This window comes from Lepus europaeus, chromosome X (genome assembly GCF_033115175.1).
Source record: "Lepus europaeus isolate LE1 chromosome X, mLepTim1.pri, whole genome shotgun sequence".
Classification (NCBI taxonomy): Eukaryota; Metazoa; Chordata; class Mammalia; order Lagomorpha; family Leporidae; genus Lepus; species Lepus europaeus.
In genome coordinates, this window is record NC_084850.1 from 25,865,011 (window position 1) to 25,937,099 (window position 72,089).

Consider the following 72,089-nt stretch of genomic DNA (forward strand, 5'->3'; position numbering starts at 1 on the left):
GAGTTACAGAGAGGCATAAGGAGAGAGAGAGAGAGAGAGAGAGAGAGAGAGAGAGAGAGAGGTCTTCCATCCACTGGTTCACTCCCCAGATGGCCACAACAGTCAGAGATGTGGTGATCTGAAGGCAGGAGCCAGGAGCTTCCTCCAGGTCTCCCATGCAGGCATAGAGGCCCAAGGGCTTGGGCCATCCTTTACTGATTTCTCAGGCTACAGAAGAGAGCTGGATTGGAAGTGGAGCAGCCAGGGTTCAAACTGGTGCCCACAGGCACCGCAGGAAGTGGCTTCACCTGCTACACCACTGCACTAGCCCCTACTTTTAATTGTTTCTTTTCTCTACTAGTTTGGGTTTGATTTTCTGTTGTTTTTCTAGATCCTTGAGATGCATTGATTGCTCATTTATATGGAGCCTTTCCAATTGCTTGATGTAGGCACTAATTGCTATAAACTTTCCTCTTAACATTGCTTTTGCTGTATGCCATAAGTTTTGATATGTTTTGTTGTCATCTTCATTTGTTCCAGAAATTTTTTTATTTCTTCTATGACCCACTCTTCATTCAGGAGTATGTTATTCAGTCTTGATGTATTTGCATATGTTCTAGAGATCCCTGAGTTGCTGATTTCCAGCCTCACTCCATTGTGGTCCAAGAAAATGCATGGTATGATTTTGATTTTTTTTTAATTTGATAAGACTTGCTTTATGCCCTAGTATGTGGTCAATCCTAAAGAAGGTTCCATGCACTGGTGAGAAGAATGTGTACTCTGCAACTGTAGGATAAAAAGTTCTGTAGATGTCTGTTAGGTCAATTTGTTCTATAGTGCCAATTAAATCTGCTGTTTCCTTTCAGATTTTCTATCTGGTTGATCTGTCCGGTGCTGAAAGTGGGGTTTTGAAGTCCCCCATTTCTATTGTATTGGAGTCTATGTCTCCCTTTAGATCCCTTAACAATTCTAAATAGCCAGGTGCCATTTTTATAATAGTTACATTTTCCTGTTGAATTGATCCCTTAATCATTACATAATGCCTTTCTTTGTCTCTTTTAACATTTTTTGTGTTAAAATCTATTTTGTCTGATAGTAGGATGGCTGCACCAGCTCTTTTTTGGTTTCTGTTGGCCTAAAATATCTTTTTCCATCCTTTCACTTTCAGTCTGCCTGCATCTTTGTTGGTGAGATGTGTTTCTTGTAGGCAGCAAGTAGATGAGTTTTGTTTTTTAATCCAGTCAACCAGCCTGTGTCTTTTTTTAAGATTTATCTATTTATTTGAAATTCAGAATTACACAGAGAGAGAAGGAGAGGCAGAGAGAGAGAGGGAGGGAGGGAGGGAGGGAGGTCTTCCATCCACTGGTTCACTCTCCAAATGGCTGCAATGATCAGAGCTCCACTGATCTGAAGCCAGGGGTCAGGAGCTTCTTCAGGGTCTCCTATGTGGGTGCAGGGGCCCAAGGACTTGGGCCATCTTCACTGCTTTCTCAGGCCACAACAAAGAGCTGGATCGGAAGTGGAGCAGCTGGGACTCAAACCAGTGCCCATATGGGATGCTGGTAATCTATGTAATCTTATGATGAATTTTTTAATTCCATTTCTTGCATTTCTTCCATATCGTCATCTTCACAATCTAGTATTGAAGTGTTGTATTCTTTTGGATGTGTCATGTTGTCTTCGGTATTCTTGTTTCTTGAATTGGTGCATTTGTTATTCTGCATTTGTGGAGATACTCATTGGTTTCTTCTTTGTTTTTTCACGTGATGGCTTTTATCTTTGTACTATTCCTCTGTAGATAAGTGGAGTGTCTGCTTTCAGTGAATACCTAGAGGCTTGTAGTGGGTGTGGCCAGGGAGCTCGTTCAGTTCTCCAGGGTGAAGGGCATGTCTAAGTTGACACATCTAGATTTGCTATGGTAAATCTTTTTTTTTTAATCAGAAGGGAAGTTTATTCTGCTCAGCTGAGTCCCTCTCCTCGAAGGTGACCAGTGCCTGAGTGCTAGCCCCAGCAGGTATAGCATTCATCCGCTCTGCCCCAAGGACCACACAAAGGACTCAGTGTTAGCTCAGATTCCCCAGCAATGTCCCCGACCAGGTAACCAGGAAGCCCTGAGCATGTGGAGTTTCCTACAGTGACTGCCCAAAGTCCCAGCCACGTGGTGAGTCCTCCCACACAGCCTCAGTTTTTTTCACAGTCCTGGCACCTAAGCCTCCCACAGTCATGAGCTCCCAGTCCCCTGTTAGTTCTCCCCACCAGATTCAGGACTCTCCACTCAGCTGGTTGCTGGGTGCAGACACGAGCTGGCGCAGCTGTTATGTATGTCCAAAATGACACCCACTCTATCAGCTTGTTAGAAGATGCCATTGTAAAGTGATTGGGCAGAGAGAAACATGTCCCTCCTTTTTTTTTCTCCTCTAGTTTGGCAGGTACACTATCCCTCACAGGGCTCTAAGCCAGGTTACCTCTAGCCTCTTCCTGCAGCTTTATTGCCAGTGGCTTGGGCTGCTCGGGTCTGGTCTCACCTCACTTTCAAACAATGATGTGTAGGCTCTCAGCTGCTGGATTCCTGAGCTGTGAGCGCCCATACCCTCCATGTAGGTCCACCATGTCCCTCTAATTTGCGTAGGGCTTCCTTTACTGTTTTCTCCCTAACACTTCCCTGAGACTGCACTCTCTCCACTTTTTTAAACCATCTTTTCCTAGACTAGAACACTAAGCTCCCTCTCTACTCCACCATGTTGGAACTGCCCCTTGAATTCATTTTTGAGGTATATAGTTAAAGACATTGCCATTTAATAATTGATAGGCAAGCATTTATAGGAACAGTGGCTAGTTCTACTCACATTCCATTGTCTGAACTAAATTCTTGGGTAGAGAATTCTAAACTTATGTTTTCAAAGATGTTGTTTCTATTACTTGTCTGCGAATGCTCACTATATGAAATAGCCAGTTATGTGTGTCAAAAACTGTCAAACAGCAGCAGGTTTATTCAGTCATTTAGTTAAGTTTAATAGTTATACATACTAAATTGGATAATTTCCTGAACATCCTAAAATTTTTCATATTGTTTTTAGCCCTTGTTTATACAAACTTTGGCCTTTCTACTTTTTACTTGTTGAATATTATGGTTAGTAGGGCATTAAGCCTGTGATAATAATAGAGTGGATTGAAATTACATTTTTTCAAATATTAAATAAAAAAAGGAAGGAAGGAGGGGGTTTGAGGGGGGGACAAAGGGTCGGAGGGAAGTATGAATATCATTAGAATTGTACCTATGAAATACATGAAATCTGTATAGTAATAAACATTTTTTAAGATACTAATATGAGGTCTCTAGCGATCACAGGAATCCTACAAAGGCATTGCAACACTAAAGCTAGAAATATGTTCTCTGCCTCAGGATTCCCAGCTTCTTAAAGCAACATAGCTATTAAAGGAGGAAACCAACACTTTAGACCTTACAATTCTGCTGTCTTAAAATTACTAGCTGAAGTAAGGATTCCACAGATAGGAAATAGAGATTTGAAGAAAACTCAGTACCTTTCTTGTCTAGCTTTCTTGATTTCTTGAGTCATGTGCAACCAAGCTGAAATTAACATAAAAATATAGCCAGTATTTTGAATGGTCAACATTTTTCTTTATTGCATGTTAAAAATAGCAATGTTTTCTGTTTTAAGGTCCTCATGATCAAAAAGCCTATATGATTTCCACACCATTAAGGGAAACGTATGAATTTAAAAAGACTCTAAGAAGCATAAACACTGATTCTTCACTTAAGAAATTTTGTGAACGTCTTACTGAATTAGTTATTTCCCATATAATGTTAAGAATTTCTGATTGCACTGAAGACAGTGGAACGGTTCAGAAAGTACTGGAAAGAAAAGATGCAACTTTTACAAAGTTTATTATAGTTCATTCCCAAGTGTTTAAGAGTCAGACCATTTCTATCAGAGAACTTGCTTTAAGCATTTCTGAAATCATTATTCTAATCCTTTTTAATAACAATATTTTAAAGGAAGACACTACACAACAAATTGTTTCTGTAAAAACTAAATATATTTACTGCCTAAGAGTAGCTGCAACAGACTTCAATGAACTCTTTCAGGATCTTTTAATGGGAGTAATCCATATTCTGTCCAAAGAAATAGGGATGAGCCTTCATCCTGAAAGTAAACAAAGAAATAAGTCAGTTTTCATGCATGGAGGCCATAGTTTGACCATTTGCAACAAAACTAAATCTATGAAAAGACAGACATGCTCTAGAGATTGGAAATCAACTAGTCCTCCCCAAATTGATCAACTTCTACAGGAAGATAAACTAAATACACTAGCAAGTAAGTTAGGCACTCTGGTTGGGAGCCTAAGAACTCATGAATCCAAACTAGTGGTCAACAAAATTTTTAATATTGTTGTAGACTTGTTATTTCCAGAAAAGCACCCAAATTGGAATACTGATTTGGGCAGACTAGGAATGAAAGTGTCCCCATCTCCAAATAATGAGCACAGTCATAGCATACCTAAAAAAAATGTAGACCTCTCACCCAAATCAGTTTTTCTTTTGAATACTGTGAGTGAGAAACTTATTCAGATACTTTTGGAAGAACATAGGGCCCACAACAATGCCCTTGCAAGTGACCAACTTTCTAATGAAATATCAGCAGAATGTCAACTATTCAACATGCTTCAAAATGTATGCTCACCATCTGAAGGATATGACATATCAGACCTTTTAGAAAATCTGGAAGAAATAGATGAAGAATATATTCTCAGTATTGTTTCCCATAGTTTGGTAAAATCCTTAATGGAAGAACTGTCACAAAATGTACAACAGCCCCCCAGAAGTCCACTCTTAGCAAACAAACAATTAACGTATAGCACAAGAGAGAAATTTTCTGGGTTTCCAAAAGCAAAAAGGCCAGAATTAAAAGAATTAAGACAGGGTAAAGGCTCTGTAAATTTCACAAGTTATGAAGGCAAGCCTTTGACAGGGGCATTGAATGATCCCAAATCCATTTGTTCTGAAACACACACCCTTTTTGATAAGCACTTTCCTAGAAAATTATCCCATCTACCTCCCCTGCAAAGGCCAAGAAATAAAAGAATGAACACAGCAGCCATATTTCATAGCATACAAAATGCAGGAGGCATGAGCACAATAGTTTACTCAGCCACATTTTTGGAAGAGATCATTGTAGGCATTTTTCTTAATCTCTATACCTCATTGTGGGCCAAAACTGTAAACATCACCGAGGCCGAGCTCAGTGAAATGAATATATTAGGTGTGAATTCTGTGGTTAATGAGTTTAATAATGCCCAAGTCTCTGTTTTGGACAATATTGAAGAAAGTATATATTTCCCACCATTCTCCAAAGAAAGTGTTAATAAGACTGTTGACTCAGTTTATAATGATGTTTTATGGGAATATGAATTGCGGGTAAACTGCAGAAATTATCTGGCACATACTATTACTTCCATATCAGAACAGATAGCTAATAGCATATTGATGGAGATTTTAGACTACCAGCTCCCACTGTGCCTTGTAGGAAGGCTCATGCCCAATTCATATTCTCCTCTCAGGGCTGAAAATATACTACAAAAACTCCAAAATAACCTGAAAGAACGTCATTACCATGCTCAACATTCATATACCACCATGTTGTCACACTCATTTTTAGAAGATGTCATCAGAAAGCTGTTACCTCGGCTTATGCCTATCTCTGGTAAGACCTCATGCTTGGGAAATAACTATTTAACAATTTCAGATTTTAATGAGCTATCCACTTGTATAGTAAATAAAGTTATGTTAGCCATTTCAAAACATAAGATTTGGCTCACTAACTATGATAATCAACATCTGTGTACAGAAAAAAACCTCCACAATTTGGCAGAGTCTGTTTATGATAATATTCTGCAGATGTCTGACTCTGTTGTTTCAATGCAGAAAAGTATGGTAAGCCAAAGTCCAATTATGATTGACCGAATAGCCAGTCTTATTATTCAAGAGGTTATTGACAACCATCTTCAGCCCTTTTTGTGTGGAACAAATTTACCTTGTTCAAGGACTCCATTGGATGAAGTATCAAATATGGCTAAAGAGATTCTCAGTGAAGTCACAGAATCATACAAACCCCAAAAGACCCCAGCATCATCACTAGGTATGGGTTTTTATCCTAATGCATTTGTAGAAGAAATTGTAGCCAGGATTTTATCAAAGGTCTTCAATCCAATCTATAACACTGAGCATGAATTGGATAAAACAGTCTCCAAAATAGTTGACTCAATAAATGACCATTTTAACAAAGCTAAAATCTGCATTCTTTGTGATGATGAAGAGCACTCTTTTCTCACTGTAGATACAGATATTGTGGATGAACTTGTCAATTCAGTGTATGAGAGTATTCTGGAACAGCATGATCTGGCCCCTGAGGCTTTTAATAAGGAACTCAAAGGCAGTGATATTTCTGTGGAAAATATTACCAATTTAATTGTGACAGCTATTTCTGACTATCTATTTCATCCACTCTTTTCTGGAGATTTGTCAGCTTCTTACTATGCAACGTTAACAACAGAGAATATAACTCAGAACATCTTTAGTGGCATCAGTAAATTTACCAAGCTAAGTCAGCATTTATCTCCATATAACACCTTACTGCCATATACATTTTTAGAAGACATAATCAAGATAATATTATCTAGAATCTTTCCACCTGCAGTAGGCATGCTTCCATGTGGTGAAACTCCAGATGGTAGATCAGGAATTAATGTCAGTACAATCTCTTCAAAACTAATCAATGATATTAGGATGAAAATTTCCCAACATGAAATTCGATTTTCAAAAGATAAAGATGAAACCAAATCTTTGTATTCAGAAGATGATGCTCAGCATCTTGTTGATTCAGTATTCCAAAGTATTTTTCAAAACTCAGAGTCTCCAGAAGTAGTGGAGCATAATATCACAAGCAGTAATGATGTTCTTATTGATAGAATAGCGGGTTGTATCATTAAAAATATCTGCCAACAACATCTCCATCCATTTGAGTATAGAAATTTGCTGCTTCCATCGAATACACACCTTGATGATAGGAGAAGGCAACCATTTTTTGCTGGTGTTTACTCTCCAGCCTTTTTAGAAGATGTGATCTCTGGGGTTGTAAGCAAAATATTCCATAAGACATTCAGCAGTGTGAAAACAAAAACAATAAGAGACTTAGAAAAAGAACAACTTTCAAGAGCTAAAGAACTCATATATTTGATAATAGAAGAATTGTCAAAAGCCAAGGTTAGCATCCTTGAAAATACTAAAGAGCAACTGTGTTTGCCAACAGTAGATAGAGATATAACTAGAAAAATTATTGATGTGGTGTATAACAAAATTTCACAAGAATATAATCTAGAACTATTACCTAATAAGGATTTTCTCAGTGACACAAGGACATTGGCTGAAAGAGTAACTAAAATTATCTTGGCTGAAGTTTTTGATTTCCAGATTCTTCCAGATATCATAGCAAAGCTGCCTGTTACATCATATTCAAAACTCAATGCTGATGCTTTGATAAAAAGAGTACAGTGTGAAATTAGTAAGTCACAACTCCAAAATCAGAATTGTACAACATATACCACCATATTATCACATACCCATTTGGAAAAAATTGTCACTCAGGTTTTGTCTCAAATAAGTCCATTAAACTTCAGTGAAGAAAGCCTAGTATGTTCCCAACCAGACTTCAGTAACTCAGTTGTGAGACTGGTGGATGAAATCATGTCAATAATTTCTAAACATGCTATATGCATTATCAAACATGGAAGTGAAAAACAAAATATGCTTTCAGAAGAAGATGCTCAGGCTATGGTTGATACCATTTATAAAGATATTTCTCAGTCTCTTACAAAAGATAAAAAAGGCATAAGTGCTATACCTGTTACAAAACTAGCAAGTTATATAATAAAAGAAATATTTAACCATCATCTTCAGTCATTTTTACCTAGAGATAAAACTCCTTATTCAGGTACAGTTGACCATACTTATAAACAAAGAACAAAAGATCCTCAACAAAGAGAATTGTCTTTCATTGTGAATTCAGCTGTCTTTTTAGAGGAAGTTATTTCTGAACTTTTATGCAAACTCCTTTACATGTTTTCATGTAATGTCTTGGCTTCTGAAGACCAACAGGAAGCAAAAGTTGATATTACTTACATTGTTACAATATTAGTAAAATCTATAGTGTTGGAGCTCACCACATCACAGATTTTAGTTACAGACAACTTGGATGAAAATCTTCATGTTTCAGAAGGATATAAAGAACTGATCCAAAAAACGATAAGCCTAATTTATGAAAAGCTATTAGATGAATATAAATCTCTGGTTCATATTCATATGGCTATACAAAGTGATACCATCAATTTTGGAAGAAAAATCTATTATTTGTTATTAGAAGAAATTTATGATCATCAAATAGAGTCATTAGTTTCAGGAGAATTAGCAATGACTTCTTACTCCTCTTTACAGGAAGATAACATCATTAGAAATGTGCTCAAGGTCATTGATGATAACTGTGTCTCGCCATCATGTATCACTGTTTTGCCTCGTTCCCTCTTAGAAGATATGATTTCCAAGCTTTTAGCATATGTAGTCTCTTCATCTGAGACAGAAACTGAAATAAAAGAGGAAGAGGTGATACCAGATTGTGAATTTGTGGATGCAGCTTCAAAACTAACAGATGAAATTATAACAGAAATTTCTGAACATGAGATTAGACTTGCCTCTACAGAAGAGCATGCAGAAAGTATGCAATTAGAGGTAACTGAGAACTTTATTGACTCCATATGTAACAATATTATGCAAAACCTTAAATTCCAACTTGAACCACAGAGAAGTACATGCAAAAAGGGAAGTTCATTCATCAAGAGAATAGCTGCCTTCATTATCAAGGAAATTGTAGATCACCATCTACAGCCATTTTTATGTGATGAAGACTTACCTCCCAGTGAGTTACCTGAAAATGACTCTGCCACTGAACTCTCAAATCCTGCTAATGAAGAAACACCATGCTGCCCACAGGCTTCTGTGTATTCTGCTTCATTTTTAGAAGAGGTTATCATTGACCTTGTTTGCAAGTTTTGTACACTCCTAAGTAGTAATAGGAATCCTAATGACAAAGAAATGCCAGAACAAGAGCTTGTGGGCATGGCTATAAATTTTGCAAATGACCTGATAGGAGAATTTAGGAAAAGTGAAATGAAAGCTGTAACAAATGCTGAAGAAATATTTTCTTTTCCACCAGTAGATAAAAAGACAATTAATAAGATATCTGATTCTGTGTATGATCAGGTCACAGAAATATATGGATCTGGTGACATTCAAAAAGATGATAGAAGTCACATTGTTATAGAGTTGATTACTTCTTTAGCTAAGAAGGCAATGACTGCTTTCGAGATTGAACCACTTTTTTCAGGAAATTGGTATTCCACCTTCTTTTCCTTTCTAGATGTAGATAACATCATCCAAAGGGTTCAACATCTGCCATATAAAACCTTTACAAAGGCAAACAGAAGCTTAAAAGGGAATCTGATTTCTTCACCAGAACAATCATCTGCCTCAGACCTGAAAAACAAAATGCACACTTGGGAGATAGATACAGGAACATTTAATGACATAGAGGATTTCAAAAAGGAGGAGACTTCAATGAAAAGATGCAGCATCCATGATCCAATATGTACTGGTGTAACAAGTATTATAAAGAGCAAAGTAACTACACTAGTATCAGAGTTGGCTGGAGGTGTCGCCAACAGAAAGAACAGGGATAAAAACAAAAAGGAAAGTTCCATCAGAGAGGATAACGAGAAGACAGCAGAAGTTTCTTCCCCCAAAACCAGGATGAAAAGTGAAGATACGCAGAGGCCATATTCAAGTACACCACTTCCAGAGAATAACACGAAGAATGATAGTTTAGCTAGAAAAGCTGAGAAAAGGCAAGGTGATGAGTTATGCCAACAGTTTTCACCAGCTACCACTGACACATGGAACATGAACAGTGTACTGGGATCTGGTGTTAAAATAGATGATGCAAAGAAGAGTGATGCAAAAAGAAAATTAGAAGAAGAGGATGTACCTTTTGAATTAACGTCTTTGAAATCCATTATGAAAGATGTGAGGTCCCAAGTGAAGAGGAGCTGTTCCCCACCTTACAGAGTTAGGGATGACACACAGATATTACATCCTCAGCATGTCCACAATATCACTGAAAGCATTTACAACGTTTTAGAAATATCTTCTTTCCAAGGACCAATAGATGATTCAAAATCCCAATATCCTCTAAATGATAAAGCAACATATGGAATCAAGCAGGATGACAAGGACTTTCCACAGCCTACTTCAGTGAATTCAGCTAGCCAATATGTTCTGGCCATCAAGAAAGAGAAGGAGAAAAGTAACGATGAAGAGATTCTAACTCAACCTAGCAAACCAGATAGTGCTCAGTACCCACCAGAAAACAACCCTGGAATTTTTCCTGAAAACTTTTTAGAAGAAGTTATCTCAGAAATAGTTAATAAATTTATTTTTTGTTTCTCACCAAATACAGATGATGCATGTCAAAATGTAGCCAGTGATGTAAATTCAGATGAGCTGTATGATGCAGCTGTGAAGTTGATAGATTCTCTGTTAAAGGAGTTTTTAGAGGCTCAGATGAAAGCATCAAACCAAGATCAGCGAAATCAGTCCTTCTCATCTACAGATACATTTTCATCAGCTCATAAAGTATCTCTCAGGCAGGAAGAGCCACCTGTGAATAAAGTCTCACCTGAGATAAAAATGATAATTATAGATAAAATACCATCCATGAACCAAATGTCATCTGAAACTAAAACGTCTCCCTCAGATGAGGTGCCTTTAATACCTAAAACACCATCAGTTGATAAAGCATTCATCAGTAAGGTTGTTAACTCTTCCCTATCCAGTATTTTGCAGGAATATGAATCTCAGTACTCCATTTGTAAGGACATAAATAGTAATGGTGAGAATTTAGCGAAAAGGCTAGCTAATGCAGTACTAGAAGAAATTTTTCAGCATCAGCTAAACTTGCTACTTCATGATGAAGGTCTGCCTTCAATATGTTTGCCTTTAGAATCTAAGGAGTTTATGAAAAAGGTTCAAAAGGTGCCTCAAACTTCCTGCAAAGAATGTCAGACATCATGGCCATATACTGTATTGTTGCCTCATGAATTTCTAGAGAACATAATGTCTTCTCTCCTGTCAAAAATTTTCTTTACAGTGGCCAACACAAGCATGTTGCAGGATAATTTGTACACAGAACTAGATTTCCTTCAAATGAAGTTAGTAAGCACAGTTATGACAGAGATATCCAAAGATGAATGTATGATTATACAGTATGTACAGTCCTTACATCCTAATGATGATGAAATTATTCAATTAGTGGTTCAAACTATTTATAATAATCTCTTGCCACAATTTGGATCTCTTGAGAACATACAAAATTGTATCACCAGTGATTGTAGAATGCTTTCAGAATCTATAGTGAATTTAGTTGTAAGGGAAGTGACTGGCAATCAGCTCCAGACCTATTTTTCAGGAGAGCTAACCCCACATCAATGTACAGAAATTGACAACGTTGTTGAAAATGTCCTTAAAGATATAGTGCAGACCACCGAAGTTCCCCAGCGTGAGCCACCACAGGCTCACAAACTGCCTTTTCACATAATAGAAGAAATTGTTGTACAATTTTTATCAAAGCTTTTATCTGTGTTTCCAAAAGTGGGTAAAGAATCAAACAAAACTTTACATGCTGAAATGCAAAAGATAATCTCAAAAATCTTAGACTCGTTCCAAGAATATATGTCCAAAAGTCAGATTAAAGTTGTACCACAAACCAAAGAATCATCCACTATATCTTTAGCAGAAAGTGAAACTATTGAAAAAGTAGTCACTTCAGTTTATGACAGTGTTTTAAAGCACTCTGGCTCACATATTTCAGTGTATAAAGATTTACTGGGCAAAAGCAACTTCCTTTCCGATATCATAGGATTTTTAATGGTGAAAGAAATTTCCAATTCAGAGTTTCACCCTCAAGTGGAAGGAGAAGCATCAAGTTCGGAATTAGTTCTAGAAGCTGTCAAAATTATGGAAAAAGTGGTTAAGATCATTGATGACCTTAGGTTGAAGGAAAAGCCTTCATCCAGAAAATCTGTTGTATTAGATGCCATGTTTTTAGAGGAGATACTCGCCTTGTTCTTGGCTAGACTAGCAATGTTGCCAGGTGCCTCAAGCAAAAATACTAAAAACTTATCGAAATGTGAGTTAAATAAGATGTCATCTCAACTGACAAAATCTGTTACAGCTGAAATTGCTAGAAATAACATTAGTGTTGTAGCTGCTCATCCTGAAGAATACTTTCTAAGTCCAGAAAATAGAGAAATTGTTCTTCAGATTGTTGATTCTGTTTATAATCAGGCACTACAACAATGTGGAACACAAGAAGAACTTTATTATGATGTGAAAGGTACAAACCACTTCTTCCCTAATAAGGTGGCTTCTTTGGTTTTCAGTAAAGTTTTAAACTGTCCACTAGAAACAGTTAGCTCAAAAGATTCTTGTACTAATTTCTTTGAAGATCTGGATGTCCATCAGATTGCTGAAAAAGCATATGAGTATGCTGTTAAAGGGAAGCCCATACTGGAGGGGAAAAAATCAGACCACAATCTAACTAAAGAGAAACTTCCAATTAAAATAATTCCTCACCATGGGAAAAAGCCAATCAATATTGATCCAAACATTGTTGCAGAACACTTAGGGGTCATTTCTATAAAAACGCAGCCTCTTGAAAAACTGCAGATGGAGTGTTTAGCTAAAACGGGACACAGCATAGAAGCACTGAGGTCCGCAATGATAAGTGGAAGGAGTTACTCAGTAAGCTTAGCTGCTGCAGAGCCGAAGAAGAAGGAAAGGCGGATCTCCCTGGATATGGCCGGAAGACTGAATGTGAAGCCTTTAGAGGTAAGCATAAGAGGCGTGGTGAACAGAAACGAGTGTCTAGGGTGACCCGGTTGCCCCTCTGTGCCTGCCTTCCTCGGTTAGGTCTGCAGAATGTGTTTGTAAAACATGGTCAACTTCCCCTCCCATCCCTGCAGAACTGGGTAGCCTTCATTCAAGAAGACAATGCAGTCCTCTGCCTTTCTGGAACTTAGCCCATCAGCTCTAGGTATCAGGCTTGTTGTGGTTAGCCAAGCAGACTGAACTGCCATCTCTTAAAGAATGGGAACCCAGGGAATACCCCTGACAACAAGCGAGACTGAGTGGCATTGTAGTTCTCATTAGGTGACTTAAAAGAAATGCAGTCTTTTACAGAAGTTTCCCCAGTTAGTTTTTATGGCTAAACATTATTAGAGTACTAAATAGGTACAAAAGGGACCATTAGAATATCAGCTGCACCAGCCTCTGCCAGCCATTTTAGTCCTCAAATTTAAGGCTCCACGGTCCTACTGTTATTACATACCAACATTCATCAGCAAACATTAGACTGTAAGTTCTTTAGACTTTATGCTTCTCATTTTATTGTCAAAAGACTTTGCCCAAAGATGGAGTTACACTGTTTCAGCCCCATGTTCTCATTTCATGCCACCGCACTTGGTATATGTAAATGAGCCTCTTGCTCTGATCGTGTGCTTTCACACTAGGGATGTAGCCCATGGCGTAACACCTGAGCAAAGTTCTATTAAACCACCGTGCCTGGAGTGTAGGCCCAGGAGCATGTTTTCCTTAGCATTATTCTCCAAACCACTGAACTAAGTCTCTGAACTGGTGAATACATTAATGGGTACTTTTTTGAATGCAAAATACTGAGATTATTATCAGCTGGAACACTAATAGAATCTCTGTGGTCCTTAGTTTCTTGAACCACATTAAGGCCCTTGGCAGCCCAGCTCTAAAATGTCCATCTCTCTCTGAGTTCTCAAAATTATGTTAGCATTTACTTAGTCTACATTTATATGTAAGCAACTCTTTGGGCACAAGATCTTTGTGAATAAACTGAAACATTACTCCCATGCTAGTGCCTAGTTCATCCGCAGAAATCTGTCACAGTTCTTATTTCTGGTTACCTGCTCTCATATCTTTTCTTAGTACTTTAACTATCTCTTTATAGCTCAGAGAACATTGGAAGAGAATATTTAACCCCAAAGAATTACCCTAACACTAGAAAGAGGAGCAGAAGCTGTCTTAAGGAAAGTGGACAGACATAGGCAGCTCAGCTAGAACAATGCTTTGTAGCAATCTGGATAGCAAGGCCCCGCCTAGCCCCACACACTCAATGGCTACTCCTCAGTACAGAATTCACCAGCAGGGCTTCATTTGCTCTTTTTGAGGTACAAAAACTTCCCAGCACAACACATTTGTGCACAGTTAAGGCTTATAACAGTGACAAATTCCAAAGACATATAGAATGGTTTTTTTTTTTTTGAGCCACTGTTCCCCTCCAGCAGCACAGATAATCAAAATTGATTGTTTCCATTTCTTACAGAAGTTCCTCTTTCATTTTGTTTTGCACAAAAGACATTCCTTTAGGGCAGAATTTATCTGAAAATCTGTTCTTCAGTGTTACAAAGAGAAGTTGAGATCTAAGATTGATAAATTAATTTAAAGGTTCTTTGCATCATCAAAGGCTACAGAAATGGGAAAAGGCATTTATTTAATTATAATAGCCTTTTCCTTGGGCTGTCTTTAACAGTGCAAAATGGAAACTGACATTTGGCTAGGGAGGTGAGGAAAAATAAACATTTACTCTTTGAAGTTTATTTTTTTAAAACGTATTCGAAGTATTAAGGACAGAATGGTGAGGAGAGAACATTCAAAGGCCTTCACATTTTTTATTGTGAGGCATTTTTAAAAATCCAGGTCAGCCAGTATCTTGCCTGTATTTAGATTACGCTATGATTAGTTCCCCACTAAGAAGCTTAGAAAAACATGTTATATGGATGGCCAAGTCTAAGTCTGTTATAGAGTTTTCATAGTAAATTATGAAAACATAATGTAATTAAAGTATTTCTGATTCTCCTTTTCTTAGGAAGTAGAAAGTTGAATCTGAATTAAAAGAAAGAACCTTAGTTAGGTTCTCTTCTTTGGCCTCGAATGTTATTATTTCTGAATACAAAAAAAAATTTACACAACAGCAAAAATTGCTTTTGCAGTTCATTTATTTCTTCCTTTAAATATACCATTAATATGTAAGTAAATGTAATTTGAAGATAAGTAATTTTACTAAGTTGAAACTAGAAACCACATAAAAATTTCCTTGATTCAATAGAACCACGGGGAAAATGGCTTAGGTAATTGTTTTTAATATTCATTGTCTCTTCAACTGCAGACAGCAAGCAGAAACTCTTTTCAGAATTTAACAAAACCTGACATCACCAAAGTGGAACTCTTAAAGGATGTCCTGAACAAAAAAGATCTTATCATTCGGCTAGTTGCTCATGATATTAGTCATGAAGAGTCAGAACGTAACACAGAAGAGAACTCGACTTCTGATGAAGATGAAGTTGTTGTCCAAGAAATTCTATCCGACGGCCTGTTTGAAGATCAAGTCAAAGAAGATAGAAAGCCCCCTGCAAGTTCCGAGACTTCTCCCAAGCCATCACAGAACAAGAGCACTCTGAAAAAGTTTCTGTCTCTAGGAAAATGTTGTCGTTACATAACCACTTTATCCACAAAAAGTACTGAACCAAGCCCAATTCCATGCACAGACCCTAAAGAGACAGAAATAAAAAATATGTCTGTGGCTAACAAGGCTACCTTGAAATCCTCCACCGTTGCAGATTCTTCCTTTCAGGAGCAGAAGCCACAACTTAATGTAAGTAAGAAATGTGCTTTCTATCGAGAGGGTAGTTTCACAATATTTTTTTTTGACAGAGTGGACAGTGAGAGAGAGAGAGACAGAGAGAAAGGTCTTCCTTTTTGCCGTTGGTTCACCCTCCAATGGCCGCCGCGGTTGGCGCGCTGCGGCCGGCGCACCGCGCTGATCCGATGGCAGGAGCCAGTTGCTTCTCCTGGTCTCCCAATGGGGTGCAGAGCCCAAGCACTTGGGCCATCCTCCACTGCACTCCCTGGCCACAGCAGAGAGCTGGCCTGGAAGAGGGGCAACCGGGACAGGATCGATGCCCCGACCGGGACTAGAACCCGGTGTGCAGGAGGATTAGCCTATTGAGCCACGGCGCCGGCCGGTAGTTTCACAATATTAGTCCCAGCAGTGTACCTTGGATAGGAAGAAAACATTACTGAACTGGATTCAGGGAGTCTCTCCCAACTCTGCTGATATTTACAACAAAAGGGAAATGATTAACAGATGAAATCAGGAGCCTTCATTAAGATAAAACAGATCATGGAAAGAGTCTAAGTTAGACAGAAGCATAAGAAAAACAGAAAATGAAAGCCAGTTAGGAGAAATTCTAGCTAATCATCTTTAAAAATATTTGTTTCCAATGCAGAGTGACAGAGAGAGGGAGAGACAGAAAAAGAGAGAACTTTCATCCATTGGTTCACTTCCCCAAATGGCCACAAGAGCCAGAGCAGGGCCAGGCCAAAGCCAGGAGCCAGGAACGCCATCCTGGTCTCCCAGATGGGTGGCAGGGCCCCAAGAATTTGGGCCATCTTCTTCTGCCTTCCCAGGTGCAGCAGCAGCAAGCTGGATTGGGAGGCATAGCAGCAGGACTCAAATCAGCACCTCTGTATAGGGTGCCAGTGTCACAGAGAACGGCTTAATTTGCTGTGTGATAATGCCAGCCCCACAAGCTAATTATTTAAAAGTGCTACATCTCATCCTTTTCTTTGATCCTAGCTGATCAATACGTACTGGGAGTTTGGTGTATAGAAATGCCATGTCAGTGGACAGGGTCAGAAGATTAGGGGGAGGGAAGTAAAAAGATTCATGCAAATTCAGCCTCTCTGCCTTAGCACTCTGGCTTGGCACCACTTATTAGGTATGTGACCGTTGGGCACATAACTTAGACAGTGTCTTTTCTAAAAAATTATTTGGCCAGCTTGTTGAAACAAAAAAGCAAGTTAGTGAAAATATGTTGACTATATCTCCTGCAGTCAGCTGTGCACCCCACTATCACTTCGACACACAGCTCCTGTCCCTGATTCTGTATCCCTCTGTCAGTGGTCTGGGCTGACCTCTTCGGTTGAACCTATCCAAAAAGTTGTACCATACCATTTGTTTGGAAAATACATGGGATTTAGGGTTTCCTAGTGAGTGAGTTTCCTGGATTATCCATTAGCAATGATGCCAGGTTAACCCAGACACAGCAGTGAACCTGTGGCAACAAAATACAGTTAGAGCACCAAGGAAATGTTACAGTATATTTTACTTGATTTATTGTAAACTCTACTTTGTGTAATACTGTACTTGTACTTTTTCAGAAAGAAGTAGTGAGTTCTAAAGAACCAGCGCATTTCTTCATACACAGAATCATGAGTTCATCTTCATACAACGATGACGACGTGACTTCATATTCTAGGTACAGTTAAAGCAGTATGAGTTGGCTAAGAAAATAGAAATCTGACATGAAAATTATAACTGTGGGAAGAACAGGGCCCTGGAGTCAGCCTGTGAGGAAGCCAGTATTAAACCCCTCAAGCTTCCTCACTCCCACCCCAGTTCCCCACTGTGGTTATTTCCCGTGCTTTAAATTCTCATCTTCTCTCCCATTCCTATTTATCTGGCCTCTACTTCCTTCTCCTGGGACCTCCTTTTTTGTAGTATAGTAATCTAATTAGTGTAGTAGATTAGGTCTTTAACGTGTTAAGTTCTTGAACTTGGGAAACAGGCCCCAGATTAACAGAAGTGCCTATACTAATGGCTCACTCACAGAAGTTCCTACTTAGTTCCCTTAGTTCAGAGGAATGCCAAAAATAAGAGGGAGTGATGATATAAGTCAGAGCATTTGGAGGATTCTCAAAAGCAGTGGAGTTTGAGTTGATACTTTAAGAATAGATAAGATTTAGGTAAGAAGAAGGCTGTCCAGTTGAGGAAGACTGTAGGAACAAAGGCTGAACTATTTGGTATTTATAAGGAACAAGGAGGACCAAATAACTTAGACCTGATTGGTACTTTTTTCATTTTCTTTTTTTTTAAAGATTTATTTATTTTTATTTGAAAGGCAGAGTTACACAGAGAGAAGGGTGGGGGGAGAGGTCTTCCCTCCACTGGTTCACTCCCCAGATGGCTGCAACAGCCGGAGCTGTGCCAATCTGGAGCCAGGAGCCAGGAGCTTCTTCCAGGTCTCCCACATGGGTGCAGGGTTCTAAGGACTTGGGCCATCTTCTATTGCTTTCCCAGGACATAGCAGAGAACTGGATTGGAAGAGGAGCAGCCAGTACACGAACTGGTGATCATATGGGATGCTGGCACTGCAGGCAGTGGCTTTACCCGCTATGCCACAACGCCCGCCCTGGCACTTTTTTCTAGAATAGCCAAAACACATCTAAAGTTGTGCTTGTATTTATAAGAATATTCACAAACTAGGGGCAGGGGAGAGCACTTTGTATCATAGGAGAAACTTGGTATAAGGAGAAAACCACTTGGTTGTACCTATATTCTTTTCCAGTTAGGAATGTGAAATTAAGGGTATTTATTGACCTGATGCCATTTTACGGCACTAGCTCCCCACCCACTGTTGGCCCTTCATGCTGTCAGGACAGCTTTAACATACGGGATTAGTAATGCAGGCAATTCTCAATTATGTGTATCCTTGCAGAAAAGAAGGGGGCATATAGAAGATGAAATACTTGTAAAAGTCAATGTTGGCCTCATTTTCACTTGATTTGTGGATTCAGAGGCACACCATTCCAGATTTGCTTCTATATAACTAATGGCTTTATCAGACTGTATGTTGGCTTGACTGCTGTTCCTTCACGTATAAGATGTAGAACAATGAAATATCTTTTACTTTTTCAGTGACTACGATGATCATTCCCCTGACCCAAGCACTAAAATAACCAAAGGTTGGACTGATTTTTTTTCTTAATTTAAATTGGTATTTAAAAGGAGTCTTTGTTCATTACTTTGATGAATTTTCCTGTTGTCAAACCTGAAGTTAAAACCAGATCTTCCAGTAGGTTGACCTACTTTGGGGGAGTACTATGACAGTTAACCTGTTAACGTGAGCCAACTAGTTTGAGCCAGGCCTAAGATTTCATTAATGATTTGGGTATAGAGTACATGGTGAGATGTGAGTTTATAATTAACCATGCTCCTGTGGGAACTACCCAAGAAATAAGAGTTTACCATATCAATCGTTTAAATGGGAACCAGAGTCCATGCTGCTAGGACTTAATCATCTCTTTAAGAGTATATGTTTGGCCGGCGCCGTGGCTCAACAGGCTAATCCTCTGCCTAGCGGCGCTGGCACCCCGGGTTCTAGTCCCAGTCGGGGCGCCGGATTCTGTCCCGGTTGCCCCTCTTCCAGGCCAGCTCTCTGCTATGGCCCAGGAGTGCAGTGGAGGATGGCCCAAGTGCTTGGGCCCTGCACCCCATGGGAGACCAGGAGAAGCACCTGGCTGCTGGCTTTGGATCAGCATGGTGTGTTGGCCGCAGCGGCCATTGGAGGGTGAACCAACGGCAAAGGAAGACCTTTCTCTCTGTCTCTCTCTCTCACTGTCCATTCTGCCTGTCAAAAAAAAAAAAGAAGAAGAAGAAGTGGCTCATGAAGTATTAGTTGAATTTTTGGTCCTCTGTTGAAATCTCAGCATCAATTTAAGAATGACAGCACTGAACTAGACGTAGGACTGTTATGTTTACTGATAAAGGTGGCCTTGAGACTCAAACCGCAGGGCCCAAGTTTACTTTGCCTATTTTAAGGCAGTAACCCATTCAAGGAGTTACTCCACCCAACAGTAGAAATAATATTCATTAAAAGATGAACCATAGGATACTGGTAAATATGCCAGAATTCCATGAACACACCATAGTCAGAGGTGATATTTTTTTCCTGTATTGTGGGACCAAGGTTTTGGAGATGGAGAAAATGAGGTTCACGATAGGAAAGGTGAATGGTCTAAAGTCATATATTGAGATAGAATATAGATCCAAGTCTCCTAAACCTAAAGTCAGAGTTAGTGTTTCCAACAACTTCATTGCTTAACCAAGTAGGCTTAGTTCCTCTATCCTTTGGTATTAGTGTACCTGCACAATTCATCCATTCATCAAATATTCACTGAGCACTTTCTCTGTGGCAGACACTGTTCTAAGTGCTGGGGATACAGCTGTGAACAAGACCAAGTCCATGCCCTCATAGAATTTTCATTCTAACGTGGGGGTGTGTGTGTGGGAGAGGAGCATAAACATATTGATTGTGGATAGAATGAGTACTTTGCATCTTATCTAAGGTAAAAGCCAGAGCCCTTACAATGGCTTATAAGGCCCTAGATGGTGTGGACAGCCCTCCCACTCGCCATGACTTCTGTGAGCACCTCTCCTGATGATAGCTCTTTAAAAAAAAGATATAGTTATTTATTTGAAAGGCAGAATTACAGAGAAGCAGAGGCAGAGAAAGAGACAGAGAGAGAGAGACAGAGAGAAGTCTTCCATCCACTGGTTCACTCCCTAGATGGCCTCAACGGCCAGAACTGTGCTGATCTGAAGCCAGAAGCCTCTTCTGGGTCTCCCATCCACATGGGAGCCCAAAGGTTTGGGCCACCTTCTACTGCTTTCCCAGGCCACAGCAGAGAGCTGGAATGGAAGTAGAGCAGCCGGGACTTGAACCGGTGCCCATATGGGATGCCGGCACCGCAGGCAGCAGCTTTACCCACTATGCCACAGCACCGGCCCACCCTGATAGTTCTTAATCACTGCAGTCTAGCCACTCTGACCTTCGGCATGCCAGGCATTCTCCTCTCTCAGGGCCCTGGCACTTGCTGCGCAGCCAGCCATATTCTTCTCCCAGATGTCTTCACAACCCACTCACCTGCTCCAGATCTTGCCCAAATACCATATTCCAAGTAAAGCCTTCCCCAGGCATCTCTTTACTATATATCCCCACATGGCTAGAAAGCAGGCACAGAGTAGGGTTTTAGTAAATGCTTGCAGAATTCGTAGATGAGTATGAAGAAAGATAAACGTGATAGATAGAAGGTAGCTGGCTAGATCAGTTTGGTCCAAGAAATCCAGGAACATCCAACCTTAATGACAAGAAGGAGGAAGATCTGGAAGAAGAGGAGTCCATACATACTTACTTGAACCTGGGTTCCAGTAAGTGCAAAAGGCCTGGGATGGGATGAGTTTGGAATATAGAGGAAAAGAAGAAAGGCCACATCCAGAGCACAGTGAGAAGGCAGGTGACAGGAGATGAAAGAGACAGCCAGGGTCGGGTCATGGAGGGCCTGTTTTGAGCCTGGGAAGAGGTGTGGATTGCCTTGCAGTAGAAAGCCTGTGGAGGATCTGAAGCAGAGAAATGGCATAATCTAATTTATGCATTAAAAAAAATCCCTCTAGCCACAGTCTAGCGAATGGACTGAGTCGGAAAAGGGTGGAAGCAGGGAGATCAGTTAGGAGAATACTCCAAGAAGCCAGCCAGGGGATGAAGGTAGCTCATGCGAGGGGTAGCAGTGAAGAGATGGGGAGAAGTGACCAGATTCCTAACCTGCTTGGCAGGTTGAGTCAGCAGGAGCTTCTGAGGGACTAGATGTTGAGGGCGACTATAGTAGAATGCCTCTGCACATTCTAGCCCCATCTTTCACCAAGACCTGACCTAGCTCTCTAAGGATCACACCTGGTTCACCTTTGTTTGCCTAATTTCTATGATGCTTGGATGGAAGTATTGAGATTATTTTTTGCTGACAGTTCATACACATCTCAAAAATAACTCTTCCAATATTGTGTTTCCCTCATAGAAGATCTTGAAAACCTAGATGCTGACAAATCCAGCAGTATTAAGGTAAATATGTGGTGCTGCTGGCCCCTCCTTGTGGTACAGTGGGTTGTCAACATGGAATAAAGGACCGACTGCATGATGTGCCATGAAGGGCCTCAGGAATCACTCTCTGTCCACCCTGTCCATGCCCATGTCCTAGCCTCTTCCTGCCGCGGCCAGCTCCCCGTGCCTGAAAAACCCTGAATGAAAGCCCTCACCTGGGGGTTAAGGCATTGCCTTTGCCTAAGTACACAGAGTAAGCTGCAGGTGCCCCTCAGCACCTTAGTACAGCTCCCCTCGTGAGCTCTGGTGCCATAGCCTCTGGAGACAAGCTGAAAGGGAGCGAGGCACATAGCTCCCAGCTAGACCACGTGAGAGGCCTGCTGGTGGCAGAGAGGGAACAGATGCCCCCGAGAGGAAGGGCCGCTGCTTGAGGGAAATGAGTACTGATTGCAACTACTTCCCACTGTCCCGGGATAACTACTGCAGTTGGCTCCCTCATCTCCTTCTAGTCTTTGCTCATGCCACCTTCTTTTTTCAAGATTTATTTATTTGAGAGGCAGAGTTACAGAGAGAGGGAGAGACAGTGAGAGAGGTCTTCTTTTCGCTGGTTCACTCCCCAAATGGCTGCAATGACCTGAGCTGGGCCAATCCAAAGCCAGGAGCCAGGAGCTTCTTCCAGGTCTCCCACATAGGTTTAGGGGCTCAAGGACTTGGGCCATCTTCCACTGCTTTCCCAGGCACATTATCAGGGAGCTGGATCAGAAGAGGAGCAGCCAGCATACAAACTGGCTCCCATATGGGACACCAGCACCACAGGTGGAGGCTTAACTTACTATGCCACAGCACCAGCCCCTCATGCCACCTTCTTGGTGAAGCCTTCCCTGACCAGCAAACATTTGTTGAAGGCAGGAATGCCTAGCCGTCAGGGTGAGATTTAGTCTGCATGGAGCAAACATCTGGCCTAGTGGTTAAGATGCTTCCCATACCACAGTGGCTGGGTTTGAGTCCCAGCTTTCTGCCAACTCACACTCTGGAGGGCAGCAGATAACAATGGATTAAGTGGTTGGGTGCCTGCCACCCTCATAAGAGACTTGAATTGAGTTCCCAGATTTCAGCTTTGGCCTGGCCTAGCCTTGGTTACTGTGGTCATTTGAGAAGTGAACCCACCAGAGGGAGATCTCTGAAAAATGTTTTAAATTTCATCTCTGTATCTGGAGTTCCCAGATACCCCTCCCTGTGAATCTGCTGTATGGCTGTGTTTGTGAACTACTACACAGAAAGAGAATCTCAACTACCTGGAAAACTTTTTGTTTGATTTATTTTATTTGAGGGAGAGTGACAAAGAGAGCATGAGAGACAGTGAGATCTTCCGTCCACTGGTTCACTCCCCAAATGGCTGCAATGGCAGGGCTTGGCCAGGCCAAAGCCATGAGCCTGGACCTCTATCTGGGTCTCCTACATGGATGGCAGGACCAAGGTACCTGGGCCAACTACCATTGCTTTCCCAGGAGCATTATCAGGGAGTTGGATCATAAGGGGAGCAGCCAGGGCCGGCATTTTGCTGTAGTGGGTTAAGCTGCTATCTGTAACACTGGCATCCCATATGGGTGCTGGCTCAAATCCTAGCTGCTCCATTTCCTATCCAGCTCCCTGCTAATGGCTTGGGAAAGCAGTTGAAGATGGCCCAAGTGCTTGAGCCTCTGCACCCACATGGGAGACCTGAAACTCCTGGCTCCTGGCTTTGGCCTGGCCCAGCCCCAGCCACTGTGGCCATTTGGGGAGTGAACCAGTGGGTGGAAGATCAATCTGTCTCTCCCCCCTCCCATAACTCTGCTTTTCAAATATTTTTTAAAAAAAAAAGGTAGAGCAGCCAAGAATCAAACCTACCCTCTAATATGGGATACTGGCATCACAGGTGACAGCTTAACCCACTGTACCACATTGCCAGCCCACCATCTGGAAAACTTTAAAAATGACTGACACCTGGGTTCCACCTCCAAGGATTCTGAGTCAACTCATGTAGGTTGCAGCCAAGGCAGTGGAAGTTTTCAAAGCTTCTCAGATGATTTTAATGTACAGCCAACACTGTCAACCACTAAATTAATAGGCTCACATCAGGGGGTTGGTAGCCTCTGCCCTTTGGGATTCTTGACCTGGCTGCACATTTATAGTCACCTGGGCAATTTAAGACTCTACCAGTATGTGGCCCACCTTCAGGGAGTCCTGTTTAATTGGGATTAGGCCCAAGGATGTGTATTAACATTTTCTCCAGTTGGTTCTCTTGTACAGCCAGGATTACCCATGTCCCAATTTATCCCTGTCCTCTAGCATGTATGTGGGCCTACTTCACTGATTTCCCATTTCCTTTTGAAATTAATCCTGTAGCCCAGCTATGTGCTCCAGCCTATTTTATACCTTGCCCCTGAATTCTGCAGCCATGCCTCTTCAGTATTCCAAGAGCTAATAAAGGTCCACAAAGAAAAACCAGGGTCTGGCCACGCACCGTGCCTTGCCACCACTTCCATGTGCCTGTGACCCTTCCCCTCCACCCTCTGCCACTGTGTTGCTCCAGAGCCCACACTTGCTGAGTCTTTTCAAGCGAGACTGGGGTGGTAAGATAAGACATCCCTTTCCCCCTTTTCCCCTAAGACTTCCCCCATTGTTATCTTCTCAGAGAAAGATCTGTAGGATTTTGCATTTTATTTCATGCAAGCCCTAGGAGAAAGGGGAATTTAAAAACACAGCTGACAGTTTTTGTGACTTGGGACTCACATGATCCCTCAAAATGATCCTACAAGCACAGCCAAGGTCTGCACCCAAGCCTGGGGCCAATCTTCGGAGTTAAAATGGGGAGAATGAGAAGCCAAACCTGGGAGCAGCCAGAGCCCCAGAGAATAACTTTTTGAGACTGCAGAGCAGAGATTAACATGCAGAGTGCCACCGTGGTTGTGTTCCCACCTCACAGGGGTTCCTAGGCGTGTCTAGGGTTCACTGTCCAACAAAAGGCAGAGGCCTGAGATAGTCTTCCCGTTTTGTCTCCGCAGTTCATTACTCTCTTTCAACGTGACAGTGCTCTCACCAATGGCCACTCTTCAAATGATGACACTTCAGGTACAGAATAAATTTTATTTTATAACACAGCTCACAATGATGTCATTTGGAATACAAATATGTTCTTATTCATTTCCCTGGAGTGGGTGACTCCTGCCTTGCAGCACTTGCACCCAGCACCAATATAGGCCGAAAGACTGTTAATACAGTGTGTGTGAATAGATTGCCATCAGCAGGTTATTAGGCAGTTCTCAGACTTGAACCTCACAGCAGAGGAGACAGTCACAGAAGTGAAGGAGCTCACTGTACCATGCTTCCTTGGCAAGACCTCATGTCTATGTCCCAGAACAGAGACTGGAGGGAAGTGACTTGCTTGAGGTTGAATGGCCTTGCAAATGGCAGAGCTGGGGCCCACACCTTGCAGGGCGTGTGGCTATCTTTCCACCAGCCTGGGCTATAGCCAAACGCCACTGTGGCCCAAAATTGGAGAGGCTGCAGAATTCAGGGGCAAGGAGCAAAAGATCCCACCTAGGGTCCCAACCACATGTCCAGTCAACAAAGTAAAATCACATTCTTTTGTGCCCTCATTTGCACAGGGACACCTCCTCCCAGCCTCTGCATGCTGCACAACACAGAAGCTCACAGGCAGCCATTAGAGAGTCAAACCACCCAGTTTTACTCTGATAAGGGCTTTGGGGGAAAGAAATGCACAAATGGCCAACTTTGTACTCAGATGCTCACAATAAAAAGGCCCACAGAAGGGAATTTATTAAGAATTACAATGCTGCCTGTTCATAAAACCCACAAGAAAAGGAGGACTTCTGGACCAGCACATGCTCATTAGAGCCAATAGTGTCGTTTTGACAAGTCCGGTCTTAGCGGGACTCTGAATCGGGCCACAGTGTGAAGTGACTTTCCCTGGCACGTAGTGTGCATCACGGCCCATTCACTTTGGCCGTAAATGCCCCAGGCATGTCTCTGCACAGCTCCCAGTGGCAGCCCACCACTCTTCCCACAAACCAATCAAAGCAGCAGCAGAGACGCTGTCAGAGATGTGGTCTTACCCAGCTGGCTTTATTGTACCCTGATGGCTGACTCTCCTACTTCCCACACGTTGTGAACGCCACACCTACTGCTTCATTTCCCTTTTCAGCAGTTTGCTGTGAAAGGACAACTTGGCTTGGCTGAGCTTCTCAGGCAGAGCTCCGTGTGTGCTATGATCTAGGATGCCAGCCACCTGCCAATCTTGAGCAATATGCTGAATCCATGGTGACTGCAAGTTAGGGACAGTGTCTCAAAGTGTCATCTGGGGCTGTTTGCATCAGGATCACCCAGGGTGCTAACTAGCAATGCTCATCCCCAGACATGCCCAGTTACCGTCTCTGGGAAATGGTGTTCAGGCAGGTGCATTTTTAGCAAAATTCCCAAATTTCAAAAACAAAGCTTCAGTTTTCCCTCAGCAATGAGATTTTCTGAACATGATCCTGCAGCACAGGCTTAGTCCCATGACTCATAGTCTCTGTGTTATGTATTCCGACTATAGATCACCCTCACTCGAGCCCTTGCTTTTGCCCCCTGCAGATTTTGGCTTTTTCCTTATCAATTTCTAGGTCATTTTTTAAATTCCCAGCATATTCCAGTGCTGTATTATTCCGTGGAAAGCTAAACCTTTCCCCCTTCATTCATAAGGTAGTAAATTTGCTGCCACCTTAGCTTGAACCCCAGATGCTTGAGGTTCCAAGGTTATATCACTGGAGAAAATAAAAACTAGGTAAGCATGGGAAGTATAAAAGAAGTCTTTTACCAGGAATAAGAAAGTATATGTTTTATTACCCTACTGTCTTTAAAAAAAGATTAATTTACTTTATTTGAAAGTCAGAGAAAGAGACAAGAAATCTTCCATCCACTGGTTCACTCCCCAAATGGCCACAATGGCCAGGGTTCAGTCAGACTGAAGCCAGAAGCCAGGAGCTTCTTCCAGGTCTCCCATGTGGGCACAGGGGCCCAAGCACTTGGGCCGTCCTCTGCTGCATTCCCAGATGCATTAGCAGGGAGCTGGATTGGAAGTGGAGCAGCCAGGACTTGAAATAGCATCCATACTGGATGCTGGCATCACAGGCAGCAGCTTAACCCAGTACGCCACAACGCCCACCCCACCTGCTGTCTTTGCATGGGATAGCACATCCTGCCATGATGCATTAGCAGCAGATAAAGGTTTCTCTCTGTCCTTACAGATACAGCCATCACTTTGTTAACATGAAGTGCCATATGCTCTTAAGAGCTCTATACGCAAAACAAGTGGTGCAGAAAAATGGGTTCAAATGGAGACTCTTATTGCCACACAAGTCCTTTATAGCTCACACAACAAACTGGTCACTTGAGATCAGTTAACTGAAAATTTAGCCCAAGTGAGAACGATGGGCCTTTTTAACACATTGCTGCTTTTACCTGGAATTCTGAAATGAGTGCCCACACTCCAGAGTTAAAAGTAACCTCTTCACATGGAATTAGCTCATTAGGATTTTATTTTTTGATTTATTGATTGATTTTTTGGGACAGTCATCTGCTAGGTTGGAGAAGGCAGGCTCTACAGTTGGTTCAAGAAGCATAGTGGGGGGGAGTGTTGTGGCATAGTAGATGGGCGTCCATCTGTGACGCCAGTGTCCCATATGAGCACCAGTTCAAGTCCTGGCTGCTCCACTTCCACTCCAGATCCCTGCTAATATGCCTGGGAAAGCAGCAGATGATGGCCCAAGTAATTGGGTCCCTGCCAGCCATGTGGGAGACCTGGAAGAAACTCCAGGCTCCTGGCTTTACCCTGGCCCAGCCCTGGTAGTTACGGCCATTTGGGGAATGACCCATTGAATGGAAGATTCATTCTCTCTCTCTCTCCCCCGTTCCCCCCATCTCTGTCTCTGTCTCTGTCTCTTCCACTCTCTGTAATTCTACCTTTCAAGTAAATTTTAAAAAATAAATCCTTAAAAATAAAAAAGAAGCATCAGGGTACAGAGAGGACAGTGCTGGCCCTATTGCCAGTTTGCCCACTGCTACCCATGTGGCCTTAGATGAGGGGTGACCTCGCTGACCTCCCCTGCATCCTTCATAGGGATGTCAGAAGGAGACAACAAACTCTTTGTGAAAGCACTTTGAAAGCCATGTTATTCTGTAAATGCTGCTTTTCTGAGTCCTAAATTCTCAGTCCCCTAGCACCACAGCAACAATTGGAAATGGTGTCTGTAACTCTTTGGGTCTGTTCACAGACAGTATGCCCAGTACTTCCAGACAAGGCTCTGAAGTAAGGAAGAACATATCAACAGCTTTGTCAAAGATGTTTTCAAGACCTGATGTCAATGCCAAGCCCTGCTTTCGGTCACCACCCCCTCCCCCCCCTTCCCCATCCCCTGACCAGTGCTAAAGCCGAATCTGCTGTCTCTGGCATCACAAGCATGCTGACCTACCAATAAATGGTTCTGAAGCATGACATGGAGTCTGTCCTACATGCTGATTCTTGTAAGTACTGAAGGTAAGTGCAAAGTACAGAAGGCAGCTGGGGAACAGAAAGGTTTGATAAATGCTTCTGTTGAGCATTCTGGCATGAGAAGAGGTACTATGGCCGGCACCTTGGCTCACTAGGCTAATCCTCCGCCTGCGGCACTGGCACCCCGGGTTCTAGTCCCTGTCGGGGCTCCAGATTCTGTCCCGGTTGTTCCTCTTCCAGTCCAGCTCTCTGCTGTGGCCCGGGAGTGCAGTGGGGGATGGCCCAAGTCCTTGGGCCCTGCACCCGCATGGGAGACCAGGAGAAGCACCCGGTTCCTGGCTTCGGATCAGTGCAGTGTGCCAGCCGCAGCGGCCATTGGGGGGTGAACCATTGGAAAAGGAAGACCTTTCTCTCTGTCTCTGTCTCTCACCATCCACTCTGCCTGTCCAAAAAAAAAAGAAGAAGAAGAAGAAGAAGAGGTGCTAGCCTCACATGTAGATGCATCTCCCAGGAAGTGTGGGATTTAAGCTGTGCTCTTGAGGGCCCTGTGGCCTTACTGGGAAGATAAGACTGATGAGCAAAGATGTGACACCAGTAAGATGGAGTGTCATCAAGTATTTGGGGGACTCTGTCGGGGGGAGTCCCAAGAAGGGAGTCATTACTATGAGCTGGGGTAGTCTGAGGAGTTTCTGGAAGAACTAGAATTGAGCCAACCCTAAAAGGGAGGGTGGATTTATGTCGGCACGGGAAGCACCAGAGAGGCTTTCAGCATGTATCACACAGCTACAAAGCATCCCACCATCCCTCAATGGCCCACTTCAGCACTGTCCCATAGAATGTTGTCTGACGATGGGATTGGGCTGTATATGCAGTCCAGTCCAGTCGTCACAAGCCAAATGCAGCTGTTGAGCAACTAGTAGGATTAAGGAACTGGGTTTTTCATTTTGATTTCTATTTAAAGAGCCTCATGTGTCTAGTGGTTAGTATACAGCCTCATGGACACAAGCCAGTTCAGGTGAGGTTGAGGGGTTCCCTGAAAGCTCATTTCCAAAGTCTATCCCAGAACATCTAGGGTGGTGCAGTGACTTCTCAAAGGGGGCTCTGAAGCCTCCAGGCATCCTCTTGTCCCCTTCAAGACACATGAACCACTAAGTGTGGCCAGGGGGTGCTCAAGCTTTCCAATCATACCTGTTCCCCTGCAGTTGCCAAAACTCAACTGATGAAGGACAGGCCCCAAGTAGAACAACAAAGTCAAGTTAATCACAACCTGAGCCTGTGCCCACCAGCAGGCCTCAAACACCGTGCTTGGCTAGAAGCAGCTTCTGTAGCAACACCACTCTCTGGCCCTGTCCACCCAGGAAGCAGGAAAATGACTCAACTCGTTGTTCTCATACCCCAGCTTTATCCGAGAAGCTAGATCAGAGGAACACCCCAGCTATATCCCACACTCCTCAGGAAAATAGTTTTAGGCAAGTAAATTTCCTTTATGCTGTCCTGCAGTCCATAAAGATTACGTAAATTTCAGTAAAGAGAAAGGCAGGCAGTTCTGTTGCCCAAATATGACCTCTGTCTATTGGCCGCCTTCATCTGCTCACTCATTCCTGACTGCCCGTGCACACTGAAGTTTGTCACATGCAGCAGCAAAACTTTGAGGGTCATTTTTCAAAAATCCACTGTGACAAACGCTGGTCTTCTATATGGTTTTAATTCATTTTTATTACCAACACAGAACACCAGAGCAATAAAGATACAGTGGGAAGGAAGCTGCTCACACCCACCCCACCCACCCACCCACCCAGCTGCTACCTGGTTCTCTTCTCCAGAAGCAAGCTTTCTTACTAATGGATCCAGTATTCTTCCCCAGAGAGTGCTCGGGATAACAAGTACGTTAACATCTGCCTCTGGAAAGAAGTCTGATCAGATAGCCTCCCTCAGAAAGGCAGAAAACAGGGAGGGCAGGGAAGAGAATGGAGGGAGAGAGAGAATGCCAGTCAGTATGTTGACAGCCAACATCTGCTGACTCTGCACAGATCTGTTTCTATGCTCAGAATTGTGGCTTTGAGTACACAAAGCCAGCCCTCATTTTCAAACATCCTTTTTTCCTAATAAATATCCAGAGATGAGCACCAGAATAGAGGGAAGGTGTCTACCTCAGCCATTTGATGCCCGCTGGTCAAAATACATTATAAATATATGAGCCAGTATCCACAGTCCTTGGAGAGGGATCCATTTAAAGAACAGACTAAGCACTACCAGTTACAATGCATGCACAGCCTCGCCTGTAATGAAAGAGGATGGAAATCAGAATTACCTGAAGGTACCACAGTGTACCTTTCAGGGAAGAAATAATAAAATCCCGAGTTGTTCAGAATGTAGGGGAACAATTATTCTAATTATTCTTGGTTGAACTATACCATGCTGATGGTTCTACAACGGTGGCCTTTCTGAAAAGCAGTAAGACAAACTATAGTACTTTTGGAGTTGGCCACTCCACTTCAGGGAATATGGGGCAAAGAAAACCCTAAAAGAGAGGGGGACATTTTTTAAAAAAAGGTTTGGTTTAAAAGTTTTCATATCAGTACCATTGATTATAATGAAAAAGTAAAACGTTCCAAGTGGGAGGCTGTGGGATACATTTGCAGGAAAGGATGCTATACAGCCAGTGAAAATGACAAGGATAGTGACTATATACACACAAATGAACATATAAGTGAAAACAGCCCACGAAGTAAGATGCACACTCTGTTATCATTTAACAATCATGGTATACTAAGAAAAATGCAAACTTAGGGATTTAAAATAATAGTCATGGGGCTGGGTATTTGGAACAGCAGTTAAGATGCCACTTGGTGCCTGGGTTCTAGTCTCATATCTGCTCCCGATTCTAGTTTCCTGCTAGTGCACAACCTGGGAAACAGCATTTGATGGCTCAAGTGCTTAGGCTCTTGTCACTCACTTGGGAGACCCTGATTGAGTTCTGGGCTCCTGGCTTCAGCCTGCCCCAGCTCCAGCTTTTTCAGGCAGTTGAGGAGTGAATCAGAAGATGGAAGATCTCTTTCTCAGTCTCTCAAAAAAAATTCAAAAATAGTGATGGTCTTTTTGAATACTGTTAGTTGCTTGTTAATAAACAGGCTTCCTTCTTGAAGAAGCACCATCATACTCCTCAGTAACATCACTTCTTAAGGAAACCCTAACCCCAACCTAAAGTGAATGGAATGCTATCAAATGCCCTAGCTTCTTATGAGGCTTGAGGAAAAAGGAAGCATTCAGACTGCTTTGAAGGGCTTCTTCAAAAAGGCTAGATCATCTTCCACCATCCCCAAAGAACTCTTCTAAATCCTACAGTGATGAGAAGGAACCACATTTTTTACTGATGTTCACTATGAGAGCGCACTGGATCAAAACTGAATATCCAATGACAATGGCTACACATCTGAATGATGAGACACACTGCAAAGAAACATAATTACCATGTGTCACATGGTTTTACCCCTTAATAATATCCGACACATATTTTCGATAATTGATCTGACAACCAGTGCATCTTTGATGACATATTATTGGTCATGATTTCTTGAATACAAATGCTTATCACAAATATCATTGTTGGATAGTTTCCACTGAAAAATATGACCTGCTCTTGTCTATTTTTTTTTTTTTTTGACAGGCAGAGTGGACAGTGAGAGAGAGAGAGACAGAGAGAAAGGTCTTCCTTTTTCCATTGGTTCACCCCCCAATGGCCGCTGCGGCCGGCGCGCTGCAGTCAGTGCACCGCACTGACCCGAAGCCAGGAGCCAGGTGCTTCTCCTGGTCTCCCATGCGGGTGCAGGGCCCAAGGACCCGGGCCATCCTCCACTGCACTCCTGGGCCACAGCAGAGAGCTGGCCTGGAAGAGGAACGACCAGGACAGAATCCGGCACCCCGACCGGTGCTTTTGTCTATTTTATGATGCAGTTTCCAGTAACAGAAATCAGGGGGCCACTTATTTAGTAAGGGAGGAACTCTGCAATAAAGCCTCCATGGTACAAATAATCACACCCAAAATGATGATGTCTTCTGAGTTGACATTTTCAGATAAAAATGAAAGCAGGAAATGTTTGCCTTCATTCTTTGGTCCTAACAGCACCCTGCAAAGCACTTACACACTTCACTTAGATTACCATTTAGACAGCCACTAAGCCATTCCTTTCAAAGAGCTTCAAAACATGTTTACAGAACGAATGGCCTCTACCAGATAAGGATTACTTCCAATTTAGGAGTCAATGAGTTCATGAACTGCCAAGGTAGTTGCTTACTAAGTACATGCTTCAATAAGTTAGAGGAAGCAAAAGTCAGAGTGACCATCTTTGGTGTTAATTATGACATAGCAAAAAAATTGACATATCAATAACCTAAAAAAATTTCTCACAAACACTTCAATGTGACTTTGTTTTATTTACATATTATTTATTTGAAAGGCAGAACAACAGAGATAGAAGTAGGGAGGGAGCGAAAGATCTCCCCTCCTCTGGTTCACTACCTAAATGCCTGTAACATCCAGGGCAAGGCCATTCAGAAGGCGGGTGCTAAGGAACTCAGCCCAGGTCTTCCCCGTGAGTGGCAGGGGCCCAAGTACTTGAGCTATCACCTGCTGCCTCCCAGGGTGCACATTAGCAAGAAGCTGGATTGGGAAAAGTTAGGACTTGGACCAAGGCGCTTTGGTGTTGGGTGCGGACGTCCCAAGCGGCAGCTTAACCTGCTGTGCCACCATACCTGCCCCTCAATGTGGCTGTTTAGCTTTGGGGGTCACTTTTGATAATCTGTCCACCAGTGAATTCCAACTGTCTTCTGAGAAGTGACTCGTGAAAGGAATAAATAAATGTTCACTGTTCCTCAAAACTCACTAAAACCAATGGCTAGTAGGTTGGCAGTAGCCAGGGCCTGATGCAGGGTGCCTGCGTGCCTCTGAGATCTGAGTGCAGGAAGCACAACACTGCCCGGCTACTGACCTTTGACCTGCATTCCAGTTACTGCAGCTGAAACTCACCATCCATCACTGCATTTCTACCAAGTCTCCCCACAGGCGTCTGTCCGCGTGGCAGACTTCAAGTAGGGCCACTCCTGCAACACAGGACTCCTCTGTCAAGTAACTTTCACAAAAAGATGGATTCATTATTTAATTTTTATTTATTTGAAAGGCAGAGTTACAGAGAAAAAGAGAGATCTTCCATCCACTGGTTCACTCCCCAAATGGCCACAATGGCCAGGGCTGGGCCAGGCCAAAGCCAGGAGCCAGGAGCCTCATCCAAGTCTTCCACGTGGGTGCAGGGCCCAGGGACTTGGGCCATCTTCTGCTGTTTTCCCAGGCACATTAGCAGGGAGCTGGATGGGAAGTGAAGCACCCAAGTCTTGAATCAGTGCCTATAAGGGATGCCAGCATCACAGGCACCAGCTTAACCCAGAATGCCACAGCGCCAGCCCTATTTATTTATTTATTTAAAAGGCAGAGTGACAGGAAGGAAGAGACAGATTTTCCATCTGCCAGTTCACTCCATAAACAGCCACAACCAGGCTGGGTCAGACCAAAGCCAGGAGCCAGGAACCCCATCCAAGCCTCCCACATGGGATGCAGGGACCCAAGCATTGGGCCATCTTTTGCTGCCTTCCCAGGCACATTAGCAGGGAGCTGGATGAGCAGTGGGGCAGCCAGGACTCAAACCGGTACCGTGATGTGGGATGTTGGCGGCTTAACCGACTACATCGTTAACACTTGCCCCTGACAGGGAACTTCAGGTCATGGGTGCTGTCAGGGAAGAGCTCCCAGCCATTACAGAGGCTGGCAAAGAGCAAATCTGCTGTAACTTCACAGGTGCAGAAAGAATACAGTGAGACTTAACGGGCCAGAAGCAGATGGCTTACTTCAGCAGGCAACACCATGAGCAGCAGTGTAGTTTCTCCAGTTCCCACATCTCTCCCCCCCCCCACACACACACACAGTCTCACAGGGACAATGCAGCAGGTTCAGAGGGCTGCAATATATGTTGGAGGTTGTACTGGAGTTGGGGAACCTGGGGTCAAGGTCTTGGGACATTGGGGGCCATAAGCAAACTGGTGCTCCTCCCTGGGAAGCGAGCAGTTGAACAGTAGTCACCCAGCGGCCACCTTGCTCTACTGACTTGCCTATGGGACCCTGTAGTGAGAGTTCAGCATTACAAGATGGATAAGCCTGGCCATATAAAACACCAACAGTGTGCAGGGTGCTCAGGGCCTGAGTCAAGTCTGCCTCTCTTAGGGCCGGCGCTGTACCACAACAGGTTAAGCCGTCCCATAAAGGCACCAGTTCAAGTCCTGGCTGTTCCACTTCAGATCCAGCTCCCTACTAATGTGCCTGGGAAAGCAGCAGAGGATAGCCCAAATACTTGGGTCCCCACTACCCATGTGCAAGACCAGGATGAAGCCCCTGGCTTTGGCCAGGCCTAGCCTTGGCCATTGCAGCTATTTGGGAAGTAAATCAGTGAATGGAAGATCTCTTTCTCTCTCACTAGAAATCTTCATTTCAAATAATTTTTTTTTTTGACAGGCAGAGTGGACAGTGAGAGAGACAGAGAGAAAGGTCTTCCTTTACCGTTGGTTCACCCTCCAATGACCACTGTGGCCAGCACACTGCAGCCAGCGCACCGCACTGATCCAAAAGCAGGGGCCAGGTGCTTCTCCTGGTCTCCCATGCGGGTGCAGGACCCAAGGATTTGGGCCATCCTCCACTGCACTCCTGGGCCACAGCAGAGAGCTGGCCTGGAAGAGGGGCAACCAGGACAGAATCCGGTGCCCCGACCGGGACTAGAACCCGGGGTGCCGGTGCCACAGGCGGAGGATTAGCCTACTGAGCCGCAGTGCTGGCCCAAATAATTTTTTTTAAAAAAAAGACTGTGTGGCCTAGCAGGTAAAGCCACCACCTGTGTCATCAGCATCCCATATTAGGCACTGGTTCTTGTCTCAGCTGCTCTGCTTCCAATCCAGCTCTCTGCTAATGGCTTGGGAAAAGAAGTAGCTGATGGCCTAAGCCCCTGCCACCTACATGGGAGACCTGGATGAAGCTCCTAGCTCCAGTGTGGCCCAACCCAGCAGTTGCAGCCATCTGGAAAGTGAACCAGCAGATGGAAGCTCTCTCTCCCTCTCTTTCAAATAAATCAATCTTTAAAAAAAAAACGACTGGCCCTCTTGACACACATATTCACTTTGTTGGGATATTCTTAGAGCTGCATTTTGCAGCTTTCCTACCCACCCCTCATTCCTCCTCTTCTCAGAGGTTAGGCCTGCCTCTAGGCTCTCCCCACCAGTGCCCCACTCCCCTTACCCAGTGTTTTCCCGAGTCAGTGTCTTTGTAGTCCCACCTTGGCACTGGTTTCTCAGAGAACTCAAACCAGCACAAATGGTGCCAGTGGTGGTCCAGGAAACAGGCCGTGGCGGGGTGAGGTTCTGGGCTGCTTCTCTCATTGTCTGGAGGGCCTGAATGGCCGCAGCCACGGGGCGGCAGTCCACCTGCTTCTGTGATGACTTGGGCAGATGGCCTTGCAGGTATGCCATCTCAGACCTTTGACAAATCTGGAGGAGTAAGGCCTGCAAAGCTAGTGGAGAAGGCAGGCGTGCTCAGCAGTGTGATGCTAAATGGATGACAATTAAGTGGCTAAAGATAGACTGTGAGAGCCAGAGGGCTTCCATGAAACCCACAGAGCACCCTTATCTCCCACAGTGAGGAGCAAACACAGCCAGGCAGGACAAGATGGGCCAGTGCTGCGGAAGTCCAGGGAGATTAAAAGCGCAGTGTTTACCATGGAGCAGCCTGTTCTGCTGAGGTCAGGGCCGCACAACTTCATGTGCTAGCAGAGACCTGGGGCCCTGAAACATTGGACGCAAACACATGGCTGGATGCCCCTGAGGTGCTGGCTCAGCACCCTCAGCGCAGCCGGCAGTTTTAGAGGGGCCCACTCTTCGTGAGTGAGGCCTAACACTCCCCTGTGCCAGAAGATGCAGCAAGTCTGCTCCCCGCACCAGGCAACCAGTGTCCTGCAAAGCTGTCCCCAGGTCCTGTCCTGGCTATTCACTGTTAATTAGGGCTTAATCCCAACATAACCTCACAGGCAATGCACGGGGCCCAATACTATCCTCACTCTGTCTTTTATGACCTTGTCTAAATATGATCAGAGTCGGCAAACTTGGAAGGCTTCCATAGCCTTGGCAACTCATGACGACAGCCTAGGAGGGTTACTGGCGCCATAGAGTGTCAATTTGTTGGGTCAACAACAGGAGCCACTGTGCACTTGCTCCTCATGTGGGATCTCTGTCCTTAATGTGCTGTACATTGTGATTTAATGCTATAACTAGTACTCAAACAGTATGTTTCACTTTGTGTTTCTATGTGGGTGCGAACTGTTGAAATCTTTATACTAAATTGATCTTCTGTATATAAAGAGAATTGAAAATGAATCTTGATGCAAATGGAAGGGGAGAGGGAGCGGGAGAGGAGAGGGTTGCGGGTGGGAGGGAAGTTATGGGAGGGGGAAGCCATTGTAATCCATAAGCTGTACACTGGAAATTTATATTCATTAAATAAAAGTTTAAAAAAAAAAAAGAAGGAGGTGTATACTACAGAGCCTCAAGAATTAGCTGGCACCCACTGGCAGGAGTCAGGAAAGTGGTGGGTTTGCATTTCAAGGGTGCTTTGATTAAAAGGGCCAGAAAAGCTAGAAGTCAGACTTGGAAGCACTTTCTCAGGATATAGGATTTAACCCCCTGGCAAGAACAAGGGGCAAAAAGTCTACTCCAGTAGCTCTCAGAGGTCTGCTAATGCTAAGCAAGGTACAAAGGCCTGAGCTGCCCAGGAGACAGCAAAGGAACACAAAAGGCGAGGGAAGTGGCCATGCCAGAGTGGACAGATTATGTGAAGTCAAAAACCTTGCCAGGAGACCAGTGTTGTGGCACAGCAGGTTAAGCTACCACCTGTGATGCCAACACTCCATATGGGTGCCAGTTTGAGTCCTGGCTGCTAAAGGACCTCTAGCCACTTACTAAACTACATGTACACTGGGGAAAGAACAACCACACATTTCCAGTACAGGACTCAGCATCTAAACTGCCTGAGCCCAAGACTGGAAGCATCATCACAGACCCCTAGTGGACTTGGGGGGCTTATAAAGTGCTGCCTAAAATAGGCCTCACAGTGGGCCTGCTGAATTTCCCAGGGGTCATTTCCTAGCCCCCAGCATGTACCTAGAACTAATTTGGGAGTTGCAGTAACACCAATGTGTCCTTGGCCTGTGGGGTAAAGGTTATCAGTGAGGAAAGTCAAGTGGAACCCTCTGGAATTGCTCCCACACCATGGACATGATGGTCATTTGTAATGACTACTTTAGTGTGTCAACTTGGCTTAGGCTATAGAGTCCCATTATTCAAACACTGGTCCAGGTGTTGCTATGAAGGTATACTGTAGATGTGGTTAGCACCACAATTGGTTTTGTTTTGTTTTCACAATTTATTTATTTGAAAGGCAGAGTTAGAGAGAGGCAGAGAGAGAAAGATCTTCCATTTGCTCCCAAATGGCTGCAATAGCCAGGGCTGAGCCAGGCTGAAGCCAGGAGCCAGAAGCCTCTTCGAGGTCTCCAATATAGGTGCAGGGGCCCAAGCAACTTGGGTCATCTTCTGCTGCTTTCCCAGGCACATTAGCAGGGATCTGGATTGGAAGCCGAGCAGCCAGGACTTTAACTGGTACCCATATAGGATGCCAGTGCTGCAGGTGGCAGCTTTACCTGCCACAACACAGCACCAGCCCCCTACAGTTTTAATTTTTTTTAAGATTTATTGATTTGAAAGTCAGTTACACAGAAAGAGAGAGGCGGGGTTGGGGGGAGAGGTTTTCCATCTGCTGGTTCACTCCCCAGTTGGTCCCAACGGCCAGAGCTGCACCAATCCAAAGTCAGGAGCCAGGAGCTTCTTCCAGGTCTCATACACAGATGCAGGGGTCCAAGGACTTGGGCCATCTTCCGCTGCTTTCCCAAGTCATAGCGGAGAGCTGGATGGGAAGTGGAGCAGCCGGGACTCGAACTGGTGCCCATATAGGATGCCAGCACTACAGGCAGTGGCTTTTCCTGCTACGCCACAGCACCAGCCCCGCCCCTACAGTTTCTTTCAGAAGAAATTATGGGGCCAGTGTTGTCACAGAGGGTAAAGCCAACACCTATGATACCAGCATCCCATATGGGTGTCAGTTCATGTTCCTGCTACTCTACTTCCAATTCATCTCCCTGCTAACGTGCTGGGGAAATCAGCAGAAGATGGCCAAAGTGCTTTGGCCCCTGCCACCACCCATGTGGGAGACCTGGATGAAGCTCCTGGCTCCTGGCTTTGGCCTGGCACAGTGCTAACCACTGCAGCCATCTGGGGAATGAACCAGCAGATGGGAGATGTTTCTCCCAGTCTCTCCCTCTCTTTTTGTAACTCTGACATTTAAATAAATAAATCTTTAAAATAAATGAAAGATCATCCTTGATGACCTGGGTGGGCCTCATCCAATCAGTTGAAGGCCTTAAGAGCAAGCTATGGTTTCCCTGAAAAAAATTCTGCCTGTGGACTGCAGTGTCAGCTCCTGTTATGTGAATGTCACACTTGCCTAACCAGTGCCCACAACTGTATGATCCAGCTCCTTGCCATAGACATAAAAACCACACAAAATGACCTAGTCAATTACATGAGCTTTCACAACTGGCTACCAGGAACTGGGACTTGAGCAAAGTAGCCACAATGGCTGAATCAGAAGCCCACAGCAGAGATTCCTGATTACCAAAGCTGACTAAACAGGCCTCCTCTGACAAGTGGCTTTGGCTCAAGGACTCAACATCAGTTTTGCTAGAACTTTTCTTAGACCTGCCCTGTAAGACTTTCCTTACTCACTTTCTTTCCTTCCTTGCTTCTCCAGAGGTCAGACATGCACCACAGTCTGACAGCTTTCCCAGACTCCTCCATCTCCTGCTCCATTTTCCTTTTCAGGCCTTCCTGAAAAAAAAAAAAAAAAAAAAAAAAAAAAACCCTGTACCTGTAATCAAGGACCCAAACTACCACTCAGGATAACGTTAAGAAAGCGTGCTCACCGTTAAAGCACTGGCCCTCCCATTGGCAAGGTCAGAAATTCCACGTTAAGGGGCCAGCCTTGTGGCATAGCAACTTAAGCTGCCACCTATAGTACCAGCACCTCATAAGGGTGCTGGTTTGAGTCCTGGCTACTCTACCTCTGACCCAGCTCCCTGCTAATGTGCCTGGGAAAGCAGTAGATGGCCCAATTGCTTGGGACTGTGAACCCCCATGGGAGACCCAGATGAAGCTCTGAGCTTTGGCCTGGCCCAGTCCTGGCTGTTGTGGCCAGCAGATGGTGGATACCCTTCTCTGTATCTCCTCCTCTCTGTGTGTAACTGCATTTCAAATAAAATAAAATCTTTTTTTAAAATGAGAATTAAAAAAAAAGAAATTCAACGTCAAGACTGCAGCAGGATAACTAGTACGCAAACAGTACTACACTTACACTTTGTGTTTCGGTGTGGGTGCAAACTGTTGAAATCTTTACTTAATATATACTAAATTGATCTTCTGTATATAAAGAGAATTGAAAATGAATCTCAATGTGAATGGAATGCGAGAGGGAGTGGGAAAGGGGAGGGTTGCGGGTGGGAGGGAAGTTATTGGGGGGGAAGCTACTGTAATCCAAAAGCTGTACTTTGGAAATTTATATTTGTTAAATAAAGGTTAAAAAAATTTTTTAACTAAAAAAAAGACTGCAGCAGGGCCTGTGAACCAGTAGAAACTAAGATTCAAAATGAGAAGGAACTACCAATCAGACCAGAGGTGTGCAATGGAGCTACCAGTGTTCCCACCTGAGCAAGAGCGGCTGCGTGAAAAGCAAACCAAGCACAGAGGGTAGCCTGGTGTGTCTGCACACAAAACAAGAAGCTGACTAACCAAAGGTAGAAACAATCCTAATGTCCATCCCAAGGAATGGAGACACAAAATGTGGTCTCTCAACAGGATAGTATTGAGCCTTAAGACAGAATGAAGTACTGATACATGCTATAACATGGATGAACCTAGAAAACATTAAGCTTAGTAAAGGAAGTCAGACACAAAAGGCCACTACTGTATGAATCCTGCTCTATGGAGCACCCAAAACAGGCAAATCCATAGAAACAGAAAGCAGATGGGTGGCTTCCAGGGACAGGGAAGATAGGGGTAATTGCACGTTATTGCTTAATAGGTATTAGGTTTCATTTGGGGACAATGTAAATGTTTCAAAACTAGACACAGGTGGTGTTTGCACAACATGGTAAATGTAAGCGCCACTGAATTGCTTGGATTTGGTTAATTTTATGTTATGTGCATTTCACATCAATACAAATAAATTCCAAGGGAAAAAAGTAAGTGGAAAAATATCTCAATCAAAAAAAGAAAAAGACAAGACATTTAAAGTTGTTTTCAAACAGGGTTTAGAGAGGGAGCTGGTTGTTCTTAAGAATCCCATCAGGCATTGGCGTTGTGGTGCAGTGGTAAGCTGCCGCCTGCGATGCTGGCATCTCAGATGAGCAACAGTTTTGAGTTGCAGCTGCGTCACTTCCGATCCAGTTCTCTGCTAATGCGCCCAGCAAAGCAGTGGAAGATGGCCTGAGTACTTGGGTCCCCAAACCCATGTGGGAGACCTGGATGGAGTCCCTGGCTCCTGTGGCCATTTGGGGAGTGAACCAGCAGATGGAAGATCTCTCTGTGTCTCTCCCTCCCTTCCTCCATAACACTGCCTTTCAAATAAATAAAATTAATACTTAAAAAAAAAAAGAATCCCATCACATTCACCTCTAGCTGTCTGAAGCTAGTTAAACCACACTTCACTGCAGTTCTACCTGCTAACTGGAAGTCTTACAATGCTGGGTTCTCAACATTGAGGACAAAGACTAGGCCTCTAGAATTGTCTGTAATTTTCCTTTTCTGGCAATTTCATCTCAAGCTGGGGGGGCTATGGGTTCCATGGCCAATTCATGAACGAAAATTCAGGACATGTTCTCTGTTAAGTTCCAAGTGTATTTCCAAGGATGATGGATTGTGCTAGAAAATGCAGGGTATCTGCCAATGAAAGCACAGCCTTCTCAAGGACTCCACTACTCAAGGGATTTTAAAAAATTCAGCTCTAGAGATTTCATATGGAGAAGTTGTAATGGCGTAGCTGAGTCTGACTACATTTTAGAAACACATTTCATTTCCAGATCTGCCGAGTGGCTGAACTGGCTTCAGTGACGCCTACGCTCACTGAGATTTGAGGAGTCCCGCTCCCGGGAGCTATGGGACTTTTTCTGTCTGTGAGATCTATCTCGGCTCCGACTTCTACTCCGATGGCTCCGCCCATCTGAATGCCCATTGTGCCAGCTAGAACACGCGTCTGAGCTTCGTCCTTTGTCCCTATCCCTGTTCCTTTCTTCTCTGGCCTCTCTCCTGTCAGAGGACCTGTGCTCATGCTTGGATTTCTCCTTCTTCAGCTCCCTGGCCAGGTCCTCGACTCCACCACGGGGGACAGTTCTGACCTCAGGGGAGACAGGGTAGTGCTTCCGCGCTTCCCTGGACTCCGACTTTGGCACCTTCTCGGAGCCCTTGGTGCTGCTTGTCTTAGGGCCAGGCTCATCCTTTTCCTTTATTGTCTTGCTTCTGGGCAAGGAAGAGGGAGATGGTTGCTCGATCAGTACTGTCCGGTCACTCTTCTCTTTGTCTTTCCGTCTTTTCTTTTTTTCCATTTTGTCTGGAGGAAGAGGGCGACAATCAGTAAGAAAAAGGAAACAGAACTCCCTAAAACCAGGTCTTTCCTCTCTGTATACGTGACATTCAGCAAAGGTAGACCAGTTTACCAATGCCCACCTGCCGGGAGGGGAGCGCACAGGCAAGGAAAATACCCTGGGCAGCAGCGTGAAGCAGTCACCCTGTGCTTCTGGGAAAGTGCCGTGGAGAAGCCAACTTCGATGTCTGTCACCCTCAATGTCAAGTTGCTGGGCACGGCCATTCCCACTCCACATTCTCTCTGAAAACCACATGTCCAAATGCAGTCACAGTAGACTAGGGGTGAGGAGTTCAACATGTCGATTCTGGGGGACACAATTCAACCCAGAACAGAAGCCTTCTGCTGACACCTCCCCTTCCCCAATTAAAATAAGGTCCCCCCACCTCTCCTTCGCATACTTATGACCTGATTATCAACCATCAGTGAATTCTAGGAAGAACAGATGCTAAGACTGCCAAGTTTCTCTTGGGTTTGAATGTTTTACCTTTTTTGTGCTTTTTTATGGGTTTATCATCTTCAGAATCCTCAGATGAACTCGGTGAGGGGGTATTAACCCCACAGCCCATCGCCTGGAGCTCTCTGGTCACATCGTCCATGTCTTCTGAGACTTTAGGAACCCGATAATTAGCCACATGATCTACTCGGATAGTTCTTCCTTTGATCTAAGAAAAACAGGCAGTGTCTCAGAAAAGGCAGGCTTCGTTTCAAACTGTCCAGCTGTTTGAACGCCACCTAGTACCTTCTCTCTAATTCTAGTACTGCTGAAACCGCCACAGCAGACCCACTCAACCAGTCTGAATCATTGCAGGTGTGCCTAGATGGCAACCCATTCAGCCTTTAGGGTAGCGGCAGCCAGCTGGGCCTGGGACAGTTGTACTAGCATTCTCAGCAGTTTACCCCAGGGCGAGATACAAATACTTTCATGTGAACAAAGGCCGAGAAGTACTGCCCAGGAGCACAAGCATCACAGAGGACCATGAGAACTTAGAGAGACAGCAACCAACTGCCCCACTCTGTAATACTGTATCATTGGCTGTCCTGGAAAAGCCTGGTAGCTAGAAGGAATTCCTGAAGTCTAGCTTAAGCTCAGCACAGTCATTAGGAGGAGGTAAAAGTGAACCAACAAGTAGAAAGGTGAGAGAAATGGACAAAAGACCAATTTCTTCTTCTTAAGCTCTCATGCCTTGTTCTACCCTCACCATACCAGAACAATCAGCCTACACTGAAATTGCTCCTCATTTAAAATTCATCCTGGGACAGGAGTTGCAGTGCAATGGGTTAGCCACCACCGGGCATGCCTATATCCCATACTGGAGTGCTTGTTTGAGTCTCAGCTACTCTGCTCCTGATCCAGCTTCCTGCTAATGAGCCTGGAAAGGCAGCAGATGATGGCCCAGGTATTTGGGCTCTTGGCTGTGGCCTGACCCAGACCTGGCTGTTGTGGGCATTTGGGGAGTGAATCAGAGGATGGAAACACTTGTGTTTCTCTCTCTCTCTCAATGTCACTCTGCCTCTCAAATAAATATAAGTAAATCTTTTTTTTAAAAATTCTATTTTCTGACAGATGCAGACTTATTACATAGGCAAATTAATTTGAAATTTGAAAAAGTTTAACTTTTATTGTTCCAATTCAAAAACAGATTTTTATTCTGCTCTTTGGGCTTGAACACCTTCATCATCTATCCTATTCCCCATTCTGAAACATTTTTAGAAGCCTCCCTTTTATGGTAACTCCCTCTGGCTGCTGGCTCCCTTAAAAATTAAGCCTGGCACACTGCTCCACTCTGTTCTATAACCTCCAGCCATTCCGTACTGGCACAACCAGTGACAAATTCTCAAAGGCAGGAGTCACATCTGACCCTGAACAATGCTCACTTCAACTGAAGGGTCTTTGCTAACAGTGTAGGGATCGTGTGGAGCACAGATAAACCTACTTGTCCCATTCCCTTCTCTCAGCTCCAGGCCTCACTTGCAATGGGGGAGATGAGAGGAAACAGAGAAGGGAGAAATCTCAGAATGAGTTTATTGTAGAACTGGTCATCAGATTTTCACCAGAGAATTTCCAGGGCCCAGTGTGCTAGGGCACTGGAGACACATGACAGAGAGACATGGCTGAGTCCTATGAGGCCCCAACTCCACCAACAGCACAACATGGAAAAACACGTTTGCTAGTCTCTTTGTTCTCCAGTGCACCAGAGATGAGGGCAGAGGGTGAAGAGGGAAAGGTGACAAATGCTGGATAGGATGGGCGGCAGGCATGTTCCTGGGGAGAAGGCTTGCTAACATACGGGGGAAAGGAACAAGTCTTGACAGGGCCATGGGCCAACAGCATCATCTCCTGAATCACTTTCGGAAGAATGCCTCCACACCTCTGTAGTCCTTGCCACACACCCAGCTGCCCAGTACTGCCCCTGCACCTGTACGGATACACACACAGAGTCCAGGCAAATTTTGCTCACTAGGCATGCTCACCTTGATCCCATTAAAATTGTCAACAGCCAGAACTGTGCTCCTCTGGTCTTCATAGCAAAGGAAGCAGAAACCTTTGGATTTTCCAGTCTTCTTGTCCCGCACGAGATTAATGTTAACAACCTCCCCATATCTATTTATGAGAGAAAAGAGTAAGACATCATTGACTCAAAATGCAAAAATATTCAGACTGTTCATAATAAAACAAAATTCAACAATGTACTCCAGGCAGGAGACACATCTAGAACGAGATAAGATAGAAAGGTTGAAAATAAAAAAAGACCAATTTAAAAAAGGAGTGGAAATACTAAGATTGAAGACAAATACAAGGCCAAATTAAAAACATTAAATGGGACTATGAGAGCATGAAAAACTCTTTTACCTTGAAAAGGGGTCTAATATATAACAAAGGTGTAAGTCATTAAGTTTTATGCATCAATTAAGAAATCCAAATTTTTGAAAAGCCAGTAGAAATACCAAAAGAAACTAATACAACTATAAGAGATTCTAAAACATCAGTAGGTTCGTAACAAAGTTAACGGAAATAAGATGAGAAAATAGACAATTATATAATAACAATAAAATAAACATAATTAACATACCAATAATATTAAATATGAACATCAGGCTAGTACATATATAGCTATTTTTGAAACCTACAAGAAGATGACAATTTCTTTTCAAGAATTCATGAACTTTGGATTAAAACAGACTACAGATTAGACCTCAATAAAGTTTCAAAATAGACCTCAATAAACTCCAAAAATTAGACTAGACTACATTATCCAACCACAGTTACAGTGTTGGAAATAACGTTTTAAACAAAAAAATACCCTACTAACAAGAACTTGGAACCTACGCTTCTAACCAGTAACCAGAAGAACTGAGAATAAAATAAAATAAAGCTAAAAGTCAGTGGTAGACTATTTAGAAAAGAACAAAAATACAAAAAATATACACCATAATTTATAGGATGGGGTTAAAACCATATTCAGGAAAATCTATAACCTTATACTAAACTGATCTTCTGTATATAAAGAGAATTGAAAATGAATCATGATGTGATTGGAAGGGGAGAGGGAGCAGGAAAGGGGAGGGTTGTGGGTGGGAGGGAAGTTTTGGGAGGGGGAAGCCATTGTAACCCATAAGCTGTACTTTGGAAATTTATATTCATTAAATAAAAGTTTAATAAAAAAAAACAGAAAATGAATATAAAATGAAAGCAAACTAATGAAAGACGGCTGCAATAAAGATAAAGCAGAAATTAAATAGAAAAAAATCTAGGGGCCAGTATCCTAGTGCAGTGGGTTAGCCTCCAGTTGCAACACCAGCATCCCATATGAGTGCTGGTTCAAGTTCCAATGCTCTGCTTCCAATCCAACTCCCTGCTAATGTGCCTGGGAAAGCAGCAGGAGATGGTCCAAGTGCTTAGGTCCCTGCCACCCACGTGGGAGAGCTGCATGAAGTTCCAGGCTCCTGGCTTGGGCCTGGCTCAGCCCCTGCCATTGAGGCCATTCAGGGAGTGAACCAGTAGATGGAAGATCTTTGACTCTCCCCCACCCCCTATGGTAATTCTGCCTTTCAAATAAATAAATTTTAAAAATTTATCTTGCTCCTTACAAAAAGATAAATTCTAGATAAGTTAAAGCTCATATTATATGATGTTATATGATCACACACCTTACATAATAGAAAATACTAGAGGTGATTAAACTAAGGTCAGAACTATTTAACAGCATATTGGAAGTATGGACCAAAGCAAATTAGATAAAACAGATAGAAGAAATGAGAAAGAAGAAATAAAACTATTTCCACAGATTATACATAAAAATATATATAGAAAACCCAAGAGAATGAATAATAAACAATGATTTAAAAAACAAGCAGTATAATAATTCAGCAAACAGGAAATAAAGTTAAAAATCAATCATCTTCTTGCATACAAACAATAATCCATTAGAAGATACAAGAGAAATCCCAGTTATAATAGCAACAAAAAGATAAAATACCTGGAAACACATTTAGCAACAAGCAATGTAGATAGCCTATATAAAGAAAATATTAAAAAAAACCTGGGTGAATATTTGGCATAGTGGTGAAGACGCCTGCATCCCATATCAAAGGGCCTGGGTTCAAATCCTGGCTCTGCTTTTCATTCTAGCTTCCTACTAGTGCACACCCTGGAAGGCAGCAGGTGATGGGTTGATATCTTGGTTCCCTGCTATCCACCTGGAAACCTGGACTGAGTTCCAGGTTCCTGGCTTCAGCATGGCCCAGCCCTGGCTGTTGCAGGCATCTTGGGATTGAACTAGCAGATCAGAGATTACTGTCTCTCTTTCAAATAAATTAAAAACTTTTTGATTTTAAAAAACTCCTGAAAGAAAGACAAAAACACAGATTTGAACAAATATAAAGAGACCCATTATTCCTGGATAGAATGAATTAGCATCAAAAAGATATAAAAATTTCCAAGTAAATATATAACTGTAAAATAACTCCAATAGAAGTTTAAGTTTTTCATTTCCTGCAGCTGGGTAAGTTGATGTTAAAGTTCTTGTGGGAAAAAAAAAATTAACATATAAGAACTGAAAAAAAAAAACTTTAAAAAAGAACAATGAGGAGAATTAAGTTAACCAGACAGTAAACACACTGAAAAGCTTCTAGAATAACTATTGTACTGGCAAGTGATTAAACACAGCAGCAGAGCAGAAAAGAAAGCCAAGAAAGAGACTAACGCAAACATGAAAAAAATTACTATAAGATAGGATGGCATCTCAATTTTCTGGGGGAAAATATGACTTTTAATAATGGTTTGGGGACAAGTGGATAGCAATTTGAAAAAGGACTGAACTAGATTCATGCCTCACACTGTCAACCAGACTCTAAATTGGTCAGAGATTTCAATACACAAAATTGAAACCAAATACTAGAGGAGAACATGGGTATGTGGGTGGGAGAAACACCTTCTAATTATGAGTCGCAATCCAGAAACAATAAAAGACATGAATTTGACCACATAAAAATAACACACTGAATAGATACCATGAAAGTCAATATGAGGAAGGCATTTGGGAAACGAACAAGCAGACAGCCAATCCCTCCCTGTTTCTTTCGTTCAATAAAATGAAAGTAAAGCAGTCATTTAAGTTTGTGGAAAAAGTGAATTTAAAACAATTTGTTTTGAAATTCTTACTTTTTTTCATAAGCCACATTCTCCACAAATTTTCTGAAGACCCCCTGGTACGTACATGTGAAGAGAAGTAATGACAAAGCCGATGTGGCAAAATGCTAACATCTGTAAAATCTAGGTGGAGGGGACACAGGCATTCTTTATATTATTTTATAATTTCCATTGTTTTAAGCCTGAAATTGTTTCAAAATTTAAAAACCTTAAGATTTATTTTAGTTACTTGAAAAGCAGAGTGGCAGAGAAAGAGGGAGAAGGAGAGAGAGACAGGGAAGGAGAATGAGAGGGAGAGGAAGAAAGAGGAGAGGGAGGGAGAGAGAGGCAGAAGGAGAGGAGGAGACAGGAACAGAGAGAAGAGAGGGAGAGAGAGGAAGAGGGAGGAAAGGGAGAGACAGGGAAAGAGGGATAGAGAGGAAGGGAGAAGGAGGGAAGGAGAGGGAAGGGGAGGGGCAGGGAGCAGGAGGCTTACTTTCTTTCACTGAGGAAGCCACTGCGGTTGCATACAAACATTTACATATGATAATGTAAACTGTAGTATAACTTGTAATAGCAAATGACTGGAAATAATACCCAACATTATTTTTAAAAAAATAAAGATGAGGTCTTTATTTTATCTAAGCAGTAGAAGATGGCCCAAGTCCTTGGGCCCCTGCACCCACATGGGAGACCCAGAAGAAGCTCCTGGCTCCTGGCTTTGGATCAGCACAGCTCTAGCCGTTGAGGCCATCTGGGGAATGAACCAGCGGATGGAAGACCTCTCCCTCTCTCTCTCTCTCTCTCTCTCTGTCTCTGTCTCTGTCTCTGTCTCTACCTCTCTCTATAACTCTTTCTTTCAAATAAAGAAAATAAATCTTTAAAAAAAAGAAAGAAAGAAAGAAAGAAATATGCTAACATGTCAAGTTCTTCCTTTTTTTTTTTTTTGACAGGCAGAGTGGACAGTGAGAGAGAAAGGTCTTCCTTTGCCGTTGGTTCACCCTTCAATGGCCGCTGCGGCCAACACACCATGCTGATCCAAAGCCAGCAGCCAGGTGCTTCTCCTGGTCTCCCATGCGGGTGCAGGGCCCAAGGACTTGGGCCATCCTCCACTGCACTCCCAGGCCATAGCAGAGAGCTGGACAGGAAGAGGAGCAACCAGGACAGAATCCGGCGCCCCGACCAGGACTAGAACCCAGTGTGCCAGTGCCACAGGCGGAGGATTAGCCTATTGAGCCGCGGCACCGGCCAATTTCTTCCTTAAAAGTACCTTCTACATTCTTCTTTACACTTTTTGCTTTGTGTTCAAGGTTCTAAAACAACTACACATTTTTTTGATAATTTTTAATAGACATTGCTGCCTTTTTTTAAGATTTATTTATTTATTTGAAAGGCAGAGTTTTAGAGAGGCAGAAGCAGAGAGAGAGAGAGGGAGAGTGAGGTCTTCCATCTGGTGGGTCACTCCCCAAATGGCCACAACAGCAGGAGCTGGGCCGATCCAAAGCCAGGAGCCAGGAGCTTCTTCCAGGTCCCCAGCATAAGTACAGGGCCCAAGGGTCTTGAGCCATCTTCTACTGTTTTCCCAGGCCATGGCAGAGAGCTGGATTGGAAGTGGAGAGTTGCGACTCGAACTGGCGCCCACTTGGAATGCTAGCATTGCAGCCGGCAGTCCCACCTGCTACACCACAGTGCTGGCCCCAATAATTTCCCTAAAATGCATTTCGGGAAAGCCATCATTATCAGTGGCCGAGGCAATCTTCATGGAGAGAATGTATAGACAGAAGATAGAACTAGAATAAACATACACAGACTAGCAGAGCACCACTCAGTGCAAGTAAAAATAAAAACAGCTCCAAGATGAAGGCTGGATCAGGTCAAGGTACCCACAAAGGGACAGACACCACAGTCTACACATGCCCAGAACTTGCCAACACCCAGAAGCTGGAGGCGGCAGATTCTTCCCTGCCAGGACCCTTGGCCTCTCTGGGCTGCCCAGGCCCTCCACCAATGGCCTTCCCCTCATGTGTGTTCCCCAATTCCTTTGCCATGGTCGGCTGACCAATCACTTGGCCAGGGCTGTCTGCCTACCGGATACCCCAAGCATCCCACCACAGCAATCCCTCTGGCAGGTTCTGCAGCCCGTGTTTGCTTACCCGGCCCTTCCTCCATGGTCCTCTGCCTATACTTGCTGTTCGACTTCTCTGCAGGAGGATACACAACCCAGAGGCAGTGGCCCTCTGCTCCTGTGAGTTGCCAAGACCTTCTGGCCCTGTGGACTGTCTACCCACTCTGTTTAGCTCTGGGGTTGTGTATCAGCCACCAAGGCCCTCTGCTATCAGGTGCTTCCACCAGTAGAAGCTACCAACACCCTTTACCATCAGGTGCTACTGATTCATGCCCTCGGCAGAAAGAATATATGGGTCTCCTATTCGTTCTCGTTGCTCGTGGGCCATTCTCAAGCTCTCGGTACAGACAATGGCTCTGCTCACTAACTTTACACTCATCTAGAAAGAAAGAAGACAAGCTACCACCTAAACATTCTGTTTTTTCCAAATTCCTCTGTGCTTTTCTCTAATTCTACAGTGTCACAGAAGTGAGAGCTCAGAAGGAACCCGTGATCATGGGTTACCCCCAGTCTGCAGGAGCCCAAGAAAGTGGACCAACATGAGATCTTCCTGGGAGTTCAATCTGTTTCTGTGTAGGCCCAGGCTGAACAAGCCTCAGTGAAAATCCCCAAGACAGCTTTCAAATTATTCAACTTCTGGGGTCTTTCGTCATGTCCTGAGACTGATCTAGACTAATGCAAAAGTTCCAGCCCTCCACATTCAGGGATGCCATCAGCCTAGAATTAAAAGATATGGCTTTTGTGATACACGCACCAAATGTATTATGAAAGTACACTACTTGGGGCCGGCACTGTGGCGTAGCGGCTAAAGCCGCCACCTGCAGTGCCAGCATTTCAGATGGGTATTAGTTTGAGTCCTGGCTGCCCCACTTCCAATCCAGCTCTCTGCTATGGCCTCGAAAAGCAATAGAAGATGGCCCAAGTCCTTGGATCCCTGCACCCCGCATGGGAGACCCGGAGGAAGTTCCTGGCATCAGATCAGTGCAACTCCAGCTGTGGCGGCCATCTGGGGAGTGAACCAGCGGATGGCTGACCTCTCTCTCTCTGCCTTTCTGTAACTCCGCCTTTCAAATAAATAAATCTTTTTTAAAGAAAGAAAAAGGAAAAAAAAAAAAAAGGAAAGTATACTACTTTGTTGACCCAGAAGGCAGGAAGTGAAATGGACTTACTGTGAGAATACACAAATGACGTCCCCTTCCGTCAGTTCATAAGGAAGCCCTCCTAGAAGAGAAAAACATCTCAGTTTGACATTTAGCAAATGACTACTAAGTCATTATCACTAGGTCAGGCCCTGGGGATGCAAAGAGTTAGCAGACCCCACCATCAAAGAAATCAGTCTGATACAGTGACACAAGTACATATAAAAAGACAGTAGTACAAAGGAGTGATTATTTTTGAGTGGAAAGGTCAGGTCACCACAAGCCAAACTCATCCAATCACTCAGTCCTCCTCACACCCAGAATCCTACGGACAAGCAGTTTCCACCACAAAACTCTACTTCTAAAACATACCTTAAATTTATTTATTTTTTTAAGATTTATTTATTTATTTGAAAGTCAGAGTTATACAGAGAGAGGAGAGGCAGAGAGAGTTTTCCATCCGCTGGTTCACTCCCCAGGTGGCTGCAATGGCCGGAGCTGCATCGATCCGAAGCCAGGAGCCAGGAGCTTCTTCCCAGTCTCCCATGTGGGTGCAGGGGCCCAAGGACTTGGGCCATCTTCCACTGCTTTCCCAGGCCACAGCAGAGAGCTGGATCAGAAGTGGAGCAGCAGGGACTAGAACCGATGCCCATATGGGATGCCGGCACTGCAGGAAGCGGCTTTACCCGCTATGCCACAGCTCCAGCCCCCATACCTTGAACTTATATGCTTATTACCCCTGGTTTTATAGGTAACATCCAAAAACAATTTCAATATATCATTACTCCACCTCACACCTACAAAGGATCACACAGACTACTGTTAAGCATTTCATAGGAAACAATATCTCCCCCAAACCTCACCTTTAAAACTCAGGTGTTCGTACTTGCCTCAAAGGCTTCTTATAATAATGAAATAAAACAATGCCTACAGAGTGCTCAGCAGAATATACGGTGCAATAACCCTGTTGAAGAGTCACACTTTAGAATTATAGTGGCTGACACAAAATGAACATAGGGATGGTAGTTTGGCCGTGGACCAAAGACAGCTAGTTAGAGGAGGGGCATGAATTCTGAGGGAATAGGAAAGGTGTAGGGCAGTCAGGAGTAATATAGGATAATGGTGAGGACCATGAGTTTTAGAATCCCATACTTCCGTGGGGATCCATTAACGTCTCTGTGCCTCGGTTTTCTCACCTGTACAATGGGTGGATGAGACAACCGCGGTCTCAGAAAAAACAAGTGGCAAGACTGCTAGCACAGGGACATAAAAAGTGGACGATAAATGTGCGGAGGAGTGAAGGGCAGAAATACTGAAAGGGTCAAAAGTAGGCCAGGAGAGAATATAATACTGCAGAGGAAAGACGTGCGTCCTACCCAAAAAGATCCAGGCGCTGTCCTTGTACTCAGAGTGCCACGACACCTTTTCCGCTACCCCAAGCTGGACCTCCCGCTCATTCAACTCGTTGATCAGCTTCACCTTAGTTAAAGGGCTGCACAAGGAAAAGCAGACATAGCTTAGTCCAGCCAAACTACCGGACTAGCCACTCTCTACTCTCCGCGCCTCTCCCGCCCCTCGGCCCTATAGACGGTCGACCACCCCAGCCCCGGCGGTCCACCCCAGAAAGCTGCTCCCTCAAACCCAAAGGGAAATTGAGGCCTTACTTCATCTTCGCAGGCTTCCTCTATGCATCTAGGAGTCAGCTTCCGGATGAGGCTGCGCGGCGCATGCGCGACCCCGGCGCCGCGCGCCCAGAGGAGTAGGCAGTTTACGACGGAAGAAGTCGGCGGCGCGGGATTATGACGTCATCGCTGTAGTGCGGAAGTGGCTTTTCAGTGCTCCGTGGAATTTCCACCTCTAAAGACGTAGTTCTGTCTAGTTCCTACCTTCCCTCTGTAAAATGGGGCAAGGGTCCCAGCCTGGGCTATTACCGGAGCCCTGGCTCCTGAACGATGCCTAGCACTGATTATATTAGCTCTGAGCGTTTACGTAATGAAGACTGGTTTGCTTAATAAAAACTGAGCAAGATTCTTTGTGGCGGCTTTAGTCCCAGCCCTCGCTCCCACTCCAAAGCCCTACAGGGATCTTCGCTCCCAGTCAGTTGTGCACACACAGCCCCATCAAAGCATCCCTGTTCAGGAGTTAAGGCAAAAAAATGAAGATAGGTAAAAGGTGTTACCGGTCACGAAAGGGAGGGCAGTTGCTGGAGCGAGTCTCGTGGGTTCTTTCCTCAGCTTAGTATAGAAATAAAGAGCCGGGAAACAATTTTCAAAGAGGCAGAAACTTTTATTTGATTGGCAAGCGACAGAGAAAGCGTCTGGTCCGAGGGACGAGCAGGCAGAGTGCCTGAGCAGGACACTGGCTTTGTGTCCCGGATTTTTAAGGCATTATTGTCTGTTCATTGGGTTATCCTACTGGGGGGTGCCCATTGAACAGGGAGTTTCACATTTGTAGGTGGATTGGGTTGGGGCTCATGGAGATAGCGGGAGGGGGGGAGGGTCTCCTGGAAACTGTCCATCTCCTTAGGGGCCCAGCCCTCTCCTCTGCTAGCTCTGGGTGCAGCCACCCTGGAGGTGTCATTTAAAGCCATAAGGTCATAAGATAGCCTGGATCTCCTGGAACCAGCCTGACACCCCCCCACCCCCCCCAGGGACTCAGCCCCTTCCCCTGCCAGCTCTGAATGAAAGCTTGCACCCACCCTGAAGGTGTGATTTAAGGCTGCAAAGTCACACATGCAGCACAAGAAGCTATTAGTGGAGGAGATGCCAGTTGGTCTGGAGACAGGCTTTCCAGCCACAACTGACAGCTTGCTTGTGAAGGGCATTCTACCTTTGTCTGAAGGGGCCCACAGACTCCCAGCCCCACTGGATGGCCTCAAAAGGGTAAATCAAATCCCAATGCATCTGCAGGTGACCAGTGTGCCTGTACAGGCTAAACTGACCACTCCTAGATTGATGGGCACTGCTACACTCTTTTCCATAGCCTCTCTCCTAGTTGACCAGGAGGCAGTAATTAATATTGTGAAATTAATAGCTAACAATTGAGCAGATGATGTGCTGTGCTAATATGTGCTGAGTAATTTGCATGTACTGCCTCTCCACTTTGGCAACGCCATGAAGTAGATACAATTACCATTCCCATTTTATAGAAGAAAAAACTAAGCTTCAGTTAACTTGAAAAGTGCTTTCTCTGCAGACTAGGTTGGGTTAATCAGTCATTATTCAGTATCTACAAGTCTATTTGTCTTGTATAGTTAACATCTGTAGATAGGAGTCTTAGAGTGGGTTTCCTGCCCTCTTGAGGGGACAAGATCTGTTTGTTTGGTAGATTTTTTAAAAATTTATTTGGCAGGTAGAGTTATAGACAGTGAGAGAGAGAGACAGAGAGAAAGGGCTTCCTTCCGTTGGTTCACTCCCCAAATGGCTGCTAAGGCCAGCGCTGTGCTGATCCAAAGCCAGGAGCCAGGTGTTTCTTCCTGGTCTCCCATGCGGATGCAGGGGCCCAACCACTTGGGCCATCCTCCACTGCCCTCCCGGCCACAGCAGAGAGCTGGACTAGAATCCGGCGCCCATATGGGATCCCGGCACCACAGGCGGAGGATTAACCAAGTGAGCCATAGCGCCGGTCCCTGCTTGGTAGATTTTGCTCCAGCAATATCTAGGAACCAGTAAAAGACGTGGTGATATACAACTTTCCCTCAGTATGCATGGGGGATTGGTCCCAGAACACACATACACACACGCCACCAGCACCTGTGGATACGGAACCCAGAGAATGCTCAGGTCCATTATAAAAAATTGCATTATAGGGGCCGGCGCTGTGGTGGAGTGGGTAAAGCCGCTGCCTGCAGTGCCAGCATCCTATATGGGTGCCAGTTCGAGTGCCGGCTGCTCCACTTCCAATCCAGCTCCCCGTTATGGCCTGGGAAAGCAATAGAAGTTGGCCCAAGTGCTTGGGCACCTGTATCCATGTGGGAGACCAGGAAGAAGCTCCTGGCTTCTGGCTTCAGATTGATGCAACTCCAGCTGTTGCAACCATTTGGGGAGTGAACCAGCAGATGGAAGACACCTCTCTCTTTCTCTCTCTCTCTCTCTCTCTCTCTCTCTCTTTCTCTCCTTCTGCCTCTCTGTAACTCTGCCTTTCAAATAAATAAAATCTTTTTTAAAAAATAAATGGAATTGTTGCATACAACATGCACACACCCTCCCATATACTTTAGCATATCTAATACAATGTAAATGCTATGAAGATAGTTATATTGTTTAGGAAATAATGACAAGAACAAAAGTCTGTGTATGGGGCCAGGCATTGAGGTACAGTATGTTCAGCCCCCATTTGGGATGCCTGCATTCCATGTTGGAGTGCTGGTTCTAGTCCAAGTTCCTCCACTTCTGAATCAGCTTCCTACTAATGATTCTGGAAGACAGCAGATGATGGCCTAAGTACTTGGGTCCCTGCCACCCACATGGGAGACCTAGAGTTCTGGACTTCTGGCTTCAGCCTGGCCTAGCCCTGGCTGTTGAAGGCCATTGAAGAGTGAACCAGCAAATGGAAGATCTGCCCCTCCTTCTCTCTGTGTCACTCTGCCTTTCCAATAAATAATTATTTTAAATATATATACATATATATATATGCCCAGTGCAGATGCAATGTTTTAATGTTCTCATTCCACAGATGTGAAACATGAAGATATGGCAGGCCATCTACAATTGTGATGCAAGCCATATTGAAGATTTGAATCCATCGTGCATATATTCACAGCCATCTGTGGTCTTGGACCATAATGTTCTAAAATTGCATGTCGAAAGCTGTGTAGTTTTTGGTGTAGGCCTAGCACAGAACACTAGATAGCAGGCCCTTCATAAATGCTTTTTGATGATGATACTCAAGTGGCTCACCCTCTAATCAATGTCCTGCCAAGAAGCAGAACAGAAGCTGCCCACCAGTGACAGTTTCTCCTGTGTCTGAGTATTCTTCCCAACTCCAGTGCAGCTATTCATTAACTCATTATCCTGGCAATGGAACCTAAACAGTGACAGATTGCATATGGGTTTTATCTGCTTCGTAAGGTTGAAGTAGACACTGCAAAATGGTAAACCAAATTCAGCAGTATCTTCCTGGTTGCTTCAGGTAACTGTAGAATGAGAGTTGGGGCTACATCTTGGGCTCAGTTATCAGCTTTCCTGAGAAAGTTGCAGCAAAACAGTAGAGTAAGATCATCCAAAGGAAAGGACAAGTTAAACTGACAACCCGCAAAAACTGTTACTACACAGCTAGTGGGTCCAGCAGAGGTATTCTGAGGCTGGGAAAGCCAAAAACAATGCCAGTTTGCCTGGGACTGAGGGGTTTCCTGGGACTCCCAACTTTAGCATTACAATCGGCAAGCCCAGAGCAAACTGAGACAGTTGATCACCCAGAAGTGCCTGAAGGGGAAAAAAGGCACCAAAGAAGGCAGATTCTCAGGGCCAGTGCTTTGGCGTGGCAGGTAAAGCTGCCACCTGCAGTGCCGGCATCCCATATGGGTGCTGGTTTGAGACCCAGCTGCTCCACTTCTGATCCAGCTCTCTGCTCTGGCCTGGGAAAGCAGTAGAAGATGGCCCAAGTCCTTGGGCCCCTGCACCCATGTTGGAGACCCAGAAGAAGCTCCTGGCTCCTGGCTTTGGATCGGTGCAGCTCCAGCCGTTTTGGCCAACTGGGGAGTGAATCAGTGGATTGAAGACCCCCCCTTTCCCTCTCTGCCTCTCCTTCTCTCTCTCTGTGTAACTCTGACTTTCAAATAAATAATAAAAATTTAAAAAAAAGAAGGCAGATTCTCTATAGACATGTTTGCAGCTGGTAGGAACTGGTAGGTAAGACAATGCCTAGAGATATCTAAGTTAAAAAGGGAGAGAGATAAAGAGGACCCTCTGAAATTAACACCTGAGAGAAGGAGTATGGTTTGCCATCCAAGATAGCTATGTGATGCACATCAATAATATTCATTTAACACCTATTGTATGTGGCATTTCACTCTAGCCTATTTGGACAATGCTAAGGAAAGCAAAGGAAGCCCACACTTCACGGAAAGCCTGAACAATTTGTCTAGCCAAACTGATCTCCCCACTTCCCACCACCACACCATGCCCCCAGTTTTCCCTCCTGACTTCCCTATTCCAGGCAATGTTATCACCATTTTCCTGGTTGCCCAGGATCAAAAACATGGGTATCATATCTCTGTCTTCCCTGTTCCTCACCCCCTGGGATATCCATGCAATCACCAAATGCCAGTAATCCCACTACTGCAATGTGTATAAAATGCATCTTTTCCAGTCACAGTCCCATTCTGAGTCATTATCACATGGCTCCTCGCTCTTTCATCACTCTTACAACCTACACGCTCATAACTGCCCCAGCTCCTATTCTCCAGTCTTTTCTCTCACTGCTCCCCCACACAAAGCCCCAACTTTAGCCAGGTTCCGCTTTACATTCCCTTGAGGGCCTCTTTCTCTCTTCACCTGTGGCAGGAGAGCCTCATAGCTTGGTCCACCTCCTCTCTTGGAAACCTGGCCAAGCTCCAACCCTCCATCGAGTCATCTCCCAAGCAGAAAATCTCTCCTACCCTCACCCACCCACCCACAGTGATGGCTTCCACTTCTGAACTCTGCAGCCTACAACACTCCTTTATGCTCTCCTCCATAAAGACTGTGGGATCCTGGAAGGAAAAGGCTCTGCATTTATAAGCAATCAGCACCTCCAACATGTTTCTGCACACACAACATGCACCCAGTATACTTACTGGTTAATGAACTTGAAAGTGCAACTATGATTACCTTTAGGGAAACAGACAAGGGTACGAACAGAGAGGCTTTCCTTCTTTCTTTACGGTTAGAATTTTCTTGCCATTATCCAGAAGCCACTTAGATTTTTATTGCCATGTTGTCTTGACAGAGAGTTCATGACTTTTATTTTCTTGCTTTTGTCTTTCATTCACTCATTCAACAAATGTTACAGAAAAGCTATCAAGGCCAGATGCCATTCTAGGGGTTGTAACAGTGAACAAGGCAAGCAAATTTCCTGTCCTCATGGAGCATATATTCTTCTTAGGAAAGAAAGAAAATAAGACATAAATATATATCCAACGTTGATAAGTGCTGTGAAGAAAATATGAAGCAGGCTAAGGGGATAGAGAGTGATGAGGTGTGGCTAGTTTATAAAGGATGGATGGACAAAGATGGCCACTCTGATAAAGTGACATGGAGACAGAAACCTGCAAGAAGATGGGGAGTAAGCCACGAAGGGTATCTCAGAGAAGAGTGTCCTAGGCAGATAGGACAGTGTTTGCAAACATCCGACACAGGAATGTGGTTAAGAAATAGCAAGGAGGGGCCGGCATTGTGGCATAGCAGGTTAAGCCGCTGCTTGCAACACCAGTAAAGCAGCAGGATATGGCCTGAGTACTTGGGCTCCTGCCACTTACGTGCGAGACCTGGATGAAACTCCTGGCTCTGGGCTTTAGTGTAGCCCAGCCCCAGCCATTGCAGCCATTTGGGGAGTGAACCAGCAGATGGAGGATCTCTCTCTCTCTCTCTCTCTCTCTCGATCCCCTCTCTGTAACTCTGCCTTTCAAATAAATACATAAAATATTTTTTTTAAAAAAATGAAGCAGCAAGGAGGCCAGAGTGGCTGAAGAGGAGCAGGCCAGAGTGAGAATAATAGGAGACTTTTGTTTATTTAGCAAGATCTTATTTAGTATCATTATGTACTAGACAATATTCTAAGTACTTTATATACATTCACTTATTTACTTTTTGCAACTAACCTATGAGGTAGATATTAGCATTCCATTTGACAGATGAGCAAACAGGCACAGAGAGGCTAAGTCCCTAGGTGACAGCTGATAAATAGTAGTCAGGATTTGAAACTAGGAATTGTAGCTCCAAAGTCTGAACTCCTTGTTTTAAAGATTAATTAATTAAGAGCTGGTGCTGTGGTGTAGCAGGTAAAGCTGCTGCCTGCAGTGCCAGCATCCCATACAGGTGCCGATTTGAGTCCCTGCTGCTCCATTTCCATCCAGCTCCCTGCTAATGTGCCTGGGAAAGCAGTGGAAGATGGACCAAGTCCTTGGGCCCCTGCACCCACATGGAAGACCCGTAAGAAGCTCCAGGCTCCTGGCTTTGGATAGGCTCAGCTCCTGCAGTTGCGGCCATTTGGGGAGTGAACCAGCAGATATAAGACTCTCTCTCTCTCTCTCTCTCTCTCTCTCTCTCTCTCTCTCCCCTCCATGTTAAATAAAGTTAAAACAAAATTTTAAGTGATTAAGTGACTAATCAATAAAGCAGAATGAAGATAAGGATGACAGAGGAAGAGGCAGGAGAACTGTACACAAAAAAGAAAAAAGAGCAAAAGGTGATCATTATTGTCAAACACTACAAATTCTCTTGGTAGAACCACCTTTAATTTTTTTAGGTATTCATCCACTATTTCAATTGCTCAAAAACAATGTCACCATCAAGAAGGTTAACTCAAGAGGACTTGGAACTCTAACCAGCACACTAACCTGTACTTATCTGCTTCCACTCCAGAGACATAGGGGCAATGCTGTCTGATGGAAGTAAAACACAAGTCTAAAAGGGTGGGTTGGGGCCGTAATTTCCTTTATAAAGCTGATTAAGTGAACATGTTTAAAAAATCTGTTCCTTAATCGTAGACTGCCTGGGAAGTAAAGTGGATAATAAGCGATGCATTGTGTTCACAGAAAATCTTTTCACTTCTTCTGGGAATATTAACAACATTCATGCATGGGCTTCAGGGAGTCTAGAAGAGTTCCGTGGTAGAAAAACAACAGCTGAGGACCACTGCTTTGGCGAATTTAAGGATTAACTATGAAAACTGTCACCCACAGACAACTGAGGACAGTTTGCCGAGCTTAGCAAGAAGCTCTTCCAGGAGAATTCACATGAATGATCTGATTCAGAAATAAGTGCACTGGAGGCACAAGTGCACACCTGTTTGCACCCCACTGGCCCAGCACAGCTCCCAGTAACCTGATGCTTGGATAGAATCTTGAGGGGCTGAGCAGAGACAAACGCTTAAGGAAGAAGCCAAGTAGCTTTTAGGGATGAGGATGCCTTCAAGAAGATGCAAAATAAACGTTGATGAGCTGATTAGAAAGCAGAAACCAGGGGCCAACATTTAGTCTAGTGGTTAAGATGCTAGTTAAGACACCCATGTCCCACATTGGAGTGCCTGGGTTCAATTCCCAGCCCCAGCTTTTCACTCTACCTTTTTGCTAATGCAAACCCTGAGAGGCAGCCGTGATAGCTCAAGTAATTGGGTTCCTGCCACTCAAATGGGAAACCTGAATTGGGTTCCCAGCTCCTAGCTTTGGGCTCCTGGCCATTGCAGGCATTTGGGGAGTGAACCAGCAAATCGGAACGATCTCTCTCTCTCTCTCTCTCTCATAAATTAAAAATTAAAAGCAGGATCCAGTTCCAGAGAATGAAGGGAGACAATAGAGGAAAAAATTGCTAGAGGAGAAGACAGCTCCAGTCCAAATAGAACCCGCCTGTAATCACAAATCATATTTGCTCTAGATCCCTAATGTGAAGTACCCTGTTCAGTCAGTGTCACTTTCCTAAGCCAGACTTTTCCTGGGGTGTTCTGTTTCTGAATCAGATCAGAGGATGGAATATGGCACCTGAGGTGAAGAAGCCAATACTAGGCATACCAGGAGAAACACCCATCTGGGAGTAAGGGACAGTCTGCAGATTAGGGGACGAAGAGCAGCCACAGAACTCAAACACAGCACTGTAAAGACTAGAGCAGATGGGTGATCAGCTGCGAAGCCCTCCAAGCCAGTCTTGGCTCAAGTCACAATGACCTTGCATGAAGGCTGGCAGCGTCATTCTTGGGGGTGTGTGTGTGGGGGGGGGTGGCATCCCAGACACAGGTGTTCATTATCTCTGGTCAGCAACTTACATTCTGCAGAAACCAGGTGCAAGAGTGGGAAAAGTATAGATGCTGAGTCTTGAGACACCTGGTTTCAAATGCCAGTTCCACCACTTGCTAGCTATGGAATCTTGGCCAATTTAATCAGCTTCAATTCACTTCTTTGTGGTAGGCTTCCCAAGTTATCAAATGGTGACAATATCAGCTCTCAGAGATATTATGAGGGTTGTGAGAAAAGGTAAGTATTACTAATATTAGAGCACTTCAAACAGTTTTAGAAAGTGCAATTTAAAAATGAGCATATTTTGGTGCAAAATTCTTTGAAATGCAAGCATATGAGGCATCCTCAAAGAGTTCATAGAGAATGCCTGTTCTGAAAAAACTGTAAACTCGGCATGGATTTCCATTTTTTTTTTTTCACCAAAAGAAACTGACCTTTTAAATCTCATTTTTCCATGAGCTTTGTGAAGTACCCTCAAATTCATCATAACAGTCCCCTCCTCAGGTTCCAAATACTCTTGCTCATTGCTTACTGTCCCCCACCCCTCCTGCAACCCCAAAGCCTTATACCTTAGAAACTAAACTAGCTCCTCCTTAGGTAAATGCTGGCAGTAGCTGTCTCACAGTTGGAGAGCTGTTACATGAAATTCCTTCTAGAACCATCCCCCAAGTGCAATCTTTCATTATGAATACTCTTCAAAAAAATGTTCCTTGAAAACAGCAAGACACATGAGTTGAATATGTATTTTCTGCCATTACCCCAACCCCAGTCCAGAAGCCATGGGCATTAAACAAAAACCTGGGTGACCTATTACCCAATTTGTTTTCTGCAGGGTTTGGGGTAGCATTTTGACACCCCAGCCCCAGTGATGCAAATAGGAACAGAAAGGTTCTGAGCTCTGAGTGGCGAATGAAAAGGGCTTCATACTCACCATGCTGCCCTGAGAACTTCCTCCTAGCTGTGCCTTTGTGCAGAACAGTCCAGAAGTACAGAAAAGCATCTTTCCAAGGATTGTTTTCTCCCTGCACAGTGCCCTCTGCTGGGCTTCTTGGCCACTGCCACCTTGGCATCTTGGGCCAGCAAGGCTGCTCCTTTCCAGCGAGTAGACTTCAAGGCAGTGTTGCAACCTAATGCTTTTTGGGCAGTAGCGGCTGCCAAGCAGCGATATAACCAGGACTCAGTTTTTGAATGGTGTCCTCATATTAACCTTTTAACTCCCTCGTATTTGTTTCTTTTTGCTGTGAAAACAAACGACCACAAAAGTAGCAGCTTTAGAACTGCACAAATCTATTCTCTCCCAGTTCTCAAGGTCAAAAATCAGAAGTCAGTTTCACTGGGCTAAAGTAAGAGTGCTATCAGGGTTGGTTCCTTCTGGAGACTCTAGGAGAGAATCGCTTCCTTGGCTTCTCTGGCTTTTCTTCTTCTTGCCTTCTGTTGTCGCGTCCCCAGTATTTCTCACTCCAATGTCCTGACTCCCTCTTACAAGAGACCTTTGTGATTCTATAACTGGGCCCATGTGGAAAATCAACGCTAACCACTCCATATGAAGATTCTTAATTCAATCAATCTGCAACATAGCTTTTGCTATGTAAGGAAACACAACCAGAGGTTCCAGGGATCCGGATGTGGATATCTGTGGGGGAAGGGCATTATGAACACACAGGTTTCTGCAACATGGAATAGCAAAAAGACCATTGGATCAGAAGTAAAGAGAACTGGTGCATTCCAATACCAGCTGTGCTACCCACTTACCTTTTTTTCTGCCAAGGGCCATGTGGATGGTTTTAACAAAGGCCATACAAATGACCGACTTAAAAATTAGCCTGTGACAGCCACAATGTTGTGCTGTGGGCAAGGGAAAAGGATTTGTAAACCCCAGAGCGAGGATCTGCTGTGCAGAAAGCCCTGGGGAAAGCCACTGTCACCTTGTCTGACCTGGTGCAGAGCCCCGCTTCCACCCCGCTTCAGGATCCCTGGGGAACCGGTCCGTCTGTCTCCAGGGGACTGATTGTGGAAGGAAGGCTCTAGGCCTCAGAGGCAAAACCTTCAACTGAGGACTTGGGGGATAAGAAGGAAGGAGAACACATTAAACTCAAAGTCATTGGACAGAAACGTAATTAACTCTAAAGAAGCACCCAGGAATGACACATCTCTTGCAAGCACTTAGACATAATTGCAATACAACTCTTTGAAGACAGAGGTCCTGCACGAGAAGATAGCAGTGAGATTCATTTCAAAGTGAAAATGACAACACATCTCAAGCAACTCAAAGAATCATACTATCAAAGACGGGGCGTTCCAATGAATTCACTCAGGTTTCTCTTTGAAGGTCAGAGAATCGCTGATAATCATACTCCAAACGAACTGAGAATGGAGGGAGAAGATGTGATTGAAGTTTATCAGGAACAAACAGGGGGTCATTCAATGGTTTACATACACTTTTTATTTGTTTTCTTTTCTGTTAATCCTTTTTTATTTTTAAAAATCATTCTTTTGTAATGTGGTGTTCAAAATAGAATTCAAAACTGGCACCCCATCTCTTTAAAACATCTGGGAATTTGAATTCTGGTGCTATCCATTCTTGTTTCCATTGCGCTGATTTTTGGTGACCAAGCCTCAGCTCCTTCAGAGAGCCCCATCTTTTTTATGATTCCTTGTGTACACAGAGAGGCCACTTTTTTCAGGACTGTGCATTTTCAGGCTTGTGGTAATAATTAAGAATGACTTTCCAGTTGGCCCTGAGATCCTAACAGGTGATTGCTTCACTCCTGGACTGTGACTTTCAGTGGGAGATGGAAATTCTTCAGAGAACCGAACTGTGGAAAAATGACCTTTCCTTAACTTGAAGCTAATTCTAAAAATCTGACAGTCTGGACCAAAAGAAGAGGAATATCAGGTTGGTGTCAAGATGACAGATTTGGTGAGATAAATGACTAACTGGGGCCAGCGCTGTGGTACAACAGGTTAAAGCCCTGGCCTGAAGAGCCGGCATCCAATATGGGCACCGGTTCTAGTTCCGGCTGCTCCTCTTCCAGTCCAGCTCTCTGCTATGGCCTGGGAAAGCAGTAGATGGCCCAAGTGCTTGGGCCCCTGCACCCATGTTGGAGACCCAGAAGAAGCTCCTGGCTCCTGGCTTTGGATCGGTGCAGCTCCGGCCATTTCAGCCATCTGGGGAGTAAACCAGCAGATGGAAGACCTCTCTCTCTCTCTGTCTCTATCTCTCTCTGTAACTCTGTCTTTCAAATAAATAAAATAAATCTTTAAAAAAAAAAAGAAATGACTAACTCCAAAGATGGCTTTGCTGAAGAGAAAGCATTTTAAGATTAAAGAATAAATCTTGTCAGAAGATCCCAGAAAAGTTTTGACTTTCATAAGCAGTTAATGAAATTATTCATGCATAAGTGTGTACAACAGAACACTGCTCCTTTTGATTTCATTTGTAATTTTTGTCCTGAGATATGAGTTTTAAATGGACATTGTCTGTACCAGGTTCATTAAAATAAACAATACTTGTAAAACTGTAAAAAAAATTAGCTTGCAATAGATTTATTGAATTTCAAGTCTCGCCTGCGGTTGCCTTGGCAGGGCCAGACCAAACCATTTAGCGGACCTTATATGGCCTGGGCTGGATGTGCCCCACCTACCCTGCATAACCTTGGGGAAGATCCCTTCACCTCTGCAAGCCTAGGCGTCTTCACTTGCAAATGGGGATAATAATAACCCCCAGCTCACTGTGTGACAACTGAACAATTGAGCGTATGAAAAAGCTCTTTCCTAGCATAGTAAGTAGCAGAGAGTAGGCGCTCCACAAACATGCTGTTAGGGGGATGTTCACGTGAGGAGAGAGGATGCACAGTTACATGGCTACAATAGTGCAGAGAAAAGATAATAAAGTGCCAAATAAGAGTGGCAACAGCAAGAATGGAAAGGAAGAGTGGGCAGATAAATACACGAGTCCAGATTTATATACTTCTTGGGCTGGGTTAAAATGATCCACATTTTCCATGATCACTGGACCTTATCAACCAAAAAAATCTTCTCCTTATTCTCAGCCCAGCCACGTTTGGAAAAAAAAAAGTATCAAAGGATCAGCTTGAAGTCAGAATTAGGATGGGCAAAGGCACAGAGGCACAAACTAGCAAGGGGACAACAGTGTAGTCTTTGTGTTTGATGTGAAACAGGATAGATTCCTAGTGGCTGGCCACGTGTCCTGCACAAGTTGCTTGCCTGTCTGCCAATTTCCGATACAGAGACCCAACTACTTGAGCCATCACCACTGCCTCCGAGAGTGTGCATTAATAGGAAGCTACAGTCAGGCACCAAACCCAGGCTCTCTGATACGGGAGGCAAGCATACCAAGTACCATCCGAACCACGTCGCCGAGCATCCACCCCAGCCAAAATAAACTTCTCATCTTTTAATTCCATTCTCCATGAACTTTTTGAAGTACCTCATATATGTGTATGTTTATAATGTGTAAGTTATAAATAAAAGCCCCTCTCTTTTACACATGTGTGTTTATATGTGTGTGGCACATGCACTTTTGTGTGGTCTGAAAAACCCTTCCAATTCAGCTTCCTATTAATGTGCCAAGGAAAGCAGGGAAGATGGACTAAGTACCTGGAACCCTGCCACCCGTGTGGGAGACCCAGATGGAGTTCCAGACTCCTGGCTTCAGCTTGGCCAAGCCCCAGCCATTGTGGCCATTTGGGGAGTGAACCAGCAGATGGAAGATTTGTCTGCTTCTCGCTCTCGCTCTCACTCTCGTTCTCTCTCGCTCTGCCTTTCAAATAAATGAATAAATCTTCAATGAGGCTGGCACTGTGCCGCAGTAGGTTAATCCTCCAGCTGTAGCACCGGCATCCCATATGGATGCCGGTTCCTATCCTGGCTGTTCCACTTCTGATCCAGCTCTTTGCTATGGCCTGGGAAAGCAGTGGAAGATGGCTCAAGTGCTTGGGCCCCTACACCCACATGGGAGACCCGGAAGACGCACCTGGCTCCTGGCTTCAGATTGGCCCAGCTCCGGCCATTTGGAGAGTAAACCAGGAGATGGAAGACCTTTCTCTCTGCCTCTCCCTCTCACTGTCTGTAACTCTACCTCTCAAACAAATAAATATAATCTTTAGAAGAAGAAGAAGGAGAAGAAGAAGGAAATTGCATTAAAGCCATTATTCTCCAAGTGTGATCCCTCAACCAGCATTTGAAAATGTGTTAAAAATGCAGATTCTCAGGCTCACCCAGCCCTACTGAATCTGAAGCTCTGGGGGTAAGGCCAAGACTGTGGATTTTTTTTTTATAAAAAGATTTCTTTAAAAAATATGTTATTTTAAGATTTATTATTTCCTACTGCTTTCCCAGGCACATTAGTAGGGAGCTGGATTGGAAGTAGAACAGCAAGTGGCCCCAAGACTCTGTGTTTTAACAAGCCCTCTCTGATGCATTCTTTTTTTTTTTTTTGACAGGCAGAGTGGACAGTGAGAGAGAGAGACAGAGAGAAAGGTCTTCCTTTTCCAATGGTTCACCCCCCAATGGCCGCTGTGGCCAGTGCACCATGCTGATCCGAAGCCAGGAGCCAGGTGCTTCTCCTGGTCTCCCATGCGGGTGCAGGGCCCAAGCACTTGGGCCATCCTCCACTGCCTTCCCGGGCCATAGCAGAGAGCTGGCCTGGAAGAGTGGCAACCGGGACAGAATCAGTGCCCCAACCGGGACTAGAACCCGGTGTGCCGGCACCGCAGGCAGAGGATTAGCCTAGTGAGCCGCGGCGCCAGCTTCTGATACATTCTTAAGATTGAACATGGGCTTATAAATGGCCACCAGGGAAAACAAAAGTGCACTTTAGATGCATGTATCAAATTCAACTAGGTTCTAAGCAACTGAACTCAGCTTCCTGACGCATGTACCTAACAACAAGACTTGGTCTCAGGCTGGCAACCGGAAGACTGAATCTCAGTGACACAGCTTTTCTGAGCCTTCCTAGGAGAGACATCTGCAAGGGGCCCTCTCAGGCTGTCAAAACATCCTGCCCTACAATATTTGCCTCCCGCTCTGCACCTTGCTCTCCACTCCCTCACTTAAAACACTAACCTTTCCCATCTGTGCTCTCACCTTAACTGAGTAAATAAGCTTCGAACCACTCTTCTCCCCAACGCTCTCTTCTTGGTATCCAAGATGAGAAGAGGAGGCAAAAGGTTAGTTCTAATGTACCCGGGCAAATGGTTATACAACCTAGCATATGAGTGCCTCTCTTGAGCCCATCTCTCCTGATTCAGCAACACTGCCTCCCTTTGGCACATCCTTGGAAAATGGAAAATTCCACAGCCTGAATGGAGTCCACCCTGCTTCTCCCCCTGTCCCCAGTGATAACCTCCAGTCTACCGGACCAAGAACAAGCTTGTAGCAGCATTAGGCTGGGGGGGGGGGGCTCTATTTTAAACTGAATGACAAGAATGGGCTCTCTTCTCAACGGAATGGCAGCTATTAACAATTTTTTGCTTTTTTATTCCTGTCATTCCACATCCTCAATAAATTGAGTTCCAAAGAATAAGAAAGAGTGGAACAGCATACCGTATTTGATTTAGGATGTAAGCTGCTATGACACAAAATGTCAGAAACAGCCTCAATGTGTGGCAACACCCCTGAAAGTATGCTGGGCTCCTCAAAGAGCTCCCCTGCCCTCCCCATTTCAATGGATGATGAGCATCTTGCTTGATTAAAAGCAATCGTAATAGTAGCAGAATTATTTCTTAAGCAAGTGCTGAATTAAGCCAAAATTACTCTGGCTTAGGAAGAAGTGGAAATTTAACATCAAGCTATGGAGGGAGAAAACATGTGATTAGAGTCAATTATATCTTCTGTCAGACAGGATACCTGGTTAATGCCCCAATGCCTCCAAACAAAGTCCTTGAAGCATCAGTAAAGAGAGGGCCTGGCGAGACACCAGGCACTTGAGAGTTGTCTGGTGACTCGCTTGTTGGCAGGGGGAGGGACCAGCTCAAGACCAGGGGGAGGTCTGCACAGGGACTGCTGCCTTCAGAGAGCTGGAGAGACAGCAGGCTCAGGACTGAAAAAGAGGAGGACTTCTTAATGACCCACAGGATGGCCAGCTGCCAGCCCGGACTGCCAGCAGTGGCCAGAATTGCACTGTAGCTCTGAACCCACAGCTCGTCAGCCCCTGGCCCATGAGAATTTGAGCTGGAGAGCCAGCATGACCTGGTAAGTGGAAGTCCTGCCACTTCAAGACATGGAGCCCTCTTTCTCATTTGGAGTGATCCTTGCTGTGCTGGCCTCCCTCATCATTGCTGCTAATGCACTAGTGGCCCTGGCCGTGCTGCTGTTGATCCACAGGAGTGACGGTGTCGGTCTCTGCTTCACCTTGAATCTGGCTGTGGCTGACACCTTGATTGGCGTGGCCATCTCCGGCCTGGTCTCAGACCAGGTCTCCAACTCTGCTCGGTCCACACAGAAGACGTTGTGCAGCCTTCGGATGGCATTTGTCACTTCCTCCGCAGCTGCCTCTGTCCTCACGGTCATGCTGATTGCCTTTGACAGGTACCTTGCCATCAAGCAGCCCCTCCGCTACTTCCAGATCATGAGTGGGCTCGTGGCTGGGGCATGCATTGCCGGGCTGTGGTTATTGTCTTACTTCATTGGCTTCCTCCCACTCGGAGTCCCCGTATTCCAGCAGACCACCTACCAGGGGCCCTGCAGCTTCTTTGCTGTGTTTCACCCTCGCTTCGTGCTGACCCTCTTCTGCGTTGGCTTCTTCCCAGCCCAGCTCCTCTTTGTCTTCTTCTACTGTGACATGCTCAAGGTTGCCTTCATGCACAGCCAGCAGATCCGAAAGATGGAACATGCAGGAGCCATGGCTGGAGCGTACCGGCCTCCAAGGACTCCCAGTGACTTCAAGGCTGTCCGCACTGTGTCTGTCCTCATTGGGAGCTTCACTCTGTCCTGGGCTCCCTTCTTTATCACTGGCATCGTGCAGGTGGCCTGCCAGGAGTGCCAGCTCTACCTAGCGCTGGAACGGTACCTGTGGCTGCTTGGTGTGGGCAACTCCCTGCTCAACCCACTCATCTATGCCTACTGGCAGAAGGAAGTGCGACAGCAGCTCTACCAGATGGCCCTGGGAGTGAAGAAGGGGCTCACTGCGTTCCTCTTCCTCCTTGTCTCAGCCAAGAATGGAGGCCCAGAAAGGCCCAGAGAAACTTCTTGTCACATCGTCACTATCTCCCACTCAGAGCTTGATGGCTAAGATGGTAAGGGCATTAGAAGTTTCAAAGTGCCTCTCCCCTCTCCCCTCTGGGACTCAAGGAGGAGATGGGATGGAGCCGGGGGGAATGAGAGAGCACTTGCTTCAGGCAATCTGCCAGCCCACTTCCCCACCCTGCATCCCCTGGCCCTCAGCCTGAGGGGCAACAGAGGTAGGGTCCTAACTTTCTTGCCCTATCCCTTTCCGCACTGCAAATTGCCACTACTCCCTGTCCTTTTTGAAATGCCCTGTATCTCCTGTGCAGGTACACTTATGTAAAGCAAGAAATGTACTGCTAAAAAATGTTATATACCAAATCCTATTCTGACAAAAACACGGCAGCACCGCCCAGCAGAAATTATAATGCAAGCCACAGGCATAATTTCAAATGCTCTCGTAGTCATGTTAAAAAGGTAAAAAGAAACAGTGAAAATTAATGCTTTATTTAACCCTATATATATGTACAAAATATTATTTTAACATGTAATCAAGATTATTAGTGTTATTCATACCAAGTCTTTGAAATGTGGTGTATATTTTACCTTACAGAATATTTCAATTCAAACTAAGCATATTTCAAATGCTTAATAGCCATATGTGGCTAGGGCTATCATATTGGACAGCACAGCACTAGAAGAAAGGTTCTGTTCTTCAGTGTTTACTATTGTGATTTATTCAAGTAATTGCTTTGGTAAAATGAAGGGCTCCTGTACCTCCTGCCCCTGCTGATGTAAATCAGAGATTTCATAGCGTGAGTTTGTATATGATTCCAGAATCTCAATTGGAATCTAAAGTGTGTGTTTTCCCACACATCATAGTGTTCCAAATAGGATTTCTTTTTTTTAAAGATTTATTTGAGGCCAGCGCCGTGGCTCAATAGGCTAATCCTCCGCCTAGCGGCGCCGGCACACCGGGTTCTAGTCCTGGTCGGGGAGCCGGATCCTGTCCCGGTTGCCCCTCTTCCAGGCCAGCTCTCTGCTGTGGCCAGGGAGTGCAGTGGAGGATGGCCCAAGTACTTGGGCCCTGCACCCCATGGGAGACCAGGATGAGCACCTGGCTCCTGCCATCGGACCAGCGTGGTGCGCCGGCCGCGGCGGCCATTGGAGGGTGAACCATTGGAAAAGGAAGACCTTTCTCTCTGTCTCTCTCTCTCTCACTGTCCACTCTGCCTGTCAAAAAAAAAAGATTTATTTGAAACACAAAGTTACAGTCATAGAGGGAGAGACAGAGAGATCGTCCATTCTTCCATCCACTTGTTCACTCCCCAGATGGCCGCAATGGCCAGGGCTGGCTAGGATGAAGCTAGGAACCAGAAGCCAAGAGATTCTCCCAGTCTCCCACGTGCATGGCAGGGGCCCAAACAGTTGGGCCATCTTTGGCTGCTTTTCCCAGGCCATTAGTAAAGAGCTAGATCAGTAGTGGAGCAGCCAGGACTCGAACTGGAGCCCATGTGAGATGCCAGCATCACAGGAACAGCTTTACATGCTGTACCACAACGCTGCCCCCCCCCCATAGAGTTCCTTTAGGATATAGCCTATCTTGTGATTATTTCTGCTATTATGCCCCCCAATTTACCACCTTTTTAATCACCTGGTGCTTCTTCCCCTTAGTTGTTTCATATGTCACATGTAGCTTTTTGCTGAAGACAATGAAGCATGAATTCTGAGACAGTGGGAGGGAAAGAGGGAAAATTTGAGGTAGGTGCCATGGCAGGTGCTGCCAAGCTCTGCAGACTGGACCCTCTTTGCTCCTCAGACCTAGACCTTCTTTCATTTACTCCTAATTTGCATTTTCTGAGAAACTCAGTTGCACAAGATGAGGGCATCAAGATGGCACAAGGAACTGACTGAAGAGCAGGTGCCTCATCCTCCTTTCTATGGGATACCGAAAATGTCAATGTTGGCAGCTGGGAATTATGCTTAGGTTCCCCCTGGACAACCCTGCAGGAAGAATTCAAGAACAGAAGGGGGAGGAAACCCAGAAACCATGCTCTGCCTTCCTGTGTTTCCCTGTAACTCTTTTCTCAACCTTCAGTCTCCACACTGGAGTGCCATGGAGTTTGGCTCTCAAGTACCAAAAGATTACCTCTCCAGAAAGCTTCTGAGTTGACAACAAGAGAGAGCAAGAAGAAAGTAAAACAGTGTGTATAAATTTGTCTGAGACTTGGTGCTGAACCAACACTGGAAAGCTAATCTCTCAATATCTTTAAAAAGTTGGTCTGAGGATGCATTTGAGTTTACTGTGTAATGGCTAATCCCAAGAGGCCCTTGCAAACGTTCCTTCAAATCTCAAATTATAATGTTCAGAACCTGGATGGAATCCAACCATCTTCCTCTTAAACAATGTCACCACACCATGAATTTTCACATTTGGCTTTCCTTAATTCCCTTTGAGTCTTAGATTAGCCTCCAGCTTTTGTTCATCAGCTGTCCAAAGGATAACGGTCATCCCTTTGAGTTTCTTTACTCTTGAAAATTCCTTTCTCCCTATGTTCACCCTCCGTCTTCAGCCCAACTGGCCTGTTTCTCACTGACCTATTCTACTGCAGTTGCTCTGTTTACCAGTCCAGCCCAGAAGAAGAATGCACTTGCTTTCACCACAGCAATCTTTATGTTCCTACAACAGAAGAACTTCTTAGCTCCTGAGTGGATAATGGAACCCAAGATGCCTTGCAGGGCTTACTATCCATCAAGGAACAATTATGCCAGAAATATAAGAAGGCACATTCTTGGATTGGGTTAATGAGTCCCT

General features: G+C 44.4%; 2 protein-coding genes across 2 annotated transcripts; one reads left to right on the plus strand and one right to left on the minus strand.

Moving 5' to 3' along the window:
- Nucleotides 1-40,236: 40,236 nt before the first annotated feature.
- RBMX2 (RNA binding motif protein X-linked 2) lies at nucleotides 40,237-52,900 on the minus strand. Its single transcript, XM_062184169.1, has 6 exons — nucleotides 52,824-52,900; nucleotides 52,536-52,651; nucleotides 51,190-51,241; nucleotides 44,739-44,868; nucleotides 42,751-42,928; nucleotides 40,237-42,230 (listed from the first exon to the last, which is right to left on the minus strand). The coding sequence occupies exons 1-6, from the start codon at nucleotides 52,826-52,828 to the stop codon at nucleotides 41,728-41,730; spliced, it is 984 nt and encodes a 327-aa protein (XP_062040153.1). The 5' UTR covers nucleotides 52,829-52,900; the 3' UTR covers nucleotides 40,237-41,727.
- A 15,430-nt stretch (nucleotides 52,901-68,330) lies between these two features.
- Nucleotides 68,331-69,341, plus strand: GPR119 (G protein-coupled receptor 119). Its single transcript, XM_062184565.1, has one exon. It carries the CDS (start codon nucleotides 68,331-68,333, stop codon nucleotides 69,339-69,341), a length of 1,011 nt encoding a protein of 336 aa, XP_062040549.1.
- The last annotated feature ends 2,748 nt before the right edge of the window (nucleotides 69,342-72,089 follow it).

Coding starts and splice junctions, on each gene's coding strand:
- RBMX2 (XM_062184169.1), bottom strand. Junction 51,242..52,535: donor CAGCGCCTGGATCTTTTTGG/GTAGGACGCACG, acceptor TTTCTCTTCTAG/GAGGGCTTCCTTATGAACTG. Junction 42,231..42,750: donor CATAAAAAAGCACAAAAAAG/GTAAAACATTCA, acceptor CTCTTCCTCCAG/ACAAAATGGAAAAAAAGAAA.
- GPR119 (XM_062184565.1), top strand. CDS start 68,331: ATGGAGCCCTCTTTCTCATTTGGAGTGATCCTTGCTGTGCTGGCCTCC.